Below are 66,204 nucleotides of genomic sequence, written 5' to 3'. Positions count from 1 at the left end.
TGAGGCATGCTGGAGGAGAGGGAGTGATCTGCTGGCTGCCTTTACCTGAGAGGAAGCACAGGACACACACACACACACACACACGCACACCCACACACCCACCCACCCACCCACACACACACACACACACACACACACACACACACACACACACACACACCATACCAATGGGCTGTCAAGTGCAGCTGAGAGAGGCTGTGAGTAGGGAAATAACAATGGGCCCCTGGGGATACAGGGTGACCCCTTGGAGTCTATAATTCAGAAAGGGGTTAGTCTATCATTCACACAGTCACACACACTCTCTGAACAGATTCACAGGGGCAAGACAGGCAGTTCATTATCACTGAGGAAAGGCAGAGGGGAGGAGGGAGGAGGAGAGAGGAAGGAAAGGAAAGGAGAAGGTGTAAATAGATATTCAAAGTGAATTAAAACAGCAAAATAAGCTTTGATTTCTACACTAACAACATTAGAAGTAACAAACAATAAGGAGACCAAAGGTCAGGTCCCTGAAGACAAGTGTAATAGAAAAAGAAAACAGAACAAATAGGATCAATTTCATGGTTCGTGCAAAAATAAACTCCAACTCATTTCCTCATGAAGGTCAGTGATCGGTAGTTGTGAAACATGGCTGAAGTAGTTTCAGGGTTCAGTGTCTGTGGATTGGAACAGGAAGACTTCTACTGTATGAACTGCACCAACAGCCAGTCACTGCGTAGAGGAAGCGGACTGTACAGCCATGGTTGTGGCTCTGTGACGCTCTGCTTGAGCAAAACGGTGCTTTCACTGAAATGCTAATGCCAGTATTTTCCAATCGGTTCGAAGCATTTCTCTATACTGAGTTCCCCTTTTTAAAACTCTTCACACGTCACTTTAGCAACATGAAGCTCAGCACAACAGTTAATCTAACATCCAAAACACTTAAAAAAAAACACTAACTGGGAGCGTTACAATATATATCATGACTGTTTATAGCTTTTTTTAAATTTTTGCATAAATCATCAATCCATTATAACAAAAACAGGCACCTCTGTGCTGCGTGAATTGCACTACATTATGCTATTTCTTACAGAAATTAATGAGAAATATGCTTTGGTAGGCCTTTTTTCCCTAAGTACTTGATTCAGTACAGCACATATATTCACACATGTATAGGATAGATACAGTAGATATAAAACAGTGCCTTTCAATCCTGTCTTCTGCATTTGGTTGGAAGGTTTTAACCACATCACACCTTATGTCCTCTCTTGCAGTACACCTAAAAAAACAAAAAACAAAAACAAAAAAAAATCAATCAACAGATATTTTCCATGTTTTTTTCCTTGTCTCTTTGTCACAATAAATACAAATCTTTTACTTGTGATGGTCAGTAGAAAACTCGAATTATTATTGATTAGCGAGTTTTATGAAAAGGCACCCAGTTTGATTGAAGCAAGGATGACACTACACTTCCAAAGCAGCATTAATCAGGTGTACACAAACATGACCGGAAATTATTGCTCATGTTGCTCTGTGTATCTTGGATGTGTGAATAGGCAGTTGATTGCTAATGCCTTGGCCAGAACAACCTTATAAGCCCCATGTGGTGTTAGTTCTGTTGTCTGGTTTTGATGTTTTCTGTCCCCTAGTGGCTTAAATTGATTTGGCTGATACATATTAGGCTAAATGAGAGAATCAAATACACAGTTTTGTTAGTGATAGTTTAACACCTAAAACTCTCTCTCTCTCTCTCTCTCTCTCTCTCTCTCTCACACACACACACACACACCCATAGTATGATTAAATGACGATGACAACAACATATGGTTTCTAGTATGTGCATGTGTTTACATGGTTACTAGTGCCTGTGTGTGTTAGGAGATACCACACAGAGCTGTGACTAAAGGAGCAAAATACAGACATTTCACACACACACATACACCCAGAGACACACACACACACAGAGCAGTTTTTCACCTCATTAGGCAGAGGGTTGCGTGTCTAATCAGGTTTTGTATGGATGGTGCAGGGTCATTATGATCTAATTTACCTTTAGTGGTTATTCAGCTGGGCAGAAAGGGAGAGAAGAGGAAGGAGGAGGAAGACGGGAGGATGGTCCAGATCGGAGTGGAACTTGTGCAGCATGTTTGTTCTTCACACTTATAAGAAAACATAATTTCTGTATAATGCTACATGGACACAATAACGAGACAGTTTAAGATGCAAAATGGACCTGGCCTGTGCAGGAAGCTGACATGCTCACTAGGGATCAACATTAGTTATATAACAAGTGGAATGAAATGCAGATATGAAATGTTGCAAACAACAAATAGACAAGAGTTATGGGTGAAATGTAGTGCATAAAATAAATGAAGAAGTATAGAATGTTGAATGGTATGGAAACAATTAATTGGCTGAACTTAGATCAATAGATTGCATGGAAATAGTTAAATACTGCAGGAATCAATGTAAGTTCATGAACAACAGGTCAAATGATCATGTGTAAGGTGAAAGGGGTCCTTCACAGTGACAAACTCGCATAGAATAATCACCTAACACTTCCCTTCAGCTCTTTGGAGCATTTTAGCATCTTTTAGCTATTTGTTTTGGTTTTATGGCGCTCTAATCAGCCTCTTTTCCAGCTGCCGTTTTCAGTGAAAAAGCTCTGTTAATCTCATTTTACACTACCTGCCCAACGGCAGACAAGCATGGTGACTGGCTGGTGAACACAGCCTTCAGGAGCATTTAAAGAGTCAGATATTTTTCTCAGGAGTTGGTGGAGACCAAAACAAAGCTAAAAGGAGAGTGAACATTGGAGGTAAATTCAGCAGGTGGACAGAAACATAATGTTGATCTGTATCTGCTGAGTAAGTAAACAGAAAATAGTTTGCTAATATGTTTGCTGTAATGGAGGTTCAAAGATGGAAAATAAAAACAACTGCACTAATCTTGTTTAATAAAAATGCACACACCTACATAACACCTTAAACTGAAAAATGTCTATATTTCATTACAATGAGACGATTCTGTTGTTAAAGGGACAGTTTATCCCACCCTTGTGTTGCTCAAAGTGCCAAAAACATACATTTGAAAAAAACAAAACAAAAACATATATTAGTACTACAGGTAAGAGGGGAAAAAATGCTTTCTTGAGGCACAGAGATAGTGTGTTGGACGCAATGAGATGATGAAAGATGAAATTACATGAATCTTCTTGACTGATATTTCACTATGTTATAGTTTTTTACAATTGCTAACTCACATTCACTATAACTCACATATACTAAGACCAATTTCTTTAAAGCTCTTCACACAATTGTTTTTACTGACATGCAGCAAGTCCAAAATGCAACAAATGCAAATGCAACAAAAACACATGATACATTTCTCAGGATCAACTCTTCCAGTATACATCACAACCAATACGCCTCTTTTTTCCATAAATTAAATAAGTTCCAGGAGCACACAATGAAACTAAAGTAATTCCAGTAATGTAATACAGAACTATAAATATTCACTATATTTAACTGTATAGGGCAACTACAGATATTGGAATACATCAGTACAGTCAGCTGACCGACAGTGACATCTGATCATGTGGCTGGTGATCATAAACCTTCCACCTCCATGAGGAAAGTACCTGGACCGTTTCTTCGCTTGGCACAAGTCTTTCACAGAGGTCATCAAGGACTGAAATGAGGCGCTCACTGTCCCAGTTTCTCCTTCTAGTCAGGTTAGATTTTGAATGCAAATTTAACAGTTTTGACCATTATATGTGCAAAATGTAGTGCAATTATACAGGGGTTTGGTGGTGGCTGAGTTTTAGTGAGACAACACAGGTCCACTGTTTAGGCCAAACTTGTTTGATTGTATGAAGAGTTTCTAAAAAAATGACATCAGCATAGAGAAATGTGAGCTAAAATTGAAAAAAAAAAAAAAAAAAAGGAATGAAGGACTGTGTATAAATGAAAACATATTTCTTCTTCTTTATAAATGTCAATGTCATGAAGAGACCAGCTGGCCCTAACTTTGGAACCCAGGACCTGGTTAAACTCCAAGCTGCTCTACGGTGCAGGAACATGTATACATGGGGGTCCACTTCCTTTGTTCAAGTGTGTTAAATGGGTTAAAGAGTGGTGTCCAGAAGCAGCAGTGTGTGTCCTGCTCAGCGTGCAGAGATAAAAGCCTCCATATGCTAGTGGTCAGTCAGCTCCAGCACCCAGCCAGGAGGGCTGACCACCTGCCAATCAAACGCAGCTCACACAACAATAGGAGGGAGTCAGCCTGAGCCTGCCCACACAGGCACAAACACACACACAGACACACACAGACACACACACACACACACACACACACACACACACACACACACACACACACACACACATTGACAGAGCCAGTAAAGCTGTACATCTCTCACACTGATTTTTTGCAGCCAAAACATTCCTTTTTCTGACCATTTCAAGACATTCAAGGCACCAGTGGAAAATCTTTCTTCAACAACCAAAGTCCAAACCTGCCAAATGATTCCACAGACACAGTCACACTAGCAAAAGAGTATGTACGTGTAGTAAACAACTGTTAAAATTAGTGGAGTTTTCAGATACAGAATGCGGCATTATAATGATCATAAAAGATAAGCTGAGACAAATCAATCACATCTCTTTAGGGTGCGCCTCTTCATGACTTTCAACAAGCTGCAAGAAAAAGTCATTCTGCCGAACACTTACACATTTCACTTCAAATCAAGCTCTATCAGTCTAACCTGAATCATCCTTCATTACCTTACAACTCCAACTTCTCAGCACAAAGAAGTTACGTGCTCATACCTATAAGACCCTTTTTACTTCAAATATTCATTATTGGTTAAATAGCAACCAGCAAACTGACGGATGTCCTTTATCTTAATTTTAATGATCTAATCTGTTTAAACACATTCCACATGTCATACAATGCTAAAATCCAGCAGATTCTATGCAAAATCTTACATAGGGCACGTCGAGCCAAATATAAACTCCACTTTAGGGTACTCGGTGACTCAAACCAGTGCTCCATATCAAGCAGAGAACGCTCTCCACCTGTGTACTCATATTCAGTTATTATGGTCAGAGGTCACCCATATCTTTAATCTTATCATTCCAAGGAGGCCATCCCTTTGTCTACCCTGAGACATGCCAGCTGTCACGTCAAACCATCTTATAAGAAGTTCATACTTATCTCTGTACCTCTGAACAGATAACTGCCATAATAAAATACAAGACTAAACAGTACTGGCATGGCTCAACCGTTCAGTCTTGCACAGTGTGTGATTGATGGTGGGAGCCCAATCATACAGAAAATAATTCTCTCCCTGAGGTGCGATTCTGTTTGGGCAGGGTCCCTGAAGGTCTGTGAGCTTTCCCTGTAGAATCACCGTCCCAACATTATACAGTTATATATATGATCTCTATTAATTGCTAGTACTCTGGCTGTAGTAAGGCTAACCAAGCAGCAATACGACTCTTCAGCCCCTGCCGTACTGTCCTTGCACATGCAGGACCATCAGTCGGATGCCTGCAAGACCACCTTCACTATCCAGATGCTCTTATGTATCCTGTACGCCACAGATAACCACTACACACCTCTCTCACACACACACAGTCATGTTACATAGACTTGCATTCATTTCCTGGACACTTACCCTGACCATAACTACCACTACTTGCCAAAACCCAACCTTTACCCTAAACTTAACCCAAACTTACTTACCCTAACCTTGACCCAAGTCTTCATCCTATAATTTAATGACTCACATTGTAGGGACTTGCAGTTTATCTCCTTAAGGAAAGTGAGTCACCATAATGTGACTGTGTTTACAGATTTATGTCTCCACTACAGGAGTAATACACACAAACTGTGTGATAACAGGCATGTTCCAACCTGAGGTCTGCTGCCACCAGGACTTTAGTCACCTGTTCAGAGTGTGACCTCTGACGTCGACTGAGTGGTACCCATGCCACCAACAACCAAAATAGACAGCATTAAATTTCTACAGCCACAGTAGTCTCAGTATGTGAGGCTGTAATGCTCTTTGCAAAGAAAACCAAACCACCATTGTATGAAAGATAAAAATTTGGGATTTCTTTTTTTTTTTTTTGACATGATGATGGCGATATTCAGCAGACATCAAGAAGTTTATCACATGTTGGATTCAACATAAATATGAATTGAATTTAATTGAATATTATTATCGATGTCCAGAGCTCAATGTAATATAAAAATCTGTTTGTCTTGATGGGACAGGTAAGAATTTTGTATGTCTAACATGGTCAAGACAAATTTCAAATATCACATTCCTTTATCAAAGATTTTAAGAAATATGTTGCATTTTTCTTGCAAAAGAAAAATCATTAAAAGTAATATATATATATATTTTTTTTGCTACATCATATTATCCCATTATAAAGCTAACAGGTGGCAGGCATGACTAACTGTTGCCTATTTATGCACCCAGCAACATATCATTTAGATAGGTGTTTCCAGTGACCTGATGAATATAAATTCACTGTTTTGGGCTCCACTAAAAAAAAAAATCCGCTGCCTTCTTCTGCAAGAAATGTGAGTGAGAACAAGAGACTGAAGCAAAACAGGAATGTTTGGGCCATAAAACCAAAACAATTAGTTGAAAGATGCTAAACGGAAGATGGAAGGTGCAGCCATTCAACATAATTTTAAAGATGTCAATGAAGCCTTGCATTTTGACGCGAGATACTCGTGCTCTGAAACAACAGGTTTGGTCCTAAAAGCAACAGCATACTTGAAAATGGTTGGCAGTAATCGATTTAAACATGCAGAAACACAAATTTGTGACTATAAGAACAAACTAAATGTTTTGAATATGACCAAAGATGTCTGCCTTCCGTACTGCAGCTCAGTCGTCCAGAGAATCGCCAGGAGGATCGTCTCCATTTGCTCCATTCTGAGCACTTGCATTAATCTTTTGTAACAACACTTCAACTCTCGTGCTCGTCTATGCACGCTGGAATTGTGTTTATCTTTTCAAACGCTTAGAAGAGTAATTCAGTGACAATCATTCACTCAAACTGCAGCTCCACTACAAATGAAAGCCTCTTAATGATGCCTTTCTCTTGATGCTGAATTTCAACCATTCGTAATTCTTCGGGAAGCTTTTGGCACATTTGATTAGGAGATTAGAAAAAAAACAGAAAATTGGCAGAGGAGAAAAATAAGAAAAGCGGCTTTGCAGAGTGTTTACAGATTTCAATTGTGTCCTCTGACGGAGGGCAGGGTGTGTGGTCGAGGTCTTCAAGTGCCACTTCACAGTCACACTCACATGTTTGGCAGGATTGGAGCTCTGATCTGCTTAGATCAGTGGACTGACAAAAAAATATTTTCTGTGGACCCATATTTTAAAGCTGTTTTGTAGACTGCTAGCGTGCATTGAGTTAGCAGTCTGTATTATGTCATGTTAAAGGAATTCAAGAAGGCTCGGGCAGCATGTTCGATCCAGCAGAGCTGTCGGGTTAGAATAAAGGACAAACAACCACTTTTTCCAGAATCATCCTGAGACTTACACCAGCCTTCCCATGACCCGGCAGCGCTGGGTCCTGACCCAGTGTGTGGTCTGATCGGTTGACCTCAATTTGCACTTCAGATTCACAGCAAAAAAGACATTCACAGAAAGTCTGTGTTTGGAGAGAAAAGCAGCAATTTCCAAATCCCTTCAATCTGAAATCAGCATCATAAAATACTGTAGAGTGAGCGGGGTGGAGAGAGGAAGGGCCGTGAGCGGTCAGTCTGATGTGAACTTAATAAAAGCCTCCGATCAAGGAGGTTAGGTGACAACACAGTTTTTAGATTGACAAAAGGAAGCAGCTCAGTCGGCCCAAATGAAAGCAAGAGCGGGTTTCAGGCTTCACAAAGGTGAGCAATGTGATTGGTATACTTTTGTTTAAATAAGGGGTGAGACCAATCACACATTTATTTTATCACCACAACAACTGCAGCATTTCTGTTATTGTGCACTCAGAGTTCAGCAGGCCTATTCTCAATCACAGCCTGGAGATATGAACCCAGATTTATGATGACTGGACAAATCATTAACGAGTTATGTCCATATGGCCTGAAATGTGAACTTCAGTCCCCCGATGCTGTATACACATTGTAGTGTGACTTGTCAAAATCCAACAAGTCTATTCATATTGCTGATTTTCAAAGAAATCAATATGGTGTTAAATCGATCACAATGGACTATTATGGTCCAAGGAGCATTTTATGTAAAGCACATTGAGCTGGACTTGTGTGGCCAATTTCAAGTCAGTAGGACTTTTGGACTTTTTAATCTACAACATTGCCGTTTAGCAACATAGCACATTAATTGAATGAAAAGACAGTAATTAAATTTAAATAAGATTTGCCTAAGAAAAACTGGTCATAATTTACCAGATATTCATTTAGTATGTTTCACATACTGCAGATGCAGTATGTGAAAAATTGGGAGAAATCTTTGCAGATTGAGGAGCTCTTCTTCAAGGACATTGACAGCATGGGAAAGAGTAAGACTTTCGGGGTATTTAAATGGCATGCAGGCTTATCCAAGTACACAACTGGTTCATCAGTATCCCCACCCTTCAGAAAGGCAAAGCAGTGTTTAAAGTGACAGGAAATACAGTTGCTCAAAGTTGCAGTCATTTTCAGTCAGAGTTGACTGCTTTTATTTTATTAACCATGAGTCATGAAAATGTACATACTGAGCTGCAATGTAAAAATCCATTCTGAAAGTAATTCCATTAATTTACATCACATCAACATCTTTTACATTTCAATTCAGGTACAGCATTTGACCACATGAGGGCGCTCTGTGCATACTGAGTATTGCCCATGCACTCAACATCATATTTTTTTTATTTCTAAACCTATTTATTTATTAATTTGACTGTGTGGTTACAGACGTGCAGCAGCCTTCAGCTCTCAGTTATCATTTATTAAACCACTGGGTAACAGTCAATAAACAGTCATACATAATATATACAGTACACTTTCTGTCTCACTGTGTGTCAGGTTCAGCGGCAGAGCCTTGAATGATGTCTCTGATTCTTTGCGTGTCTGCCTGCAGCGCTTCATTGTAAGGGTTAATCTTCAGAGCAGCTTGGTAGTCTTGCAGTCCTATGACAAAATGTACAGGTGGATAAGCTGACAGCAGAGAGGGGGTGGACAATGTCAACTGTTCGGCCATTCAGTCACCATTCTAAAAAGAGGCTACAGTGATGTAATGTCACTCTGCCATTATGTCTTTAAGCACAAGGCAAAAAGTGTTGGTGCTTAGTGCTCTATCATTGCCAATGTATTATTAAAAACAAAATCTACAATTCAAAAGAGTACAGCTAATGGTGTAATAAATCAAAAAGACTGAGTGCCGCTGCTCATACCTTCTGCATAGAGCTGTAGCTGGCAGAAAGCAGATCCTCGGCGGACATGGGCTCTGGTTCTGGCAGCTGCATTTGCAGCAACTGGTGGAGTCAACAGATCAAGTGCCTGTAGAGGAGCAAGTTTATTCCAACTTAATACATATGTGATGAAAAGAGGGTCACACTCAGCAGTGAACCATTTAATAAGTTAACGCAGTCATCTGTCTGGTAGCACACAGGACGGGTTCTCAGTGTGTACAAATGCAGGGATACAAATCCTACTGAAGGGTGAATGAAATCTGTGATTCACCTTGAATTGAATCAAATAGAACCGCGTGAAAGTGTTTTCCTCGTTGATGCCAGTGGGCGAGTAAAAAATAAATGAGGAAAATATTTTAATTCCCTCCATGTACACCTGGTGACATTGTACCTCGTGATACATGTGACATTGTACGTGACTTGGATGCTGGCGTGACATCTGAGGTCCACAGTGATTACCAGAGTTGACTTGTGCGTTACATGTCCTGATTTTTATTATTTGAAAGGTCAGTCTGATTGATAAGCTTGAGTTTGAATGCAGAGCAATGATTTACTTTGAGGTTAATCATTTTCAGTTTTGGCAGTGATGGGGGCCATGTTGGCAATTCTATGTGAACCAAGGTGAATAGGCGAGAGGTGATTTCATTCACCTGTTCGCTTACCTGGCATCTTTAATTAGGGATCATATCCCTGCATTTGTCCACAATGATGAAGACCATTTTGCCAAAAATGTTTTGTGTATTTCCAGACAGGTGACTTACTGATATTTCGGATAACTGTATTACTGTATTAGTAGTTAGTTAGTTAGTTAGTAGTAGTTAGACTTCTGGTTTTGTCATTAAATGATTCACATTGCACAGACCGCAGGATTAACTACAGTCTGAATATTTTGATTATGTTGGATGTTGAGGGATTGAACAACCAAACAAGACATAAATTAGTTCAAATTAGCTCAATCTCAGCCAGCTACAGCTATAAAAATGCTGCTTAGCACATTTAAAGAGCACTCTCTGAGAAGACCAATTTAGGATCAAAGGATCAAAGACATCGTCTGGTTCATTCCACACTTTCATCTCCTCGTCGAAACCTGGTGCCTCCAGTACCCACAATGCAATTTGACCAAGAAGAGGTTGATGAGGAGGTCTGGCAAGCTCACTTTTCTAACTCCACAACTACAGAGTTTTTTTTTTTTAGCCCCAACTGTAGCTGACTACAGTGACATCACTTGAGGTACTTTGTCAAGTTTCGTTCAGATTCACTCCCCAACATAAACAGTCTCATCAAACGTAAAATCAGTGGAGATATTGATGGGTCAGGATCACGGTGATTAGCCAGGAATCCATTTTCATTCAGTTCATTGCACTGAATAATGATTCACCACCAACTGAACTCAGAACCAGTTTGAGAGAGACTGTTAATAATTACAGACCATGTTTGTGCAATCATAAAGGCTCAAATTGTTTTATAGTTACGACAATAATCTTGTTTCTGATTCACATTGAAAATGAAAAGAAATAAGTAAACAAAAGAAATAAAGTGAGAGTATGTAGCTCAAAGGACACTGGTGGAAACCACTACTAACCATGACCGAAGGAAAAGCTATAGTACTATCAGAATGAGCTGATTCACCTGGATATCTCACTAAATGAGATGAAGGAGTCTTCAGTTGAATGTAAAATCAGTCTGTATATACTTATATGTTTTTACTGACAAGAAATCTCGGGTCAGACCCAAATAGCTAAATTACACCAGAGTCCAGTGAGCAAACATGTTTTCTACAAACCAAGTTATCCCTTGCTGTTATTTGCAAGTTTCCAGACACCATCATGCACAGCTTTAATTCAGCGTGCAACATGCAGTGGAGTGCAGGTGACAGTACAGACCTGGGAGGAATCCTCAATGGCCTTGTGGAGGTTTCTTAACTTCAGATGACACGCGGCCCTGTTTGAAAACAGAGCTGGGATCTTTCTGTTCAGCCTGATAGCCAGACTGTAGGCATTCACCGCTCCCAGGTAGTCCCTCGTGGCAAAACACTTGCTGAAGGAAAGAGTCACTTTAGCGTTCCGTGGTTCAGAGGAGAAAGTCAGTACTGTTAAATAGCTTAAAGAGCAGACTCCACTTACTCTCCTTTGTCCTTTAACCAGTCAGCGTTCCGCTCCGTCTCCTTCAGATCCTTCAGCTCTTCAATATCTGCATTGACTGCGCGCCTGGCTTCAGCTTGCTTTCGGAGCCACTAGTTGGTTGAAATGTACAAAGTGCAATATTAGAACTAATTCAACTCATAAAGCAAAAAATGGATAACTCTCTGATTTTCTGTGATTGTTCTACAACCCTGATTTCAATAAAGGTGGAACGCTGTGTAAAACATACATAAAAACTGAATGCAATCATTTTTGAATGAAATGTTTACTGATAACAGTTTAACAAAGTGTTCTCAGCACATGATGACAGCGTAACAATGATCCAGCATGTGCAACACCGGGACCCTGAAACTGACGTAGCTAAATGGAACTCAGCCATCTGTCAGTCACTTGCCAAAGACTGTTCTAAATTCACAGTGCTGTATTTTGTGAGGCTTGTATCACACAAAAGGTTCTGTTAAAACAGAAAAACAGTCTTTTCCTTGTATAAAAATCTTGCTTGTCACCATAAGCAGAACAGTCGGTAGAGTCCGATCAAGCATCGAAGTGAGAGGATTTTTGCCGTTCAATCAATTCTAGACGGTGTCTGTCACCCTCTTGGGGTGATTTCCCGTGGTTGCAGGTTTTGAATGCAATGTCTTTCTGCCTGTTTGCTGAAGATTCCTCCTCGGGGGTCTTTTCACATTATGCTCACTGCTGTATAACAACAAGAGCAGAAAAGGGGATGGGTAACTCTCACCTCGTCCTCCTCTGGCACTCTCGACTCTCTGAGGGCTGTTGGGAAAACTCGTGGGGTAAATGTGACTTGAATGCTTCCTCGAGGTCTCGGAGCAGGCAGGACCCCTTGTTTTTTCTTGCTTTTTCCTTCACTGTCGCCTCTTTGATCTAAACGCAGGAAATGTGTTCGTTAACATACCAACACCAACTAATGTAGCAGCACATTTGATCACAGAGGAAATTACTCACCCAGTTTGACCTTTCCTCCACCTGAACATCCATTTCTCTGCTTCTCTGTCATGGCGTTCAGCTCGTTTTGATGGTCTCTCTGACTTTGGACTTTTGATTTGGCTTCTTCGACTGCTTTTTCCTTCTGTCTCAGCTGCCACGCTGCCAGCTCTGCCGTGGTTTTCTCTCGCTCAGTGTCCTTCATTTTCTGGATACTGTCTCTTTCCTCCTTTTCGAGCTAAGATCAAGTAAAACAAAACATATATAAGTCCTTGTAGATTTCACAGCAGAAGTTTGGACACTTTGTGATGTGAGTAGATTGTGGTGTTGTTGAATATGTTACCTTCATCATTGTTTCCAGTGCATATTTTTTCTCTGCATGCTGTTTTTCTGCCTTAGATTTGGACTCTGAGGAAAGCCTTTCCTGGTATTTCAAGAGAGCCTTTTCTCTGACCTCCTTCTTCTTTTCTCTATCATCTGAAACACATTGTGGTAGAATTATTGTATGTACAGGTGCAGGATACTTTTAATCAAGGTTTGTCTAATCCATAGCCTGCAGGACATATGCACAGTGACACCTTATAAGTTATTTTAAAATTGAATATGTATTTGGCCTACTGACTATATTCAAATTTGGCTGTTATTGTCAACGCTAAGTGTAGATTGCTTCCATGCTCTCTCTACACCAAGGACAACCATGACAGGTGAGTGGATCAGAATGTCTGGGGGAGAGGCTCTTCACCAGAGCTGCCCAGCTGGGTTATGTGATAAGTATTGTGGCAAAAACTATTAATCACATCCCATTAAGAGAGCTTAATCACTGACAGAAACTGATGTACAATGAGACCACGTAATCTACCACTCAGATGTGCGCTGTCTTAGTCGTGCGACAGTTCTGGAGCGGTCCTAATCTTTGAGATCTGAAATTAATGATTTTTTTTAGTCGATCTCGCTGGCCAACTGAACCCACTGAACAAAAGCTTGCAGTAGAAAAGATGGGGTTGTGTTGCAAATGCTGCGTGCGTTTGAAATCATTTATTGTCAAGCTTCGACTTTGTGAAGGTCACATCAGCGACGGCAATGCTGCACACTTCCCAACTATGCAGGAAATTATTTCCAACTTATCTCCAGGTTCCCCAGTGCCATCATAACACTCCTCATCAGGAGAGGGTTCCCACACGATTTCATGGACAAAGTTTCAAAACTTCTCCATTACTTTTGAAGGAACTAGAATAAAATGTCCATGAGCATCAGTACACAAACATAACTGCATTATACAGTTCTGTTCATATTCTATACAGTACAGCATATTTTACTTCTGGACGTCTGCGTCTGGAAATTAAACAGCAATCTTTTCCAGTCTCTGATAGTAGGTGACTTCAAATACTTCATAGGCACAGTTAATATATACTTCTACTAAAAACTAGCTTTACAAGCACGAGGGAGAACAGAACTGCTTATACAATCAGTTCTCTTCACACACACACACACCTCACGGGCCGTATCCGGTCACTGACCTCAAACAGTTCTTCTTCTGCAAACACATGTACACACACACACTCACTCACACACACAGACACTTTATGACCTTTATCAGTTCTCTTCTGCAAAACAGTGCTGACATAAGCATGTAAGCTTAAGATAAAGGTAGAAAAAAGGAGCACCTTAAATGATCCTAAGTATCATCTCAGCGCCTGTTGTTGTGGTGTTGAGCGAGTTGAGGAACCACCTTTCACAGTCTTCTCATGATGGATATGCTTCTGTTCCTTAGCATGACTTTTGAGAGCTGCCTCTCACATGTTACTGACATCGATGCTCTTTTGCAAAGCTTACATCTCGCATGTTGGTCATTCTTTCTGTTCGGTTTCTACTAAAGTTTGTGTGAGTCATTAGGGCCCTCAATTCAAACATCAGTTCAATTAGCCTGAATATATCGACGGAGAGACAGAATGTGGGGAGAAAATGAGAAAAATGAATGTGAGAGTAAAAACACGTGTTGCATAGATGCATGTCACAGCTACATGACATCAACAGCTTGAGAAAATCAACTTGCTGGTATGTTACATTATAAGGTTATCCATGGGAGATGACTGTACCTATTCATTTCATTACACATAACACAATCCCATGACTTTTCCAACACTTTCAAGGATTTTACTAGTTCCATGACTTTTCCAGGCTTTCTATGACTGCGAGAACCCAGTAAAGATGCCTCTTGAATAAAAAGGCTCATGACCCAGGCTGTATACTAACTGCCTGTCTCTGTATGGCCTCTGGGGTGAAAAGCTTGGACAGCTGTTTCATATTGGCTCTTCTCTACACCAATGACTGCAGCTCAGAGACCTGTCTGTTAATTAGGTTAGAAATCTAATCAGTCTACTAGTGTTTGTTCAATCAACTAAATTCCTGTCACTCTGATTCGGCCAAAAACCTCCCCCCCACCTGATTACCATGTGTCTTTTAGTAGGGGACCAAAATGAATTTCCTGAGTGTAATGCTGAAAAATGCGGTATAAAGTATAATTAAGACCTCTCCACAATGTGCAGTTGTCACATTAGAAATAAATGGGAGGCGTGGAGAGTACATTGAGTCAAACACTGTATATGAACTCAAGTGATGCCCCTTTTTATGGGAGTGCACACAAAGCCTGATGAAGAAAACCTGGATTAACAAAAGAAAGATGATAACCACCGTTGTGATGCCCATCATCTCTGACTGGTGTTTTGAAGTTTTTGTCAAGTCAGCTAACGCAAAGAAAGCCTGGTTATATCGAACCTGCTTGTAGTACACCCCTCAGCTTTGCTATTCCTGGTTTTAGCCCAATGTCTATTTCTATCTGCTATTCTATTAATGAGTCAGATTATGAGGCTGAATGTCTGACACTGTCTCAGGTGTTAAGGAGGGAAAAGCTGTGTGTTTTGAGTAGTAATGATAATATTAACAATGGTAATAATAATAACATCTGTTGAAAGCACTAATTCATGTTGCAGTGTTTATTGATTGAAGCATGAGAACAGACTTGATGCTCTTACTTGTAGTTATCATCAGACGCTCCCACACTCTGCTGATCCTCTTTGATAAACTGATTACGACAACTCCGTTTCCCACCTTTGCGGTGCTTCTGACGTCATCAACAGGTTCAAGCAGGAAGGCTTCAAACAGATAGGGCGAGAAATACACCTGTTCAGACAACAACGTAGGTGTTACCATATGATCCACGTTATGTTGGTTCATCGTCGTGCGCTTCTCTGAGAAAGCCACCTAAAACGGAGTGCGCGATGCCAACATATACTACGGTAAAACTGGTCACCTCGTTTTATTGTTGTCTTATTTTACCTTGAGGTATTCGTCTGTACACAGGATGTCCACTTTCCCAACCTTGGCTCCTTTTAAAGGCACGTTTATGTAAACCGCCGTCTCCGTCTGTGTCCACGAGTAGTCTGTCACGAGTAAAGGCATCTTGGGCAAAGCTAACCTTTCCGTGTCAGCCTCCTGTTTGCGGTTGGCCCAGCAGATACTTAGAAGTATCGGCTCCTCAGCCACGGTTCAGCACTGACGCAAAAATTTCGGTGTAGTCCGGTTAAAACCTAATTTCTGCGACAAAAGCGAGTAGTCATGAACGCCACGATCTGCTATAAGCGTAGCGTCTTGTTGCTATGGTGACCATAAGCATGCTGCCTTCACGTTTTTTGAAAAAAAATCGGACCTGAGAGTAGTAATCGATTCCATCAAAATATAATACCCTAAATATACAGACCTGTTTATGACACGAGCAGCCACACTGACTTCCGACTCGCAGCTTCCGATTTGAGGGTGAATTGGAACTTTAAGGGGTAAAATACACATTCGCCTGCTGCATTAATGCTCTTTGAAACACCATTCAAGAGTAAAAAACAAACAAACAAAAAACCCCAACAGGACAATGACAAAATAAACAAAAACAATGATAATATGAAAATAGTCACGTTTTATACTGCATCCAATGTCAGATGGACACAGTGCATCACAAATTAAGACAAATGATTATTAAAGGGCTGCAAACCATTTAGAAGACTGTTGTCAGAACCAGTGATAAATCCAATTCTATATAAAATACATATTTCAATAAAACTCTGCATTAGAGTGCACCAAAGTGATCAAAACGCAGAGAACACGTCAGCTCACAGAAATGCTTTCATCACACTTAAGCAGCCTTCATTATCACAGATCATTACAGTCTGACAGAGCTCACAAAACTGGTAAAATTTGGAGGACATGGAGCTGTTTCAGCAGCCAACGCCTCCCCCTCTCCTCTTTCATCCTCTTCATCCTCATCAATTACTGTCCAGTGGGGAGAGGATGAAGATCCCTTGGTTTCCTAGAATCTCCTGAGTGAAATGTCTGAATGTTTAGTGGTTAAATTAGGGGGCTGTGTCTGAGCATTTCTGTAGCTTTCTGAAAAACCGCCAGGGTCAAACTGCTTCAGCAACTTCTTTAGCAAACACCTGGATGAAGATTTAGATGGCTGATCATCAACAGTTATCCTGGGAGTTACTCGAACCTTCAGATAACAACATGAAAGATAGCCAACTGAAAGTAGCATTCACGTTAGGGTTACGTGCCCATCTGCATATGCCGTTTTGGACAGCTGTCGACATCACCGTGTTTGAATGGGACAAGAAGAAGGCGGGAAAATGCCCATCCTGGATGCCAGCCCCATTGCTCCACCTCGCTTGTTGGACTTTATCAGCTGGAGGTGCAAAATTAGGCTGATGCCATGTACAACAGCAAAGTTGTACTTGCTTTTTCACGAACTTTCAGCTGTTTCTCACGGTCTTTCTTAGTGGATGGAATTTACTCAGTTGTCATCTCCCATCACAGGGAGAACAAAAGATTTAAATAACACTCTCTCTCAACCTCACGTTATCTAATACAATGACTGACTTTGACCTGGCAATCAAAGTCGGAGATGCTTTTAACAAGAGTAATCCAGAGATAGCAACAAGGCCAGAGATAGTATTACAACAGCCAAGGTGATATTTTACGTACTTCTTTTATATGCTGCGAGATTACTGGGTTCTATTGTAAACTCTGATATCATATCAAGCCCCTTTAATAACAAGTACTGAAACCTTCTGAAGGGTCGAACATATTGCTCTTGATCTCCTTTTAAAAATACAGTCTCAAAGGGGAGTCAGCATCTCTCCGACATGTGAGCTGTTTGAGATCAACCTTTAAACACTGAGGATCAATGAGCCCGTGCGTTCTTAGCTTTATAGCACATCTACAGCTTTCTCACATCTAAAGACATGCTGCAGTTTTGTACAAGCAGGCCCGAGAGGGATAATGACCTGCAGCTGACCCCAGCCTGGTCCTCACTGTCAGCACAGCAAAAGCCATCTGGGCCTTTGGCTGTTTGCTAAGGTGAAGAAGGCAGAAGGCAGAGGTTAATACAAGCTGAAACTACTCTTCAACAAACAGAATAAAAAGGTTTATTAGAGCTTTGATTTCTTTTCAAGTGAGAACAAAGCAGTCTGAACTATAGTGAATAACATTTGCAGTATGCTAGCATGTTTTGGCAGTTAGTATAGAGTAAGTTAGCAGCAATGCAGAAAAAGGCATCCTTACACAGAAAAATCAAGTGAGGCTGATGGAAAGAGAGACTTTATTTTCTATATTTACACATCAGACTGTATTATCATGCTCATGTATATGTTTTTAACTTAAAACCAAAAAGACAAAGTGAGATGGACTTCATTTCTTTCTTTCTGTTTAACCTTTTTGCTGTAATCAGTAAAAACGCCAGTAGTATAACATAAGATGAGCACCATTTCAATACAGAACAGATTAAAATGTTTTAGGTCTGTGTTTTGGGAGCCTGATTAAGTCGAGCTGTTGTAATTGCCCTATATAATTGATGGATACTTGCAAGCCAATCAGGAAGAAGTGCTTCCTGTGACCACGGTTAATAAAGAAATCATTTAATGTTTTCTATCTGAATCTGTGGGCTTCCAAACTTAAAGCACCACTAACCCAGCAGAACAGGCTGAATACACAACACTGAGATATTATCACCGTATAAAGTTGATATGGCGAAAGTGTTCGCAGACAGTTGTCTATCTATAAATCCAGCAGATACAGAGCACCATCAGCATTCATTTGGAGTTGTGTTTCACGGCACCTGGCATATGTAAGCTCGGTACCGACTCTCCTTTTGGCTCCAGTTTGGTCTCCATTCACTGCTGACTAAAATATCTGGCTGTGTAGCTGTGATACACACCACTTAGACAGACCAAAAGAAACCCACAAAAATGTGTTAAAGGAGACGGAAAGCTTTGTAGCGCTGATGGGAACAGCAGAGTAGGGGGATGATCTTCTGTGAGTTTGTTATTACAAGTGATCCCTCTCACATTATACAGCCCCTTGATCCACTGGTAATGTAGAATGACAAGTGCAGCTTTAATCACATTTTGCCTTTTTTCTGTGAGAATGAATATTAAAAACACATTTTGGATTAATGTGTACTATACAACAGGGACATGGGGAGAGTCAGTCCCCTCTCCTGGAGAACTGTGGTGGTTGGTGTGGTGTTTATAGGACAGATATTGATATATGATGAAAGCCAGGGCAAACCATCAGCTGCACTCACATTTCCTCAGGTATTTTGAGCTAGTATGAACAACACAAAAAGTTATCGTTTGGGTGAACATTCATTTTGAAGAAAAAAGTATGAAGTTACTGACTAAATGAAGGATGATCTTATCATAAGCTCCATAAATAAATGGTCACAAGTCCAATAACGTGCATCATCCAGTGCATGTTGTTTTCCAAAGTGCAATATAATAAGCAAATGCTGCTTTCAGAGGTCTGTAGAATTACTCGAACTGAGAGGAAGGGCAGAAGGTTGACGTAGAGATAAAGAGCTGCAATAACTGTGAGGGTTAAGGGCTGAAAATAGATCTCATCTTTCATAACTCCTGATCATTACGACTATGCTTTACAGCTGTGTGACCATAAAATGACATTCATAAAATGACAGGATTATGGAAAGCTGTCCCTCTGTTAAAGTCTAACTCGTGAATGGAAAATGAGATAAAAATCTTGGAGATCATGGAGAACGAAGAGACCAACAATGTCATTGTCCTTCACTTACAAGAAAATACAGAAGAGTAAAATATAGAATACATTAAAAATTAAATGACGCTTAAAATGCCTAATAGTTTTAACAAATTATTGTGGTCTTGTTTTCCTACTGGAACTGTAGTTATCATTATATAAGGAAATATGAAGATGTGAAGCATGAATCTCTAATTTAAAATCATTTGTAGAGGTAAACTTACAAAGTGTGGGTACTGATGTTTTTTTGTTTTTGGCAATGTTGAAGTCAAGAAAAGTTCCAGGAGTACACCAGCCTGTTGAACCAGGTGATCATTAGTTTGTTCAAGTTCAAGTTCAACGCTGATATGAATTAGTTTCACATTTAATTCCCCACTTTGGTCATTTCATCTACAACAAAGTCAGCTGTCGCATCGTCGCAGAGAGCGACACCTCACCCCATCACCCCACTCTTCCACATGTGAAGTCTCTTAATCTCACTCTACCTCAGTGACATAATGCAGAAAGTCTGGTGTATTTTGGATATACTGGAAGAGCTTTGACAACAAATTAATCAAAAACTACTGTCCTTCCTCTGATGAACTTCTGAAAACATCAGTCACAGAGGAGGAATTACTTAATTTGTGTTCTCAGCATTTATTTTCAAAAATTTTAAAGTAAAGGTAAATTATAGTTGTTAAAAGTCAGTAACTATCAGTATGAAGACATGTGACAAAGCCATTTTTGGCTTCACCAGGTGAGGCTGCTATTTACAACCCCTTTGTTAATGATCACCTGGTGCAATGCATGGGAGGGGAGATGCTACCCATGGCTACATATAGAAGGTCACCCTCCACCCCTGCATGCAGTGTCTCAGTCTTTCGCCGACGACATGGGGAAAGGTTTCTACATCAGTAAAGCTTTAGCGGTAGTGGGTGTTGTCCTGGCTGCAGGGGCCCTGGCTACCATCATAGCTCTGTCTGTCGTTTACTCACAGGAAAAGGCTAAAAATGACAATCAGGTTTTGCCAACAGTCGAAAAACCAACAGCGAAGCCCCCCGTCACCACAGCTGGCCCCAACACCACAGCTGGCCCCGGCACCACAGCTGGCCCCGGCACCACAGCTGGCCCCGGCACCACAGCTGGCCCCGGCACCACCCCTGCCCCATCCAGTGAACTTTGGGACAAGTATCGACTGCCAGGGAACCTGGTGCCGGACCACTATGATGTCACCCTGTGGCCGCGACTGACTCCAGATGAGACTGGACTCTACATCTTTACTGGTAAGACTTTATGTGTGTAATACTCATTGCTGATCCTCTGGAGCCAGGTGGTTTTCTTTCTTACAAAGTAGATGCAGTTGAAATTGGTGAGGAGTATGGAGGCATTCCTTTCAGGGGAAAAGGGAGGAAGATAATTTAAATTTGCAGTTTAAAGATACTAGAGGTACCTTTAAGCTTGACAGTTCACTCATAGAGATCTTAGACATAGCGGTTGTGTAGAGGTCTCTCCTGCTTGTTCTGGAGCTTTTCTGGACTGCATTTTGTGTCCAGAACATTTGAACAGAGACAGTGCTAAAACGTTTTTTGGTTGAACTGCTCCCAACTGACTGACGCATGCAACTAGCGCTAACGGTTTGCGACTGAACATTGCTTTGTTTTAATGGGTCACAGGGCTCAAAAGGTTGGTAACCTCTTGTCAAGGTGGCTCAACCTGCATAGAATGAGAAATAAAGTCAGACTTGAGCAGAGACTTAATTTGAGCCAATGGGTGAGAGTTGGGAAGTGCTGATGTTTCTTAATACTGCTGATCACAGTTTAAGTTATTTCATGCTTTTTCAGGTGAGTCCAGTGTGGAGTTTGTGTGTGTTGAAGAGACAGACGTGATTCTTATCCACTCGAAGAAGCTGAAATATGACGAGCCTGCAGTGCTGACTTCGCTGAGTGGAGAAGCCGTCCCCTCTATCACGTATTCCTTTCCCCAGCCTGTGACTGAGTATCTGGTCCTACAGCTGGATGGTAACCTGATAAAGAACAAACGTTACCGCCTCTCCACTGTCTTTACTGGAGAGCTGGCTGATGACCTTGGAGGCTTCTATAGGAGCGAATACATGGAGGATGGAATAAAAAAGTATGTGTTTCCTGCCAGATGATCGGCTATGAAACATAGCTAGGAGAAAAGTTAGTCCTAAAAGTTTCATAACCTGCAGTTTCCAGCAATGACCAATAAGAAATGTCCCAAATAAGTTCATTTGTTTACTAATTTAAAAGAATAAGGTGTCAAACTCTAACGTCAGCCATTGAGTCTCTGCGCTAGCTTTAGCCTAGCTCAACAAACAACTGCTAAACTGTATTATTCACATGTAGACCCCACCTCACCTGGATTTGGTTCAGATGCATTTAAGGTTACTTTTGACATGCCACATGCAGAAATGCTCTCAATGCCTAGAATACAGTGGCTCTAGGACAGCAGGCTCAGTTTTGGAACCGTTTGAAAGTGGATTTTTCTTCACTTTCGATGGAGCTAAGCTGCTTCCAGTTTTTGTGTTTCATGTTCAATTTGGCTAAACATGTCCTGGGTTATCTCTCTGTGCTAGAAACACAGACATTAAATTTCTGTTAATTTCATCATTTGGCTCGTGGGAAAACTCAACTCAAGCCTTTTACCTCAAATGTTGTTTTTTTTTCCATTAAACACCGAGCATCGTTTGTTTTTTCCTGTCAGGGTTGTTGCCACTACTCAGATGCAGCCGACAGATGCCAGGAAGGCTTTCCCCTGTTTCGACGAGCCGGCTATGAAAGCTATTTTTTCCATCACTCTGATCCATGACAATGGAACTGTAGCCCTGTCCAATGGGAAAGAAAAAGGTTAGTTGAACAATGATATTATTTTGATGACTAAATATCTTACAAGACTTGTTCTTGAAACATGACTCCAGTCAATATTATAAGTAATGAAAATCAAATAAAAATTGTGTTCTATTAAATTTAATTTATCTTCTACAGAGCCAGAATTTGTCACCATCAACAATCAAACATTGCAGAAGACAGTTTTTGAGCCAACTCAGAAAATGTCCACCTACCTGTTGGCGTTCATTGTCAGCGACTATGACTTCATCAATAACACCGTCAATGATGTTTTGGTAATTGACCCCCCAAAATATTTTGTCCCTCTTTCATGAATACAGTTTGTAATACCAGGAAACGTGGAGGTATGCATTCTACATTTTAATTAATGAGTACAGTTTGCAGAGTTGGACACATATGAACAATGAAATGCAAATTCATACTAAGGATTTAAATGTTTGTGACTATGTCGCCATCCAGTGGTCATATTGAAGAAGACACTGTTGCAGAAAACAATGTCTGAATTGAATATCCAAGACGAGTGGGCTGAAGCAACAGATGCTACAAATAGAATATATCCCATCAAAACAATTTTATAGATTTTTTAAAAATCTATTAAAAAAATCTTAAATTGTTCTTTATGCTACGAGTGTTTTTGGAGTTCTGACTTCTTCAAACTTTTTACCTTCTCGTGTCAGAAATCCCTACTCTGCTTCTACGATGACATTCAAGCAATCAGCTAAAGTGTGCATAATAAGACCGTGTAATGTGTTTTACTGTGTTTGTGTAATGTGGGTTTAGATCCGAATCTTTGCCCGGAAGCCTGCAATCGCTGCTGGGCAAGGAGATTATGCCCTTAATATAACCGGACCCATTCTGGAATTCTTTGCTGACTATTACAAATCCGACTACCCCCTGCCCAAGTCTGGTAAGTCCACCATAGTGACCATAGTCACCTTTTTTTATGTGTCTTTGCTAAATGTATTAAATTATTTGTTGCCTGAATACTTTCCTTTTCTTCTCCACATGTATTATGTAGACACCTCTCCAGGTATACATTAATATGACATGTAAACCTCTGATTTAAGTGTTCCACTCCTCTCGGTGGTCAGCAGTTCTTGCAGTCATGTTTATTGCCATCATGTGTGTTGTCCTCCATCGTGGACTGAAAACCTGGCAACTTCATATAGAACAGCTGTGTCAGCAATTTTGGACACCATATAAAACGCTCATCCTTCATTCTGTCCTTAACATTTGGGTATTGTGCAAGAGCTATCTGCTGATCACATGGATGCTTGTATCTCTCAACCTTTAGTTTTAGGACAGGGCTTTGGGAACCGGCATGATCACATAATAATTGTTTACAGATCAAACGTAAGAAACAGTTATCCATTCTTTGATGACAGCAGTCTTTTTCTAGTCTTCATCTACTCATCGTAGGTCATTCTCTCTGTTAAGTTTTAACACTGGTGCGGTTAGAACTGAAGTTTGGTCAATATAGAAGCATCCATTAAGTAACTCCAACAGCAATCAACGACACGTAATCTCTTTCCCGCTGCAGATCAGATAGCTCTACCTGACTTTAATGCTGGAGCCATGGAGAACTGGGGTCTGATCACATACAGAGAGACAGCACTGCTCTACGATGAATCGTTCTCCTCCAACTCCAACAAGGAGAGGATTGCGACCATTATTGCTCATGAACTGGCTCACATGGTGAGGCTTTAACACTTCACAGTGTCTATTGTATGGTGGTCAGTGTTAACAGATGAAAGAGCAAATTAAAATATCCTGCAGGTGTTTTAAGACAAGTGTCATATCCTTCAGAGTCTCAAGTCATATGTATTTTTAGTTTTTCTTGGCATTGCAGTCACACCTTTTCTTCTGTCCCTGTAGTGGTTTGGTAATCTGGTGACCCTGAGGTGGTGGAATGACTTGTGGCTAAATGAAGGTTTTGCATCCTATGTTGAGTATCTGGGAGCACACTATGCTGAGCCCGACTGGCATGTGGTAAGGCTTTCCCTCCCACCTGGCCCACATGCCCTCCATAATCAGTATAATGATGGACAATGGTGACATGAGGAGTTTCCACCAAACTGTCTTATTTGTCCCATAATAGAAAGACCTTATCGTGCTTGGTGACGTCCACAGAGTGTTTGCCGTCGATGCCCTGGCCTCTTCTCACCCTCTGTCGTCTAAAGAAGAGGACATCCAGACACCGGCGCAGATCAATGAGCTGTTTGATGCCATCTCATACAGCAAGGTAACCGCGTACACTCAGGTCTTCACAGCAGCTTTTCTGTCTCTGATCAATCCAACATTCCAGCATGTAAACCTTTTTTCCACATCCTCAGGGGGCGTCTGTTCTGAGGATGCTGTCGGATTTCCTAACTGAAGACGTCTTCAAACTGGGACTCCAGGTAAGGACTTTATAGAGACAGTATTCACCTGAAAAATATCTCATACTGCTGTAAAGCTGAAAAGAATCTTGAGCAATGCACTGTCAGTTCGGGGACTACTGCCTGAACCAGCTTGCAGACATTTACTCTTCAGAGAAGTCCCAGTTCACTACATCATTCAGCAGGAACACCTCCAACGCAAAAGAATTCATTCACCTTTTGTTTTCTCTGTTCACCCTGCAGACCTACCTGGAAGCATTTGCAAATGGAAACACAGTCTACACAGACCTATGGGACCATCTGCAAATGGCATGTTCTTTTCTATTGACTCTTAAGATCTGAACATTTAGCTAATGTTTTAAACAAAATGACCTCCAGCGCATGCCAACCTACTGTTACATGTTTTTTTTTATCACTTGTCTGCTTCCACAGGCTGTTACCAGTAATGGCACTAAACTTCCTGACACCGTCCATAACATCATGAACACCTGGGTGCTGCAGATGGGCTTTCCTGTGGTTACCATAGATACCACCACTGGAGTCATATCCCAGGAGCACTTTCTCCTCGATCCAGACTCTAACGTCACCACTCAATCCCCCTTCGAGTATGTACACTGCCTTTCTTTCATCCTCCCTCCCCCTGGAACAGTCCAACTGAATGTTCCAGGGGGGATTAGGGTTCAAGCTATGAAGGAGCTGAATGCCACTGTTTGTGCCAGTTTCTTCTTATTTGTTTTTATTATTGTAGTCCTATGCCACGACTCAAATTGCATTGAACTGGAATGGGCTAGAAACATGAAACTTGGCCTAATAACTGGAAATGCTGAACAATTGCTACCTGAGAAATATGAGCCCAATTGTCCAGATGGTGGCGCTGTAATTAAGGCCCAGCAATTCGATAAAAACACTATTTTGGAAAGGCCCCAGTCCTCACACTGTAAATCTGTAAATCCATCTTGAAATTGGACACACGAGTCCAGCTCAGTGTAGTCTGCAAAACAACTCTGGACTATAAAAGTCCAACATGATTGAATTTTCTGAAAAACAGTAATATGAGTAGAACTAAATGGGCATACAGCATTGTGGGACTGAGATGAATATTTCTATTCTAAATGAAATACATCTGTTGAAAAACATGGCCGCTATTGCCCAAAAGACTTTGCAAGGGGCGGGGCTTAGCAGGGAAATGGCCATAACTCAATAATTTGTCCAGTCATCATAAATCCTGGTGCATATCTTCAGGCCTTGTTTGGGAATAGGCCTACAGAAGCATTTTGAGCAAACAAACCTAAAATGTCTACCTCAAAACCAAGTGGACAGACTTTTACCAACTTAGGTGTGCATGATCTGTACTAATGTCGGTGCAATTCCTGCTTATACTACTACATTTGTATCACTAACACAACAATAACACAACGACCATAAATTCTGTAATGACTAAACACGACGCTGCTGAAACTTTCCTTTTTCCCCTGCTCATTAATTTATAGCCCAATCCTTTTTCATTTTCGTGACATCATGATACAACTGCTACACCCTCCATGGTCCAATTAGTAAAAGGCAAAAGAGATGAACAACAAACTACGTGTTGGTTTAATAATACAGTTGTTTATCCTACAGCTATCAATGGGTTGTTCCAATCAAGTGGATGAAGACTAATGTAACTCAGGAACCACTATGGCTGATGAATAAATCAGGTACGTAATGAGATAACAATAACATGGTGGTTTTATGCTGATAAATGAAATTACTTCAGACTGACAGTTTAGTGAGTGGGGATAAGACATTTTTTCTTTTATTCCACTTTGTAACTTTCTCATTTTACATCATTTCTTGTCTCACACGTGTGTGTGTGTGTTTATCAGCAAACACTGACACTGTTAAAAGATAACGCCGGCCTCCCTATCTTCTGTAGACTCACATGATACGCTGAAGGTGTCAGGCGAAGTCGACTGGGTGCTGGCCAACCTTGATGTGGTGGGTTACTACAGAGTCAACTATGACCAGGGCAACTGGGAAAGACTCCTAAATATTCTGAACACCGATCATGAGGTAAGACACAGTCACATTATGATATTTTGTCACCATATATAACACAGATGTTATGAATGTGCGTCTTGATCTGAGTAGTTTTAGCAGTGGTAACCAGGATACTGCTCTTGCTTTTCAAGGCTATTCCGGTTATCAACAGAGCTCAGTTGGTTGACGATGCCTTCAACCTGGCCAGGTACGTCCAGCTCACACAGCATCATACATAGATAATGATAGCAATGAGGAGAACGATCATCTGGATTACTGAGGTGATGAAAAATAACCAGTATACTTTATCAAAGACAGAGCAACATTTTATTTGTTGCATTAATCAACAGGGTCTATGGGAATAAAATGACCTAAAATAAGTCATATATTACTATTACACCTTACTGCTAGAATGACAACGATGCTGCCAGGTATTTTGAGTCATTATATACAGGAAATTTAGAAAGAGTAGTATGATAATCAAGATGTAGAAATCTATCGCATTCATTTTCACAATCTTGTAACCCCAAAGGGCAAAGATCATCCCTACAGTGCTGGCCCTCGAGACCACGAAGTACCTGATCAATGACAGAGAATACATGCCTTGGGAATCGGCCCTGGACAACCTGGATTTCTTCTATCTCATGTTTGACCGCAGCGAGGTTTATGGTCCCATGCAGGTATAGTCTCTTTCCGCCAAACATATCTGCAACACAAATTACTTTTATTAATCTAGTCTTCATGTTGTCACATTTTCTGTTTCCCCTGTTTTTAGGAGTATTTGAAGAAGCAGGTCACTCCTCTGTTTAATTACTACACAACTGAGACTGGGAATTGGAGCAAAGTACCTGAAGGACACATGGACCAGTGAGTAAAGAGAAACACGAGGTTTCATCTGTGTTTTCTTTCTGGGCTTCTGCTAACACTCCTTCTCCTCCCTGTTGCTCTGTTGTCCAGGTATAATCAGGTGAATGCTCTCAGCCTGGCTTGCAGGACAGGCCTCGAGGAATGCCAGACTGTGATCAGTAAACAGTTCAATGACTGGATGGAAAATGATACGCCGTGAGTGCATACATTCTCATCATGTGTATCTTAATTCTTATCCGCTAGACTGTACTTTAAATGCATCCATCTGTCCATCACCATAATATGCTGAACTTAAAAGATGTGACTTTTCTTCAGGATCCACCCCAACCTGCGTTCCGTTGTGTATTGTAACGCCATCGCAGCAGGCGGCGCTACAGAGTGGGAGTTTACTTGGGAAAAGTTCATAAATACCACCATTGCTTCTGAAGCTGAGAAACTCCGAAATGCCCTGGCCTGCACGAAGGAACCCTGGCTGCTCAACAGGTCTGCCTGAACACTGTTAGATGGCATACTACAGTGCACAACTGACAATTACTGACTAGTACACTCATACATACTCTGCGCGCTGTTCTGCTTGTGCCTCCTCAGGTACCTGGAGTACACTCTGGATCCAGAAAAGATCCGAAAGCAGGATGCCACTTCCACCATTATTTCCATCGCCAGCAATGTGGTTGGGCAGTCTCTGGCTTGGGACTTTGTCAGGGCTCGATGGCCATACATTTTCAATCAGTGAGTGCAACGCAGTACTGTTTAGTCACTAACATGACTGCATTCATACACGAGAAAAGGCACCAGATTTGCAGGGTATGGCTCAGTTCGAAGGTGCTGAAATGGGCTGTATGGTACTGAGAAATGCTGATATATGGTGTGTTAGGTAACACATCTCTGTGATCGAAGATTTTCACATGCTGAACTGAAGCAAAGTCACATAACAAAAGGTCCATTGTCACATAATTACATAATAGCAGAGTTAGCTGTTTTACAGTCAAGTTTATGATGAGCGACGACTTTTATTGACCAAGCGTGCTCAGTGTAATTCAAACTCCGCCTCAGATGACCTTTGGTCTATGAAACCTGCAGGCCTCCCCTGGACAGAGCACAACACATGTGCTCAGTACAGATACACAGCTGAATTAAACAAGTAATGTGATGTTTAGTGGTAGTTCATGTTATTCAAACATAGCCTTTTCTTCTATCATTTCTTCTATCACAAAAATATAACTCGTAACTGTAGTAACCTTCATTTTTAACTGCAGTGAAAACATAGATATAGTTGCTTTATTTCGAGACCTTTAAACTAAATGTGTCAATTAAGTAGTTAAAAATACACACAATACATGGTGTACATCTCAGAGATGTGTGTTATAATTTAGTTTGTCTCAGAAGTTTGTAAAGCTAATTTGCATACAAATGGCACTGATGATCCATTGTGTCTTGGCTTTGTTTTCACGCACAGGTATGGCGGTGGATCATTCTCCTTCTCCAACCTCATCAATGGAGTCACTGAGCGTTTTTCCACTGATTACGAGCTTCAACAGGTCAGATATTCTAGACTTTTTTGCCCACAAAGTCTGAGTGTCATTGAAGTTTATGGTTTGCTGGTGCTTCATTTTGTTATACCTTTAGTTGAGATAACAGCAGGGGTGCCCGAATCCTTATCAAGTCCTAAATCATTATTCAGTCCCACGGCACCAGTTTCAAGTCTTGAGACCAAAACTTTAGAACCAGTTTAAATTTGAACTGAAGCAAGCTCTAAAAGATTAGTGGATGTTTTTTTTCTTTTTAATTAAATACAAAGTCAAAGTCAGTTTCAAGTTCACATCCAGCCTCACATTCACAAGCAACATGCTCATTTTATGTTTTGTTTTGTTTTTTTGACAGCTGAACAAGTTCAAGGTGGACAACGCTGATGTTGGTTTCGGCTCGGGGACTCTGGCACTGGATCAGTCCATTGAGAGAACCATCGCCAACATGAAATGGATCGCAGAGAACAAGCAGAATGTTCTGGACTGGTTCACAGCTGAAACAAAACCCCAATAAGGACTTGGACTTGCTCTCTATTTACTTGTGCTTTGTGTCATTTTAAAACGTTATTTTTTCAGAGTAATAAATCTTGAAGGGAGTCTGTATCTTTCTGAAAAAAAAGGGGTTTTATTATCTTTAACATGAGCCAGGTTTGCTAACTGAGCCTTTGTTGTACTTCAATCCGGCTGAACTTCAAATGGGAGAAAAAATATAATTACAGTATATTTTGAATCCATGACAGTGGAAGACATTTCCAGAGTGCACGTTCAGACACTGAGATATTACCTGTCCCAATCCAAAATAATGTTTGCTCAAACTGGATTTTATTGAATAATTCATTTATTTATTGTTGAGATTCTGCAAAAGCTTTAGTTTTTCTGGTTGTGACAGCTGTCTACTATGAACATCACTTCTTTCAAGTCAGCCTGAACCGTTGTTATTCCCAGTTATTAGCTGGGTGCAGTTACAGTTCATCCATGTCAAGATGATCAGCTATCTTTTTAGATCCATGGAGAAAATGTAGCTGTGGCCATACATAATAACTCCGATCATTGGCTTTACAGCTAATACTACTCAAAAGCTTATGTGCAATTTTGTAAACTGAATATGATGTCTATATGTCCACCTTTGGAAATGAAATGCTTAAATGTTTTTTTGTGTCCACAGATTATTCACTAGATATTTTTAGATATTTTAAGACAACAGTTGTACTCTATTCTGGAAGTGTGAATAAACACAGTTGTTAAGAATTTACTGTTGTCCTCTTATCTGTCTGAATGCCCAGTACTCCTGGTATATTACTGATATATGCAGTCCTCACTCTGTAATGATTACACTGATTGTATTCCTTCGTAAGTACAGATGCATCAGGGTTTTCAAACATCTTAAAAAATCTAGGCAAATACGAAGGCAAAAAAATCTTAACTCCAGGTCCACTTACTATCTTTTTCAATGAAAGGTTTAGTACGTTCTTCAAATGTTTTTTTCATATCCTCATATTTTCCCCTTTCCAAAGGGTCCAGCTGCTGCAAACAGCTGGCAGTTCAGAATAGTTCCAAATACTAAAGGCTGTACAAAACTACTGAGGTGGGCAGCGGGCTGAAAAGCAAGACCCCCCAGCGTCAATACATTTTTGTTGAAACCTTTGTTGGCCCCAATATTTCAAAATTATACATTGATGGAAGACCTAATGGTAAAACAACTATGGCCCCTTCCTATTTCTAAATAAAGCTACATAAATGTTTATTACAGCCACAGAATGAGTGAACTGTGGCAGCTTTGTGCCTACTGATGGACTTCAGCACCACAATAATTTCACCAGAAGTGTCTGAGTCGTGCATGTGAGTCCAGAACTTTGAGCCTTGCCAGCATCACAGAATTCTGCCCATTTTAAAATACAGTCTTTGAATGAAGCTGCTTCCTTCAATGTATGATAATCCAAGAGACTATTTTCTGGAATTGCTTAAGCAGAAGTAAAGATTTGACCTATGAACACAGTGAGACAAAGACAATAACATTTTTATGTCATACACAGTCTCAGCAGAAGCACAATGTTTTATGACTTCACATCATAAAAACATCCACTAAAACATAGTAAATGATTCATCACGTCTTATCACTTCTGAGCAACAATTTCCACTTCCACCATTCCCACGAGAGCTGCTCTGTCCTAATAACTCATCCATTTATTCCAAATGGAGGAAAGGATTATGGAGGAGTGGGAGGGGGGTGGGTTAAGTGCTGGCAATCACTTCTCTTTGTCAGTCTGTATGAGATATGAGTCTGTATGAGATATGAGACGCTGCCAACCAGACGTACTTATTTTGAATCAGGCCTTTTATTATAGCGTTCACATTATAGCGGTAATTTAACAGGCACTAAAAGGGGAAGAAGGCGCTTAAAGTCACAGACTTTCCTCTCACTCACTCAGTGCTGTGGGACTTCTGGTAGCTGTGTGCTATTTGCTAGGCCATGGGGAAAAGCTGCTCTGTCAGCAAGGTGTGCATTCTGTTCGTGGTCTTAGCCCTCGTCTCCGTGGCAACCATTGTCACGTTGTGGACTATTGCCCTGACAGGAGGAGACGATGCTGTTGTCACAGCCCCTTGGGACTGGTAAGACTTTGGATTCGTCATACACTTTGACACGTCTGAGTCCTTGCAGGATGATACAGGATGCATGCTGCGGAATTTGCAGGCAAACACATGTGACCTGGTGCCTCACAGGCACAAGTCAGGGAATGTAGTCAATGGTCAATACCGATTTGACTCGAATAAAAAACGTTAGGTGTTAGAGTCTCTAAAAGTTGCACTCAGCTGTCAGTTTATAAGGTCTGCCTGTTGAAAACGAATGCAGTGTAAGTAGCAAAGGTGGAAAATGCCTGACGTTGTTATGGCAGGAAGCATGTGACAGCACCTGTTTGTTTAAAACAAAACCACAATCTTACTGTATATGAGAAAAGGCTCAGGTGGGTTGTTTTGGAAGACAGTGACAAATGAAATAGTTTCTTATTTATGTTGTAGGACTTGTTGGGAATTGTAGTAAGGGATGAAAAGGATTTAAGGATAAAACCCCATGTTAAATCAGATGTTTCCTGGAATGATTTCTGAAATACTTACCTGGCTTTACATTATTACCATGCTGTCCAAGGTAACCTACAACCCTGTTTCCCAAAAAGTGATAATTTGCACTGAAGCCCCATATTTAATTGCAAATGGCACAAGGACAACACATCAGGATCTCACATCTCACAGTACATAAAAATTAAAAGATTCAGAATCTGAATACATCTCTGTACACAAGGGACGGGCTGAAAACCAAAACCGGATGGACACGATCTTCAGGCCCTCTCGTCACTGCACTGAAACCAGACAGGATTCTGCAGTGGACGTAACTGCAGGGGCTCAGGAACAATGTCTGTGGACACAGTTCATTGCTGCAGCTGCAAATGCAAGATGAAACTCTACCATGCAAAGAAGAAACCACATCCCGAAACGCCGCCCTCTTCTGAGCTCATTTAAGAAGGACTGAGGCGAAGTGGAACTGCGGTCTGACAAGTCAAAGCTTGAAACTTAAAGAGGAGAGCGACCATCCGGCTTGCTTTCAGCGCACAGTTCAACAGTGAGCACCCGAGATATGGGGGTGCATTAGTTCTCAAACACTTAAATGCAGCAGAGCGGTAAAATGACCCTGTCCCAACTTTTTGGAAACATCTTGCTGGCATCAAATTCTAAATGAGGATACGATTCTCAAAAACAGAAGAAATTTCTTAGTTTTTAGCATTTGATATGTTGTCTTTGCTATTTTCAGTTAAACATGGGGTTTCAGTGTTTTGCAAATCATCACATACTGTTTACTGTGTTTATTTTCCTCAGCTATCGTCTCCCCACTGATTTGGTCCCTGAAGACTACACCATCACCTTGTGGCCTCGACTCAGCCGCGACCTAAACACTGGCCTCTACATTTTTACAGGTGATTAACAGGGCTGCTCTTTTACAGCACACGTCTCGTACATGTGTGTGAACGATTAAATAAAATAACACAGAATAATCAAAGAAGTCTAACAACAGGTGTGGGTACAAATGGCAACCCAGCAGCACAGAGCACCCACATTATAGTCAGTTTCACCATCACAGGTGAGTCTTAACTGGTCAGCCAGTCTGATATTCAGGTTGACAGCTCTTCCACAGCGGGGTGCCATAATTCCAGTTCTCATAATCGGAATACAAGTATTTTGGGAATCGAAATATCTGGCAACCCAGTGACAATAAAGCCTTCTTTAATGGGATTAACTAAGGAGGAACACACCAGGCTGGAATCAATTAATCAGCTGATCTCAGTCTTCAGCTGATAACTAAGTGAACCCTTGATGTTGATTGGTTGGTCTGGTGTGCTCCTCCTTGGTTGGAACAAAAACCTGCAGCCACACGGCCCTTTATGGAATGAGTTTGACATGCCTGTTCTAAGAAAAGTGCAAAGAAGGGGACCAGAGTCCACACGGTGGCGAGACGAGGCAAGGAGACATCTGAAGAGTAGCAGTAAAGACGAGATCAGTGTCCAGCAACTGTGAACTGAAATGTTGGTGGTTTGAGCCCACCCCGCAGGAACGGTTAAACTTAGACGTCAGTGGTACAGCATTTATTAATCTGTCTCGATTAAACACACTCAGTGTTCTTCAGTGTATCCGTTGTTCAGCAGCACATAATCAGATCATGTCCCCTCACACTGTAGTAGTTTTAGTTCCCCTCCTGACTATGCGTTCAGATGACATCAACGACCATCAGGTCCAGATCAGGAGCCTCCAGAGCGGTCAGGACAGGATGTTTTCCAGTTTGTTTCATACACACATGAGCCACAAGATGGTGCTGTTGGCAAGGCCTGTATTTTATACATCTGTACATTAACGCACTACCATTTATCACGAGGAATTGACAGCAATGTGTCATCTTTTTTTTATTTCTAACTGTTAGCAAGATGCATCATCTGGAATGAATGATTTTGCTTTTTCCACATATTCACCAGGTCAGTCCACTCTGAAGTTTGAGTGTGTGAATGAAACTGATCTGATCCTGATCCACTCCAACAAGCTCAACTACACTAAACTGAACAACACGCACATCGCCAGGCTCATCTCTTCAGGTAAAGTACACACACACACACCCACACCCACACACACACACACACACACACACACACACACACACAGACACAAATGAAGGGGTATTAAATGTTAGCAAATGTGGGGCTCTCCAACAAATTACACATCCAAAAATGTGTTGCCGGTGCAACACAAAACGTTGCAGCAGTTGATGGTGGCTCTGTGATGAACACAGCTCAAATCTCTCATAATGAGCAGGAAATATATTATTAGTAATTCTTTACATTTTTGTAATGTAAAGAATCATTTCTGCTTCTTCCCTAGGTGGTGGATCTGCTCCCAGTATTAAGTCCTCCTGGCTGCAGCCACAGACCCAGTATCTGATAATCCAGCTGGATAGCACATTAACTCCAGGACAAAAGTATGAGCTGTACACTGAATTCACTGGAGAACTAGCCGATGACTTAGCAGGCTTTTACAGGAGTGAATATAAAGAAGATGGAGTCCACAAGTGAGTTCTCTGTTCTTGTGTCTGTCTATATCTAAACAAAGCTGCCATTGGTGTCGAATGGAATTGTGCTCAGGATGTTTTCCCCACTGTCAGGATTGTTGCTACCTCTCAGATGCATCCAACCCATGCCAGGAAGACCTTCCCTTGTTTCGATGAGCCAGCTATGAAAGCTGTTTTCTACATAACTCTCATCCACCCCCCTGGAACTGTAGCCCTGTCCAATGGCATGGAAAGAGGTCAGTGCAGTCTATGTGTATCAAAAGAAATTTGTATTTGCATAAACCCACAGCTAAAAATCATCAGTCATTAGCTTTTGTGCAAATGGATGCGCAGCACTTAGTTTTTAAGGTTCCATACCCAGCCAGACTCGTTTCAGGCAAGCAGCTAAAATACCTCCAGGGCCCCCAAAGTGCCCAGGTCTGTTGTGTGCCTGTTCATTCTTGTTACTTAATGACTTGATATCTTGCAGTGCACCATTGAACGGGTCCTGTATAATTACAAAATCTTGTGGCTCTGCCTTGTAAGGAGCCTTGTGCAAGCTCACATAAGGCATAGTCCTAAATAGCAACACAATATATGTTGTTGGTCTGCAGAACAACACAGTTGGGACACAAAGTGTCTGGCCCAACTGGAGCGACATGTGAAGACCAGTACAGTACCCCTGACTGATTTCTGACCAAAGTGGATTTCAAATAATTATATTACCAACAGATTTGCAGCAAAAGTACAGCTGTAGAGTCAATATTGCAATAGAAATTCATACAATACTGTCTGCAATGTTCTGTGCTCCAGCATTGACAGAGAGCTGCTGTCTGTCAAATACAGACATAAACCAATAAACACAGAACTTAACTCCTCAAAACGTCCAAAATGTGAATGTATTACTTAGAATAACACCCCATCCTGTGTGTTTATGTCTTTTCAGGTATCGTTAACACCAGCATTGACGGAATAGCTGTGACACAGACCACGTTCGAGCCCACCAAGAAGATGTCCACCTATTTACTGGCCATCGTCGTCTCTGACTACACACACGTCAACGCGACACAAGGAGACACTCTGGTAGCTGTCAGCGACATGACTGGTCCCTGTCGCAGGGGACACTATGACCTGCGAAACAAGCCTAATAACGTTATGTGTTTCTGCATTATGGTGCAATATTTGCTGGAGCACAGCTTTGTTTGCGTTAGACCAAGCGAGAAGAGTGGTATAACACCACATTATAAAAATACTCCATGATAGATTTTACTGTTGCAGTTGATTGAGGTCAACCTCATTTTTGAGTATTTTGTATAGAACTGCAACTGATTATTGTTTTTATTATGGATTAATCTGCTGGTTATTTTCTTCATTCATCAGCTGTTTGGTTTGTAAAATTTCTGACAATAGTGAGAAATACTGTCATAATTACTAAAAGCCCAAAGTGATACCTTTACAGTGCATGTTTTGTCCAAAAAATAGTCCAAACGATTAAAAATGAATTAAAATGATTAAAATAAGGAAGGAAAATCCTCACAATTGTGAAGCTGCTGTTACTGTCAAAATATTTGACAACTGACTTTCTGTCAGTTGATAAATTGCTTCACTGAATCAAAAATCTGAATCTGTGAGGTAACTTTTAACTGAAGCTGCCTGTATGTTCCTGGAAGTTTAAAATCTACACGTCAGTCTCAGCTTTTATCCAGACACATTGTTCTGTGTTCAGATCCGTATCTGGGCTCGCAGGGCGGCCATTGACCAGGGACAAGGAAACTATGCCCTCAATGTGACTGGACCCGTGCTGGACTTCTTCCAGCTGTACTATAACATCTCCTACCCTCTGAGCAAGTCAGGTGAGCCTCATTTTCTAATCATTTGAAGAAAAGTTCTGCTCAGCTGAAGCTGTCCTCTGTGATTGGCCCTTCCACAGTCGATACCCGCCTCTGTTTGGGCCTTTCCATCCAGTTATCGGGAGAGGGCTGTTTTTTACTGTTACGCCGGGCCATGTTACACAGACAGCTTCAGTATGCCCGGGTTAAGATGAGTTAATGTGTTTTTATTTTGATGAAGACATTATGAATGCATTGGCACAAAGCCAAGCAAGTTGGGTATATTTTTCTCTAGTATAACAAAGCAAAAGCAAAAGTGTTTGTGTGATAAGCTGCAGTTTTGGTACTTGCTTAGATATTCAGATATTTGTTTCACCTCAGTTTTGAGATATCCTTCATTAAGATTTCTGCTGCCATCCCAGAACAGCAGGGGTTAGTGTAGTTCTGTTGCTCTGCATCAGCTCGATACCACTGCAGGGCAGTGAGGATGTGTTTTTGTGGACTGCAGTCTGGATGAACCAAGTTTTATGGGTTATCTGGTAAATTGGCTTTAAGTTTACTTCCTTCAGCCTGCGTTAAACCTGCTCTCTCCCGCACAGATCAAATCGCTCTGCCGGACTTCTATTTTGGTGCGATGGAGAACTGGGGCTTGGTGACGTACAGAGAAACCAACCTTCTCTATGACCCCGTGTCCTCCTCCAACAGAAACAGAGAGACCACCGCCACCATCATTGCTCATGAACTAGCACACATGGTGAACTGATTTTTTTGTATTGTATCTACTGATTGATTTTCTCATTGATTAGTTAACAAACTGACTGGCATCATGTCTGGCGCAGTGGTTTGGAAACCTGGTGACCCTGCAGTGGTGGAATGAGGTCTGGCTGAACGAGGGCTTTGCCTCATATGTGGCTTACCTGGGAGCAGACCACGCTGAGCCTGCGTGGAACGTGGTGAGGACACTATGCTCCGTGCACACGTGTATACATTCCTGTCATCAACCGCTCGTCATATGAAGTCCCGATGTGTTTCTGCCCCTCTGTTTGCTCCAGAAAGACTTGATAGTACTTGACGACGTCCACCGTGTGTTTGCAGTTGATGCCTTGACCTCCTCTCATCCTCTGTCTTCTAAAGAAGACAGTATCATCCTGCCAGACCAGATCACTGAGCAGTTTGATACCATATCATACAGCAAGGTACATGAGCAGGATGTTCTTATTAATACACTGCAGCACACGTCATGCAACAGAGCCCAGAAAATGCAGTGAAAACCAGAAATTTCAGCAACTGGACAAGAAATCAATGAGTTACTGGTGTTGTTGAACTACTGTACATTGTATTGTTCATACTGTTCTAATTCTGGGCTGTACGATAGAAAACGTACTTACTGTCCTTGTAAGGTGATGGATTATAGACTGACCCCTTGCCTCTGTGTGTCTGCGGCTCCTCAGGGTGCAGCAGTGCTGAGGATGCTGTCTGATTTCCTCTCAGAGTCGGTCTTCGTCCAGGGACTCAGCGTATGTTTGACTGCGTTGTCGCCGCATCATATGTTCATTTTGGCACAGCTGAAACTACTTGCTGAGATGAATCACTGTGTCCCTCATTTTTTAGTCATTCTGACAGTCTGTTGAAACTGACTGTTTCTCTTTTGCCTCCAGAGTTACCTCAATCACTTTGCCTACAGTAACACCGTAGGGAATGACTTGTGGGACCATCTGCAAATGGTAAGATGGATGATCTTATTTTTATTTCCAAAAATCGTATCAGAAGTTACCTTTTAGCCTTATTTGTTTAGCTAAACATCCAGATCAGAGTCCTGCATCAACCGGTTTGTAACCCAGTAAATCCTAACCCTAACCCAGGAATCACATTCAGTATATAAGCTCAGAGCTGTGGTTTGGACAGTGCAGGCCAAATATCAGAGGAAATAAATAAATGAATGTTAAACTAAAACAAAAAATGCACTGAACTGAATTGCAGATTGGGGAGGCATAAACACCCTCCATGTTTCCAGTGGATTAATTTCTCTGGTGTTTCCACTCTCACCTCTCCATAATCCCGCTTACTTAGATATCTTCATTAATGAGCTAAATCTGAAGACAACACAACTGGATGCGATGGTGATTGGCCTTGCGTGTTTCTTTACACAAAAATACACAAACCCTATTTTGTATTTGTTTGTATGTAATCATATATGTAATGTTTTTAGTTGAACTCTTTGGACTGGTGTTGAACATGTGGGCATGTTTATGTTTATTGGACTTTAAAGTCATGAATTAGTCTTTTCTAATCTGCAGAGCCCAGCAGGGCTGCTGAGTTTTAATATATTGATTAGCCCTTATTAATTGTTTGCACATCTATAACTGGCTGATTTGGAAGCAGTTAAAGCATTTATTTTATATATACATATATAGGTCATGTGATTGGTCTTTCCTGAAAGCTGAGTGAAACCTTGGCTTTATCCGCTGATTCTCTGTTCCTCCTTATAATAAATGTATCTATTAACACTACTACTAAAATGTATTTAGCCTGTCGTTCATGTTGCCTGGCTGCACCTCCTTTAACGCCTGTGGTCACCACAGTTGTAAGTAGTTCAGGTTAGGCTTATGTGCATATATGTTTGCACCCTGTGTCAGGACAATGGTTGTGTTGTTTCTGACATATTCATGTGGTGCATTATGGTATTAAAATGCCATGAACTAGACGCATGAAAGTGTTAAAAATTGCTGAGTGCTAATGACTTTTATTAACAGATACTCTCTTACATCTTTGCCAACAGGCGGTGAAAGCCAATAATGTTTCACTTCCTCGCCCAGTGTGTGAAATCATGAACCGCTGGGTTCTCCAGATGGGGTTCCCTGTGGTTCACATAGATACCAAAACTGGAAAGATATCCCAGAGGCACTTTCTGCTGGATCCAGAGTCTGAGGTCACAGTCGAGTCACCCTACAAGTATGCAACACAATAACATTTCACTGCAAACGATCTGGGAGGATTATATCTCCCAAAATGAGGGTGCTTCAGTTTAAGTGATGCATATTATTCTTTAAATCAGAATGCATTAGTTGCAATACAGCTGGTCATATGTGGTATTATTTAGAAATCATCACGAATAACAGTTACATGCATTTTCCCCCGAGCTACGAGTGGCTGATTCCTATTGGGTGGATGAAGTCCGGCGAGGTCCAGGGAGCTGTGTGGTGGCTGATGGAAAAGGAAGGTGTGCAATAATATACAAGTGACATGCAATAAAACCTGATAAGTGCCAGTAATTTAAATCACTAGATGTAATTTTTTTACATGATATGATTTTGTTTGCTATTGTTGTTATTAATAATACAACATTTTCTCTGTCTCTTCTTTGTCAGCGGTTAACTTGGAGATGAAGAGTGATGGTTGGTGGGTTCTGGCCAACATTAATGTAACTGGATATTACAGAGTAAACTATGACGACGAAAACTGGGAACAGCTCCTCGCTCAGCTTAATTCAGAGCACCAGGTACAGTCAGACTTGTTTCAGATTTTACTGTCTCATGGAGTCAAGACCTTTGTTTTAATTTTCTCTTCCGCTTTTCAGTATTTTTAGATTGTGTACTAATTGCTGGTGTTTCATTCTGCTGTGCAGGTTATACCAGTGATTAACAGAGCCCAGCTTGTGGATGATGCTTTCAATCTAGCCAGGTATGTCACTTTAGCTGCTAGGTCACTCTGTAACTTTAACCACACCTTTGATATTCTAACCATGACGACGGAGGTCCCCTTTAAGAGGCTGTATCATGCTCATTTTCACTCTCAACCAACCAATGCTGTAACTTAGTCAGTCAGTCAGTCATTCGGGGACAGACTTTTTGGGTTTATTGGGCTGCTCAAGATTTGTTGTGGTCCAGCCAACAAGGTTGGAGGCAGAAATCTCACAGAAAGATATGCCAGCTTTATGTAAAATACTGTCTCATCTCTCTGCAGGGCTCAGCTAGTCTCCACTATTCTCGCTCTAAGGACAACCTCCTATCTGTCTATGGAGATGGAGTACATGCCCTGGCAGTCTGCACTGGATAATCTGCACTATTATGATCTAATGCTGGACCGTACTGAAGTCTATCAGCCTATGCAGGTACACAACACTCTCTCTGTGTGTCAGTGACAAAGATTTTTCAAAGTTTAGCTGTTGTAGGATGTTAGTACCTCTTACAGCATGTTCATCTTCATGCTTTCTGGAAGCCATTAGGAGGCAAAGCGGTACCTGCAGACACACAGATCCTTCACCTCTCTGTAATACTTCTAGGACTACCTAAAGAAGCTGGTAACTCCCCTCTTCCGGTACTTCAAAGACATGACATCAAACTGGACCCAAGTTCCTGACAGGCACACTGACCAGTGAGTATACTCAATGAACACAACTCTGATACACAACTCAGAAAAGCCTAATAGAAAACAATGTAACATTTTTTTTTACTGTACTATTCAAGGGAATATTGTTTTTATATGTTTGTTGTATATAATGTACATATATATAGTTAGTTTTTACTTTGTATTCCTTTTAATCGTCTATTTGTTCTGTTTTCTACATCGCCTTTTTATTCATGCTATTATTCCTGTCTACTTTGCCTGGTTTGGGATCTAAAGTTAAATCTTATGTAATCCTCTCTGTTATGTAATGTTGATATAATAAAATGGCTGCAACTTCTCGCGCTAACATGTTCGCTTCTTCCTGCAGGTATAACCAGGTAAATGCCATCCGTATGGCCTGCAGGACGGGTGTAACAGAATGCCAGAACCTGACCAACACATGGTTCAAACAGTGGATGGACAGGCCTCAACACAATCTGTTGGTCTATTTTACATCATCACACATATCATTTGATCATGCCTCTGCCTTTAAAGTTAGTTAAGTTAATCAGTTAGTCATCTCCAACTCTCTTGTCAGGATCAATCCCAACCTGCGTTCAGCAGTGTACTGCAGTGCCATAGCAGCAGGTGATGAGACGGAGTGGGAGTTTGGCTGGTCACAGTTCAAGAAGGCTACAATTGCCAGTGAGGCCAGCAAACTCATGTCCGCACTGGCCTGTACCAACAACACAAAGCTGCTGGAACGGTAAGTAACAGTGTAGAGTGTGGAGTAGTCAGGAAAAGGTGAGGAGTCGTGCTACATTCACAGTGTCACCAGGTTGAAGGGTTACAAACACAGCTGTGACATCATTATCATCATCAGCAGCAGCAGCAGCAGCTGTGCACAAGAAAATCAATACAGTGTTGTTAAGCTATGTGGCCAAGTGGCAGCATGTAAATGGAGAATAAAGGAGGATCTAAAACTGACCCTTGCGGGACGCCAGAGGTAGGGGAGGCAGATGTGGGACGTAGGACCGAAGCCAATAAAGACCTGCGTCCTTAAAGGCTTAGCTTTGAAACAGAGAAATTTTGCTGCAGTTTCACTTCAGTCCAGTCAAATTGCTGAAATCAGTGGATCCACTCAAATAAATCTACTTTGGTTCAAGTGTTCAAAAATGAGCCATCTTGACACTGTTAACCTCTTAGGGGACAAAGAGCTAGAGTGTCCAAAATGGATGAAGTTATTGTAGCCTATTAGTTGTGTCCGACAAAATGGTTTGCAGACAGTTATAAGACCAGTCTCTGTGAACTAATTGTCCCGTTAGCGACTGAGCTAAGCTAATGAGCTGACAAATTTGCTAATTACACGTTGTCAAGGTGTGGCTGTGTGGACGAGAGAATGTCACTTTGCGATGCGACTGACATATAATGCCAACCCACTGTTCCATATGATCAATTAAACCTGAGTGATCAACAGTGTCAAATACAAACTCAAATCAAGTAGGACTGCAACAAAATAATGAGCAAAGTCTGCAGAGAACAGCAAATCATTGATCACAGCACTGAAACTGATGAGTTCAGTTTCAGTGCTGTGAAAGGAATGAAAACCAGATTGTAGTTTTTCGAACATACCATAAAATAAATAAAGGTATTTTTCCAACATTTGATAAACTGTAAACTGCCATGCTTGTCTTTTCTTCTCACAGGTATCTGTCTTACACCTTAAACTCAACTCTGATCCGCAAGCAGGACGCCACCTCTGTCATCACGTCTGTGGCCAGCAACAGAGTGGGTCAGGATCTGGCGTGGGACTTTGTCAGGGAACAGTGGGAGTACATGTTCACACAGTGAGTATCACACTCCTAAAGATGAGTGGGTCAGTCTGTGTGCATGTGATAACAGAGAGAGAGATGTGGGCTGTAGCTTCACATGAGACTACATCTTGATATTTCTGTGCAAATAAAAGTGTTTCAAAATAGAGAAGCTGATTAAAGTGACAAATTTGATGAATTCCTTCTTGTTCTGAAAAAAAAGAGGTGTTTCATTTGTTTAAGAGGGGATGAGTCAACAAAACATTTGACTGTTAACCACCATTTGTTTACTGTTTTCGCCCACAGTCGGTGTTGTTTTCTTTTTTCCATGACGGTGGCGGTTTCCTAATCTTAACCACATGGTTATTAATGTAACCACGATGATGCAGGTCCATTAACCTCAGCAAAGCAAACAGTGATGGGTGTGTCGGATCAGAAGACACACATTTTGCCCTTTATCTGTGTCCTCACGTGCTTTGAGGAGAATGACAATTGATAACAGTTGTATGAAGCATTTTGCAGCTCTAAAGGGACTACTTACTGTTAGATATACTATAAACTTTATCTTTGCACAAATTTTCTAATGGCGTGGCAGACCCAGGATCAGTTCTTGTTTAAGCTGGGCTGGTGTGTTTTTTTCAGGTACGGTGTGGGCTCTTTCTCCTTTGCCTCTCTGATCAGTGGAGTCACCGCAAGGTTCTCCACACCTGCAGAACTACAACAGGTTTGTGCTCATGAAGTCTTTCGTGGTTGAACTCTGAACGTCAAACTGCTGTCTGAACAGTTTCCTCATGCTTCCTCTGGCAGCTGGAGCAGTTTGTGGAGCAGCACAGCGCGGCAGGGTTTGGCACCGCCACGCTGGCTGTGGAGCAGGCCCTGGAGAGGACCAGAGCTAACATCAACTGGCTGCAGCAGAACAAGCAGGAGATCCTGGACTGGTTCAACAGTCAGACCGATCAGAAACGCTGAGAGAGAGAGAGCTGGGAGCTGTGACTTATCTCCCATATGATAAGAGCTGTTATGTTCGTCTCCTGACCAAAAGCACTAATAAATACAACAGAAAACTTTGTTTTACTCATGAAAAGCAACAAGAGTATTTCCAGGAATTGAACAGGGAAGATGTAGAAATAAATAAATAAAATAACTGTAAAAAATGAGCACACTTGAACTTTATATGTTTCAATAATTATATCTGGATGTTAGAAAGTTACTGACAGAAATTTGGACTAACCCGGTTTGTAGGAGAAAAAGCTGCTAGTGCCTTTCACTGGCATTGAGTCACGCTCTGCCACGTATTGCATGTCATGTTTTCACTTTGTGCACCTTCTGCCATGACACAGCAGATCTGTCTGTTCTGTCTGAGTCTGCTCTGATGAAACACAGTCATTGAACAGCCATTGTAATAATAGTTAAATTTGAATGTGTATTTTATTAATATGTTTTTTCTGGTTTCTTTCTCAGCATAGTTGAAATGACGAGCTGTGTTCCCTGTTTTGAACTTTTCTGTTTCCGTCCAGCTTTTTTAATTCAACGCTTCACGATTCACATAAAAACTGTTTGATGGAATTTTTTAATTATGATGAAAGCTCATTTATATTTATTGTGATTAAAAAAAGGAAATCAGGTCTATGCTGTGGTTCTTTTGCCACGTTCGTCCAGCCTTCACCAAACCTGCAGAAGCTGGACAAACATGATAAATGTGTTTTTCTCCTGAAGCAGATTTGACACTCTGCAACATTCACAGTCATCAACACTTAAACCACCTTCATCCGTCAGAGGGCGTGATTGCTGAACATGATCAATCCAAGCGTCTGTTGTCTTCATCTATTAGATACACTGCATTTTAATGATTTTTATGTTTTACAATGCCATGATTAGATTTTTCCGCCCTTGACCTCCCTTCAAAATGCAGCTGAACACGTGATGTATTTCATCAGAAACGTTGCGCAGTGATGAACTCAGTTTATTAGTCTGATTTGTCACAGCCACAAATACACACAGAAACGTAATGAAACAGTAAAACATGTTGCATGGCAGAAATTCTCCTCCGCCAATGAAACGAAAGACAGTGATTGAAAATACAAAATATTCAAACAAAGAACACATTATGGCTTTTTATCTCTGCTTTACAGCAATGTCAGACACAGGTCCAAACAAAGAAAGACGAGATTTAAAAAGAGGACACGCTGCATTCAAAAGCAATTTCACTGTTATTATTGGAACCATAGTAACACTGTACATCAAACAAAAACAAGCATTACCACTGACACTTCATAGATGTTATACATGATCTCTAGAGGATCATTGCATGTATAAGGGCCGAGTCAAATGAAAATCCTAATGGCGCTGTGACACAAAGTGTGATGGCTGCAGAAAAGCTTTCGTCAAAAGTGATGCAGCATCACATCTCTCAGGTCTGGGATGGCCGAATCTGAGCCTCAGCAGGAAAACTCACACGGTGCAAATGCTTTTCACAGGATCAGCTTCAGCGTCACCAGCAGCTACAAACAGATGCGTCGGTAAACTGTGTGCTGTTAGTCCCTGACACTTCCTGCTAAACGAGAGATTTTAAATACATTTTGTGTAAGAAGACATAATGTTGCGAGCACTGATTTTCTTGTGTAATTTTCCTGTATTATTGCCATTAACTTTTATTAAAGGGACATTTTGAATTTTGCCTGCTTTTGCATGATACTGTAGAAAAGGTTATTTTTCATGTACTGTATCTGCTGGTACCAAAAACTTCTCACATTCCCAATTCGAACCAAAGCCTCCATGTATGTGTTTGAGGAGAGAATCGATCACCATACACAACAACCAAAGCTCTTGTTTCTTTTCTATTTTTTTTCCTCCTCATTAATAAAAGAAATGCCACTGAAACAGCTAATGAATGAGTATTTCATAAAAATTAAGTAGTCATGGTAAAGTATGATGAAGCGACAGTGTATGAAAGGAGTTTCTCATCCTACGTTTAGACACAGTTAAGATTTTCAGCTTCAAGGTCACAGCCGGAGTTTGATGAGGAAGCTGGAAGTTTTGACCTGTGTCACCCGATCAGCAGCAGAACATCCTCAGTTCAGACAACAAGCATTTGTGGAAGACCTTGAACACAGACATGCAGAAGCTTCCCACTGCTGAAACAATATCTCATCTGCAAATCCAAGCGGTGATCATTTATATTAAACACTATGCAGGTGCTGCTGGTTCTTTCTTTCTGTGAGACCATTTTAAACTCACGCATTATGTCGAAGACACATCGAAACAGAGTGAAAACATTAGACAGACATGCAGTCATTTACAACCAGTCACTGCACAAAAGTATCTGCAATAAATACATATTCAACATCAAACTGTGCAAAAATAAGGTAACAAATCCACCATCCACACACCAGTACTTCACTGCTGAGTGCTAATAAAGAGGACAAAGCCTCACTGCCGGGGGCAACAAAGGAAGAAACGAGAGGAATGAAAAGCACCGTCATACAATGATGTCGTATCTGATCAAAGCTGTGATGAAGATGACTGTGAATTGTTTTTTTTAGCTGTATGTGTATTTGACACAAATGCACACAAACTGTCTTTCAATCATCTCGTGTAGTGAAACTGCCATTAATTACTATGTGAGGTACAACACTTTGAATCATTGTTTTACTTTATTCTTGCTTTGCTACAAATGTTTTATTTTCTCACTATTTTCTTATTGATTTATCCATCTTTTGTTTTTTTTAAGTTACTTTATGAAATGGCAAACAGATTTACAACTCATCACATGTTGGTTCCAGCTGATTATTTTGTATGATCTGAAAGTATCAAATGATACTGATTTAAAATGATGCATAACACAGAACGGTTTGCTGTTTTTAGTCTATAAATTGCTTAATCAGTCACTAAAACTTTCATTAATCACTGTAACTGCGAGTCATTTGTACTGTTGCTGTCATTCCCAAACTCCAGACACCCGTGCACAAACATTTGCTTGTGGCTTGAGGTTTGAAACTGAAGTGACAAAGCTGACACAACATCAGTGTATGGATGCTGTTGATCCAGCTTGAGTTTAGAAAATACTTAGCCCTTGTAACAGTTTCACAAGTCTTTGTTAAATATTAAGATTAAGATAAGATTATTAAGATAAACATTAAGAATAAGTTTTCTTGTTCAGTTTATTACAATTTTCCAACATTTATTTTATGTTATTTGACTTCATTTTACTTCCATCAGTCAATTTTGTGTCCCCCACCTAAATAACAAATGGCAGTTATGGCTGCAGGAAGTCGATATACCATCATTTTCACAACAACGTGATTATCGATTTGAATGCAGGGAAGCCAGTGTGTGGTCCCACTGCAGGATTTCTGATGTACATGAACAGGAAGTTCGTGGCTTTCAGTTTCTTCCACGAGATGGTGCAATAATGCAATTACTCATTTTGGCCCAGAAGAAGTATGAGTGGAAAAATGAGAAGGAAGGTGAAAAGAATACGGTGATTAAAAAGGAGAGAGAAAGAGAGCAACATGAACACTGTCATCTGTTCCTGAAAATACACCCATCCAAAATGCACATTTTCCCTGTGCTGACGGCAGGAGGACATTAAGGAGCAGGAGTTAAAGATGGGGTTATTTCTCAGTGACCCAACTTTTAGTTCATTCTGAGGTTTCTAGTTGCAAAAAGTATTTCGAAAAACATTTTTTGAAGGATTAAGTTGCACAAAGTTAAATTCTAACTAAAATTAAGAGAACTTGCTGTTGATGTCTGTTTTCAGTTGTGTACTTGTTTGTTAACACTGTAATTATCAAAAAGAAGACATTTAAGATGTGTTTATTTCATTAGTGATCTCCAGGGGATGTGAGGTGGTGCAGACTGACGATGACAGTACTGTAATTTGATTGGTTCAGTATCTGTGTGGGTGGTCAGCTCGCTGAGAATAGTTATCTGCTGCTTAGGCCGGTCCGAGTTTTCAGCACTCCCAACGTTCCCAACGTGTGACGTGATTCAAGTGACAGGTAATGCAGTGATGGTGTTACAGGACCACCTGCTGCTGTGAGTCATGACGTCTGCGCCACAGACCACAGCTGGACCCGTTAAAGAACGACAGCTAACGCTAGTAAGACGCCTCTTTTCTGTAGTGCAGGAGGAACACAGCGCTGAGTGTGTCAGAGAGCTGCCTACGTCTCAGCAGGTGTTGAAATAACATGAACAAAAAGTCATGTCTTTTGGGAATCAGAGCTAATGCTAGCACTTCAGGCTAACTAACTTCCACTTTCTGAGTGGAACATACAGTAAATGTAACAGTGCAATGAGTGCCGCCCAATGTTGTATGTCCTAAATTGCTAATGGTAGGTAACCGATGCTATGAGAACTATGTGGGTAAAAACATCATATACTGTATCAAGATTTATTAGCTATAGAAGGCTATGAAGTGCTCAACTAAAAATACCTCTCCCTGCAATGCTGCTTCTGCAAATATTGCCAAAAAAAGGATTTATCCATGACTCCTCCTATCCTCGAATTTACCAGGTCATTGAAGAATATATCCTCTGTGACAATTTTGAGTTGATCTTGTACACAGACCACAGGTACAGACAGGTACAGTATCCTGATATGTGACTAAGACAGAGGCATAACTATAAGACGTCTGTAATAGCACAAGACAAGGGAATCATTGTTGACAATTGGACAGTGGCGCACAAAGCAGAGGGAAATTTAAAGACTTGAACTTCAGAAAGTCTCTTTCACAATTTAAACACAAAGGCGATTATTTGCTATAATAAAGCCTAAAAAAGTGCCCGTCACAGAAAACATTTGGATAGCGTCTGACATTATTCCCCATCATGCATGGAATTACTGGTAGACAGTCAAGAAGCAGAAGATATGAAAGCCAGTTAGATTAACATTATTACTCACTCGTATCATCAATAGTAAATCCAGTGTGTCTTAATAGATCTGCTGCATTACTGAGGGATCACACTTTTTTGGACAGAAATAAACATGTTCTCTCAGTTTTAGCCTCATTTTTTAACACCAAAACTTGTGCACACCTTAACCCGTCTGCCTGCCATCAAAGCACAACATGAAAATGGTTCACATGCAAAAAATGAGAGTTATTTCCATTCTTGCTTTCTTTCAAATGCAGAGTGAAGTCAAAATCAATTAAACAGCTTCCAAAATTGAGCAGATGTTTCGGCCTCTCCCTCCCCTGACGATGCCCCCCCTTCCCCGTCCACCTCAAACGCCCTCACTGCAGGATTTTCTCTCGCGTGTCAGGTAGTCTGAGGGCCACCAGGCCGCCACACACCAGCGCAGCGAAGGACAGCAGGATGGGGACGGCTTTGGTGACGCCCACAAAGCTGCTGAAGATAGAGCTGCCGAGCACCGCCGCCAGCTTACACAGAGCGTTCAGCACGCCGAACGCTGTGGCCCTGAGAGACACAGAGACGAGACACGGGCTTTAGACGAGCAATGCACTGAAACCGTACTTTGACTGAAGATCTTTAACTGTTAGCATTTTTGTCTGCTTGACAATATTTGTACAATAAATTTGCACACTAAGCAGAACTGTTCAGCACAGTTGTTTTATCGTATCTTCATTGGACACGTGGTACCTTTTCGATGTAGGGTACAGTTCCACAGTCACCACCTCAATGCCGTTCCATGCAGCTACACTGACACCACAGAACAGACACTGGAGGGCAATGATTGCTGATTGGCTGAAGCTCAGAAACAGGAAGAAGGTGCAGCCTGCTGAAATGAGCATGGATCCACCTGAGGGGATCACAGAAATCCTATTGTTGAATCCTGCAGTCTCTCACTGTATACTTAGATAACACAGATCATTTTTCTGCACTGGTGCCAAAAAAATAAAAATAAAAATAAAAATGGATTGGGCTGGAAAAGCAGCAACAACCAACATGACTGAGCTCAAAAGAAAAAAAAAAACACCTTGAAGAGAAAACCACTACAACCACCGCCATCAATTAGGAAACTAGCCCACACTGTTTGACTGGCTGCTGATATCTGGGAGGTGCAAAACTTTTTAATTTTGAAGTTTTCCATATTCATTGATGCTTCAATATCTTATCCATGAACATGTATTATTTAATCCACTGTAAAAGGCACAGAGGATGCAGTGTTCTTATGTGGGAGTTTACTTGTGGTTGAATTGGTCATTCTACCAAAGTAGCATCATCACTAAGCCTCACTTGCTACTGTGTATGGACTGTCGATGCTGTTCTGGATACAGTGTGTGGGATGCAGCTGAAGCATACGTGACATTTTAGAAAGCATGCCAATCCATTTAGACTGCAAAAGACTGGGGTGAACTGTCCTTTGTGAGTTTCAGACATTCATGACATTATTATATCACGCTATCCATATGGAAGATTTAAACCATCAGAGTAAAGGTTAAAAAAAATATCACCTATGATCTTGACCCTGCCGATCTTCTCCATGAAGAGAGCTGAGATGATGTTGCCTGGCAACACAGCCAGACTGCCCAGGAAGCTGACCAGGTAAATAAGAACGTCGTTCTCCTCAACAGTGTCCAGGTGACAGCCGTGTTTGTTGTGCTCAAAGGTGGTGTTCTCCAGCCTACAGTTGATAAACTTCTCCTCCCACACGTCTGCAGAGAACAGGAGAACAATGAAACATAACATGGAGTTTACGGAAGAGGGTCAGCTGGTGATCCGTGGAAATCAAAATCAGTGAAACTGCATAACTGAAATTGCTTAATTGTTGAATTATAGACTATAAATGCTGCGGTATGTGGCATTGGGTCATGCTAGATGCTTCCCTTTACACATTAAATAAAAGAAGTACAAAAGATCAATGTGTTGTATTGTTCAATATTTTCTACCATGAAGCCTTTTAAAGGATATCATATACACTTTGATCACTTGGGACTGCAGTTAGTATTGAACTGGCATTCTCTACCTAATTACACACGTGGCAGTACATTTCTAAAAGAAGCACGCACTATTGGAGCAAACAGCTGGACAGTGTTGGTGGAACACTTTCACATAAATTCTGGATTGGGGTTTGGAACCAGACAGCCTGGAGAACGATGCTCAACCCGAGGGAAAGATTTACAATAAAGGTTTCTTTGTCATCCACAAAACTATCATTCATTGAAATAGTAATTACAATATCAGACCAAGAAAGGTTGGTCCAACCTTTTATTAGGGCACCATTTATAACGAGCTAGTCAGTGGCAACTATATAGACTGTACAGCTTTAATGCCGATGAAATGGTCTTGAAAATGTGCAATCAAAGCAGCTTATTAAACAACATTTCAAATCTTATTAAGCTACTGATACATTTATTGTGGTCTGGATACACCACAGCCCTTTTCCAGACCAGAAGGTAAGAAGTTCAACTAGAAGAGCCTTTCTGATGAATTAAAGAACAACAAAGACAAACAATTTTCTTTTTATCCAAGCTGGTTCTTGTAAATGCCTTGTAAGGGATCTATTCAGTAAACTAATTAGTTAGTTAGTCAGTCAACTCTAATTAGTTTAACTATTAACCATCTATAGAGCCATTAGTCACAACCTATAAACCCATTACAAGACTGCCTTATTAGAAAAGTTAGTAGAAAGACCTTTTTTGGAGAAGTAAATTATGCGACTAAACACTACATTACCTAATCAGCCCATTACTGGAATAGGTTATGGATAACAAGCATTGTGGCTTTGCAATGCAGTGCTGCCAATATGACATGTCTCATGGTGAAAGACTTTCATATCATGTTTAATATTGAGTAGCTTGGGAGCATTGCAAATATGTGTTTAACCTCTCTAATTTCCAGTGGTTAAACACATGTGGACAATGTGACCTTTGGTTATGACTCCTAACTACTCTGTTGACAACTGGCAGTAATGAGAGAGAATAATGGCTGACATGGGGCCTGCTTGTTTTCCACCGTGACCACATTGGAAGCCCACTTATTACCAAACGAGGTGAAGATGGAGCCAATGAAAATGTTTTTTGTTGAAGTGTGGTCCAGAGGGCACTGACGGGCTGGCATTTGTTCCTGTGAGCAAAGCTTTTAACAAACCTCATATTTAACCTCTTATGTTCTGCACTGCAGTAACTGATCATTTCAAGCACCTGCTCCAGCTGAACCTACCTGTGTTAGAGAAGACAGTGAAGCGGAAGGTGCAGTTCTCAAATATTGTGTCTGTGAACTTGACGTCCTCAAAGCTACAGTCTTCAAACAGTGAGTCCTCAAACTTTACTGACTTCATCTCTATACTGATGAACCTATGGGGATGGGATGGGACACACACACAAACCAACAGACAAAGAAAACATGGACTCTCACTTCTATTGTTGTGGCAGCACAGAATCAGAATAGACAGGATGGACTCAACTGTGATAAATCCAAGATGGCCACCACTGATAATAATATCCATGGCAATATTATATATTCAGTGGAAGCCTGTTAATCATACTATTCATGTCAAAATGAAGGTTAGAATCCATTCTGTCTGTTTTAATTCTGTGAAAATCATAGAAGTTAAATAATATACAGTAGCGCAACATACTGTATATCTGCACTGAAAACTTTCTCATGCAGAGGTGAAGCATCCTTGAAGATAAACTCCATCATTTTGTTTTAGCACCAAATAGCGACGTGAAGTTCCGAAGTTTCCTCCCAGTTCAATGTGAGATTCAACTGGCCACAAAGTGCATGCGACTGCAGAGGCCGTGCACTCTAAGTGCAAAAGAAGGCACGTGAAGTTGAGAAAAAGTGGGCTAAGAACCCAACAAAGGATGGTTTGCGTGCATAAGACCTTCTATGTCCTTTGTATGTAACAAAATCAGGAGCTTTATCTTTACTGACTTCACCCACATGGATAGTAAACCTCTGGCATAGGCATGTATACAAAATAAAAGTATGCTGTTGGTAATATCTGAAAAGAGTGATTGAAAGCGTGAAGCATTCATAAACCTTCCAAGATTAACTGTCTTCACAGTGTAATTCAACGTTTATCTGTTCTCACCATTAGCATATGCAACCAAGTGATTACCTGCAGACATGTTTCGTCGATTCCAGAGCGTCACGCACAACAAAACACAGCGTGCAAACCACAGTTTCTGATAACGACGTAACTGAGAGTGAAATGATTGATAGACCTAATAAAAAAATAATAAACTGAGGAATATTTAAGTGCAGTACATGTACTGCATATATACCTCAAAGAACCTCAAATACCTCAAGTAAACCTGTTTGCTCTGTGTCCAGAAGGTGACACAGTGAGACTTACTTGTCCTGGATGTATTCTCCTTCTTTATGGATCTGGTTCTCCAAAGAAAAGTTAAAATGGAATTTCTCTACTCGCTCTTTATGGAACACCTGAGCAGAGACAAAGTAGCATTAATTGATTTTCTGTGCAGGTGTTTTTAAGCGATGTCAGTATAAAAATCATGAATATGCTTATTAGCTGAGGTTGAAATCTCACCAAAGCAGGACAAAATGATCTGTGCTGCTATGTGTTGCATGGATTTTTGGTCACCTTACCTTGACCTTGGACTGGTACTCCTCGTACTGAAGGTGTTTGATCATGTCAGGGAACCAAACAGACAGACCATAGTAACTGTGAGAAAAAGGTAGATTGAGAGAGGACTGAGTCAACAGGAGGTGTATAAAACAACCAGAGTGCAACTGCAGCCCAAACAGAAAGACTGCAGCCTCCTCATTACACTAGAGATTAGACTCCTGACCCTTTGGTTGTATTTTTTTAATTGGCCTTGCTCTTTGGTGTGTCCTGAGTGGACCAGCAATCTGAGACATGTGTCAGGTACTTGCAACATTCCTGGTTTAACTCTGGCCTGAAGTCAGTTGTCAAATTCTTCTTTCTCCCCATGATTTCTGTCACTGTTCCTTATTAACCCAGACGATGGTGCCATACATGACACTGTGAACTCACCTGAAAGCCATGCAGAACCAGATGATGGCCATGAAGAGCGTAGCAAACCTCAGTTCTGCAGATAGGAGAGATGCTACGTTCCTCAACACCTGGGACAAACATGCATTCAAAGACCTGAATTACAAACCAGGAGCATCTATATTAAGTGCTACTGACTATATGCTCACTCTTCACAATGTAGTTCCAAGCAAAGGCCATGTTTTACAGTTATGCAGATTCTAATTTAAATATTCATTTATCCTACAACACTGAGCCGACATGTTGCCGGCTGCAGTCTGTTCCTGTAGTGGGTGTGATACTACGTACCAGTTTGCAGAGTGTGAGTGAGCGTACAGCCCAGCGTTGGGCAGCTGTTCCTGTTGCAGTCTGAATCTCAATAAACTCATCCTCTGCTGTCTTTGGAGCCTTGATGTGAGTCACCTGAAAAGATAGAATACAGTTTAAAAGACTATCTGGTCTTTGTCCAAGTTTTGGTCCGGTTGAGCCACTCACAGAGTCTGAAGGTGGCAACCTGGACACTTACCAGCGTGCATATAAGCAAAACTGGTTTGATATCAGTAGCAAAATACCAGATTGGACTGGTAATACCAAGTTATACCACTAGGTGTCAGACAGCCCTGAGTGGAATACAATGAGAGCCCACGTGCAGCGACGCCTCAATCAGGAAAACTGAGTGACTCATTGTGTTTTTATTTCTCATAACCAGTTGTGACAGTCAAGAGACAGTCCTGCACATAACAACAAGCTGTTCTTACACTCTAATTCTTCCACAGATTAAAAAAAACAGTATATACTGTGTCAACTACTGACCTTTAGAGGTGCCATGGAGTCATGGTAACTTCCCCCTGTTTTCAGTCTTTATGCTAAGCTAAGATAACTTCTAATTAAATGGGCAGATATGAGATGGTATGGATCTCCTTGGCAAGAAAGCAAATAACTATTCAATGCTTTTAGGGAACAGCTGCAACCCCCCCAAAAATGGATGACATAAACATCTGTCAAATGGGCTGCCTGTGATCCTGTCTGCACTGCACATCTGTGCAAAAGGTACAGCTAATGTATGCCAGTATTTCACACTCCCTGTCTGATGCTAAAGCATGTTTCTAGTCATGTTAACTCATTAAATTTCTTAATCTGATCACTTTGGTTTAGGTTCTAAGGAGGTGTGTGTCAACACCTTCCAGGCAAAGGCAAGTAAACAACATATCTACGTTCACATCTAGCCGGCCTGCACACTGTCAACAGTTTCAGGCCGAACCTTGAATTTTCATCCTGTGGGATTTACAGTACAGTCCATTATTTACCAAGCTTCTTTAGAAAGTTAACTGTGCAATGACTACACAGGGAGCTCTGAGCGAAAACACATTGGGGTACTGTACTGTAAATCTGACAGGAGCGCAGCAGTTTGAGTGTTTTCATGGATATTACTGGAAAAAATGTATGTACTCATTTCACATTTGTTCATATCTGCATAGTATATTTGTTATATTGGGCAGCTACATGCACTCACAGTGAAGACTTTTTCTGGCTGTCCCTTGGCCCTCCAGTTGGTGTCATGGACCTGCTTCAGGATCATCCACGCCTCATCATGCTTGGCATTCTGCTCAACACAAACACAGACATCAAACATGTAAGCAGCCATATAAAACAATTCTGTAGTATGGGGGTAAAAAAACGTTGCAACTAATTAGCAACATGGTACACTCCAAAGATTAAATCCATAAATAAATATAAATGTGTAATGCATCGTTAATTTGTTTAGCTTCATAGAGGTCCCATGTTCCTGGTTGGAATCACAGGTAATTTAATGGTCTCACATTATTGAGTAAGGGAGCTTCAGGTTTAATGACGCCCAAAGGACCATTTGAACTGTGACCTGCTGATCCTTCACTGCATCCACAAAGTGTTGCAGTAGATGGTCAATGTAAACATGTCTGCAGTCTCACCTCCAGCAGGAAGCGGGGGCTCTCAGGCATGAAGGTGAGTCCGACCAGAGAGGCAATAGCAGGAAGAGCAGCGACCAGGACAAACACCCGCCAGCTGTGGAACTGGAACTCTGTGCCCATACTGAACCCCCAGCCTGTACACGCACGCACACACATACACACACACACACACACACACACAACGTTGATGCAGGGAGCTGTGTGAGGTTACCAGAACCGTGTACTGATATCACAGATATCATGTGGCACAACAGGAGCACCTCCCTGACCCCACACCACCCACCAACACACACACCCATTTGATTGTGGACTGTCGATATTTAAGTTCTTACCATATCTGGGTATGACCCCCCAGGCAGTGAATGAGGCATAGATCCCACCGATCATCCAGAACATACAAAGCCAGGACAGATGCTCGCCCCTCTTGTCCATCTGAAGAAACTCAGAGAAGTACGAGTACACAATCGGCACCGTGCCGCCAATTCTGAGAGGAGAGAGTGACGATGGGAAAATAAGGAAACAGAGAGTTATAGTAGTTATAGCTAACAATTTAAAAACACAACCACAAAATCAGCATGAACCATTTTTTTTAAAGGGGGATCTATTAAAGTTGTCCCCTTTGAGATTCACTGACCACTGAGCCAGAAAAAAAAAGCTTTAAGTGGCAAACGAAAACAGAAAATCACAAAGCAAAGTTAAGATACTTTATCAGGGAAAGCAAAGGGTTATGTTTATTCATATCACATGTCACAAATAGACCAAAAAGCATTAATATCACTACATGTTGGTGCAGGTATTTGCAGCAGAGAGGGTATGCATGACAGATTCTATCTACATATGGGGCAAGCATTGTTGCGGTGCAAGCTGTGAGTGTGCATCACATTCACTGCGCCGTGCTCGGTATGTGACCTCCTTTCTGAGTCAGCGCGGCTCCCTGTGGACGACAGTTATTCTGAGATGGAACACGCTGCTGTGCCTCTGCAATGAAACACTAACCGGGCTCCGCATATGGATTGTGTGGAGCTTGATTTGTTGTGTGATGAGTTAAGAAATGAGTAATGATTTTCTTTTAAGCATATTTCTTATATGAATTATATGGATACAGATTTATGATGCATTTAAAAAAAATAACCAACACATTTTATGAACATGCATTGCTTTATAATGTTATATAGATATATATAGATTTGTTTTCCTTATGATACAGAAAATTCCTGATTATAATTCATATGATATGAAAAAAAAAAAAAGAATCCCTTTCCATCATCACTTCAGACCCACTAGAATCGGTTGCCCTCTTCCTCTATTTTCTTATTTTGCTGTGGTTGGGATGTTTCTGGGTTGGCTTTGGGAAGTGAGTGTGCAGCCCCCAGCAAATAACAGCACACAGGTGAGGTTGAGACTTTATAAAAAGGTACCGTCCAGGTGCCAGACTGTAAGCAGCATGGCTCCAAGAGGAAGCTATGATAATGGCAGCGCACAGCGCAGAGAACTGTTCACAAACTGACTAAAAGGAATAGAGTGTGTGTCTATAAGCGTTACCCGATGCCAGACAGCAGCCTGAAGAAGAGGAAGAAGCCGTAGTCCTGGGCGAAGGAGGACAGGAAGGCAAAGATACAGTTTATAGCTAATGCCACAATCAGACAACGCCGACGGCCAACTTTGTCTGCCAGGCCACCCCACAGGAAAGCTCCCACCATCATGCTCAGGAAGACCATCAGACCTGCACAGAGACAGAGACAGAGAGATTGCCTGTGTGATCAGTCACATCAAGGAGCACGATAATTAGACTTTTTTGAGGATTCAAGCACCACCTTTCTTTTGCTTTTTCAATCCTTGTACATTGTGGTTGGTCCAAAACCTCATAAACACGGTGATAGGGCTATCGTTATATCATATTACCTCTTTCATGTCAGCTGCAAGCTAATTGATGGTGAAGCTAATGAAGGGAGTGTGTTCCTCTTCAAAGCTACCTACTGAGGATTTGCTAACTTAGCTTCCATTTTTCTTTTTTAGTTCCATCCTGCCTCATACACTCATACGAGTCTACACATGATCCAGGCTGTTTGCCACTGCACTGGCCTCCACAACCATGTTCTGTCAGTGAAGTAACTTGTAACAGCCAAACCTTCAGTTGCCTGTACAAAGTCAAGAATTTCACTTTACAACCATGCATTTGCAGCAGCTCGTCCAAATCAGCTTTTTTATCTCTGGAACAACTTCCAGAGTGATGTGGTGGCTCAACATGTCTGCCGTTTATCTTACTGTTTGTCTTTTCCAGTTTGAAATGAGCTGCGTTTTTCTGTCTCCACAAAGTATAACCCTACAGTAACTGGCAGCATTACACCTCAGTATGCAGATACAGAGCTGCCTGTGTGACAAATCATATTAAGTCTCAAATTATAAACCCCATCTGCAAAAACTGTACAAAAAACATGATTTTATATACATACACATGAAGACTTTCAGTACAACAAAATGCGACTCCTTACCCTAGCACTAGTAAGAACAGCTATGATGCAGATCTATTTTCAAACTCTGTTGCTGAAATACGGGGCATCACTGAAATGCAGTACGGCTCTTTCCAAGGTCAGGACAGAGAGTATCGATGACTCTGGCTGTGTCTGCTGACTCAGAACACCAACACAGACACTCAGTCTTGTTGAAAACACAGCTCTGAACCAAACTGGGGTAAGGTGGGAGAATGGAGGAAGTGTGGGACAGCAGAAGAACCAACCAGGAAGGGAGGAGGTGTAGGAGGAGGAGAAGAAACAGGGAGAGAGTGGAGGCAGAGGGGAAAAAAACAGGAGAGATAGACAGGAACGCAGATCAATCCAACGCACCATGTATTTAATATTTGAGAGCATAATTTATCAGTCTGTAAGTCTGCTTTTTTCCTCAGCACTTCAGAAACTTGTTCAAATCCATTCAGTTTCTTAATCTTGTGACTGTGAACAGTTAGCCACAAATTGTGTGTGTGTGTGTGTGTGTGTGTGCGTGTGTCTGTGTGTGCGTGTGTCTGTGTCTGTAAAAGGCTTCAGTTGATGCTGCTGAGTCTCCATCTGCCTGAGCAGTAAGAAAATGAGATGGACACACAGATGGAAAAGGAGGAGGGGAAAAAAACCCCAGAAAGCATATTAGATGAGGGTCGCCCCCTAATCTGATGGACAGATGGTAACAAAGGAGAGAAAGTTGGGAGCAAAGTATCCTTGATTTGTCTCTCTGCTGCAGCCACCACCCTGTCTGGTGCTGGGTCTGCTGGTTGCAGACGGGGAGGGAAGGTTTTGGAAAGACTGCTGATTGTAAACACAAAGAAGGACTGCCCAGCACCAGATGTACAGGCAGCTAACATCGCAGCTAATGTGTGTTCATGTCACTGTTTCCTCTGATCACCAGCAGAGGTCAATAAAGGTCCCCTCTTTAAATTACACTCTGTTTCATGTGACTTTCAGTTGTAGAAAATACACACATATATCTCAAAAAAATATTGTTAATTGGGAATGTTGTTGACACACACACACACACACACACACACACTGCTATTTTCTTCCCTCTTTCTCTTTTCTCTCTCTCTCTCCATGTTCTCTTTTTCCTTCCCCATCTTCTCCTTTCCATCTCTTCTGATCTCTCTTTGCCTTCCTCAACGTCCTTCCTTTTCCTTCCCTCCTTTCCTGTTTTGTCATCTTCCCCCTCTCCTCCTTTCCCCCTTTTCTCCTCAGCTTCATTATTGCACATAACATATTCTTCATACGTTTTTAGTTAGCAGTATATATAGATCAGTATACCAAGTCCATTTATACTGCTCACTCCCCATCAAACAGGACGATTCATTCCTTCCTCCTCAGTGTCCTTTGGCTAATTAAACTTTGCTGTTGCTTCTATCAATCGCAAGCTACGGTCAACAAAACCCAACACCTCTTGTATGCTGGTTTTGTTCTGCTCTTTCATCCTAGTGGGTTGCATGTGAACACTCACATTCAAGGTCTACCAGGAAAGGAAGGAATGATCCCCTTTGTGTTGCTGGAAGGCTTTTCATCTGAAACATCTGTGCAGGAAGTGTTTCACTGATATAAATGGTAAAGTGGACTGCAAGTGTGCAAGAGCGGTGGATAAAAAGATGTGGAAATGCGCATTAAATTGAACTTATCACACAACCCTGTCTCCACGAAATGACATTAATTTATTGCTTGTTTTGCGATTATTTTCAAAAAGGAAATGTAATTGCTGCCTGGCTTATGTACCCTGGCAACATCTCTTCTAGCGTTGGATGGGTCACATTTATGTACCACATGGCAGTCGTGGGGAGGTGGTTGGGGTGGACGGTGTTCATACAGAGTGCAGGACTGCGTCTCAGGTGTAGTCAGGTTTAGGTAACAGTTTGGTGAAGGTTAGCAAAAGATCCTGCTTTCGGTCAAATGTTACACTGAACACATCCTGTGTCGTTAGACCATAATCTTTCAGTAATATTAAAGAGTAGCCAAACACCAGACTGAAAGGCAGTGTTTTGTTGTCCACTCCATTTAAAAATGTAAAGCCCGTCTGACCACAGCCAGCATCACTGATGGGTGTGGTTGAGTGCGGTCGGGAGTGCACTTTGTTGCACCTGTAACCCCACCCAAAAGTGATGTCATGGTTTACTGGCATGCACCTGTCGATCACTCCAGCAAGGTGAGAGGAAGCAGTCAAGGTCGGGAAAAACAAGATTTTAAGGGGGTAATAAGTGAGATTAAATGAGGGTATTAAGATTTGAGTGTGAAACTACTTGTCTTGATATGTTATCTGGCAGATGTCGGGCACACAAGCTTTGGATCCAAGTGACTGTTGTCTGTGTCTAGTTTAAAGCACTGATCTGAGTTCCTTTACACAGAGGAACTCTGGCAAACACATCACAACTCGTGTTTCTCTGTCAGTCCCTCAGAAGAATATAGAAATCGCATCAAAATCAAATCAAAAATAGAGGCAGCTTTGTGCTTCTGTTCAGGGAAGCTAAGACCGACTAGAGAGAATCGATGCATCACTACACCACTACCGACAGCAGCGCAGACCCGAGCACATAAAAACACTTCTCACAAGGAAACCGCACTGCAAGCAACAATAAATCATTGGAGCCCTTACCCAACATTCCTTTCTCTGCATTGGACAGACACAGATCTTTCTCTGCAGACGGTAGAACGAACGCAACCACAAAACATTCCACTCCGTCTGCCATCAGAGCCAGGCCCAGCACCACGAACAGCGTCCACTGGAACTTCCCGTGGCCACAGTCCTCCATGATGTCCTGGTACTGTTCAGATAGCTCCTCGAGTTCAGAGACCGCACTGCCGGCCGCTCGGGTTTTAGCCCTGACACACAGAAGGAGAAAAAGAAGCCATAAAGAATATGTTTAACACCGTCAACAATCTTTGATTCCTTTAACAGCTTGATGAGCATCTCTGCCTGACAGATGTCTGGTTCTGGTGTTGTTTGTCACTTCCAGGGATCAAACAGGAAGATGAAATGATTAGGGGATTGATATTGCTGAAAAATCTGATCTAGCCACTGTGCAGAATCAAGTCATGGTTAAAAGTACAGAAACTGGAGTGTGACAGTTGAACTCTATGCTGTAATACTCTGAGAGTCTTAAATCTGGGACTGCACTACTGTCCCATGTTTGTTCTCTTCTGTGTGACACAGACAAGATGAAAACAAAACCAAACAAAAGCAGACTGTTAGACGACAGAAAGAATCACACCAGTTATATCAACCATGCACACCACAGCTTTATCAAAGACAATAACGCTGGTAACAATGAAGGCACACATAAGATGAAACTATGTCCATAAGTCCATAGCCTCAATGCTTCTCCTCAGACCTGCTACCGGGTCATGACAGGATCTTTTGTTTTGATGCCACAGTATCTTAACTCTGAGTCTGTGTAGTTTTTCATTGCTGTCTTTCTCGTTTGCCCTTTTTCTCCACAACAAGTGAGGAGTGGTAGCTGGTCATCGTCTTTCATCTAATTTAATCCAGTCTTGGACCTCTTGGTACACCTGGCCTGAGATCAGTTGTGGTTAAGATGCAACTAAAACTTGACTTTGTGACTTATAAATACTGAAAAATGTAATATTGTGTGTAGTTTTGCCTTTTGGAGCTCTGCCAAAGTGTCATGAATAATTCATAATGAATGCGCAAATGCCTCCATAACCCAACGCACACTTTCAGGTGCTGCTGCTGGAACCAGAATAAAATGGAGAAAAGTGCAGATTTAGATGAGAGAAATTCATTTGTGTATACACATAAACAAGTAGCTCAAATAAAAGTAGTAGAAGTAGTAGTTTCCAACAGATTATTTAAGCTTAAATTACATTATTCTTGACTGATCTCCTTACAGAACTTGGCTCTCTGCATTTAACCCATCCTAAGTATTAGGGGCGCTGGGAGGCCACTTGGTCAAGGGCACTGATATGAGAATTAACCTAACATACTTGTTTTTGATTGCGGGAGAAACTGGAGCACCCAGAAGAAACCCGTGCAAACACAGGGAGAACATGCAAACTTCACCCAGGAAAGCTCTGACCGCAAATCCAGCCCACGACCTTCTTACTCTGAGGCGACAGTCCTCACCACTTTTTAACCATGATTTTATCGATTAACAGTTAGTAGATAATTGATATGTGTAATCATTCACTGTGATCACCAACCCTGTACTGATTTTTGTGTTATTAATATATGTGTGCGTTAGTGGAATTAAAGTCTAGATTGATTTAAAAGTCTGCACTGCATTACCTCATAACAGAAATGCAACTCTGACAAAAATTAATGCAGACTTGGTGTTCACTGCGATGGATTACATAACTCAACCAGAGTCTGCATTATACAAAATGAATGGAAACCATGGCTGCCTGGAAATATACATCAACATTTCTAAGTGCCAGCCACTGGTGGAGTACACATCCAGATCCTTCACCATGTGCCAATACAATGTCTGTACAAACGTCCTCCATTCAAAATCCTACTTAAGTACATAAAAATACATTTATATTAGTGTTATCAGCAAATTAAACTTAGAGTATCAAGAATGAAAAAGAAAATGTGCAGAAAAATGTTGTTTGTTCTTTGTTTTATAAACATATCACCTGTCTTTTGTGTTACACATAGATGCTAGACATTCTTGTTTTTTGTGCTAATTTAAATGGCCAGGATAATTTATATTCATGCCACTATAGATATACGTAAAAATGATTTCCAGAACAAACAAAGAGAACAAATCCGCTTCATCTCACCGTGCGGCTCTCTGCGCAGCCTTCACCTCGTCAGGATGTGGTATCCCTTGATATTCTCCTTCGTACATCTGATCCTCTTCATCGTGCCCCTCGGTCACGTCACTCGCCGCGTCCTCTTCCTGGGGAGGGTAGTCTGCCTGGTAACCATATCCATCATGGCCACCGCCTTCTCCGTAAGTCCCATACCTATCACCCCCTCCTTGGTGGTGTATATTGTTTTGGTAGGGGTCAGCCATCTTGGCTAACAAAGCCTGCTTGGCTAAAAGCTAACTTTACAGCAGGAAGAGGGTTTTTGTTTGGCTTATTAATTATGTCGAGCCTGGTGATAAGTGATCAAGATATCCTTGTTATTCAATCTTTCAGTTAAGCATGATGAGCTAATTAGCTTGAGAGTGCAAATTATGCTAAACTGCTAGTGCCACAGTCATTAATAACAGTGACTGTGCTCCTCCCACTGACCTGCAGAGTTAATAGTGAATAATGGTGCAAACATCTAACATCTCAAACTGAGCCACTTTGTTGAGCAGTGCATTTTATGCAGTCATGATTTTCGATGTAAGAGGAGATATGCTGAACGCGAGTGAGCTCCAGGTGGAACTTCTTTGTGTGGTCACAAGTGTCTGTCTCAGTTCCTGGTTGTGCTGGTGGTGACGCCAGAGTCCTAAGATCCTGTCTTCAGTTTTTACTCCTGAAAACAGAAAAAAACTGAGGTTAGACTGTTGCACAGCCATGTAGCTGTACTTTTTTTGTGCTTGTTTTACATTTATCCACATAAGAAATAAAGTGTGTTTGTACGCCAACAACCACCTCATCATTTGTGGTTGTGGGATAACAAAAAACCTTTAAGTGGAAATTTTAGTTTAAGTGGTTTGTCTTTCTTTTTCCTTACTGTATCACAGATGGAGGAGTGCAACAAACACACATGCATTCACACACAGTCTTGTTCAACCTGAGCAATGCCAGCTTGAAGTGTTGTAAATGCTGTACCACTTATCCTGTAATGCAAAATAATCCCTCCATGGAGTTTTTATTGCAGGCTGTTTGTGAAGGCAGATGGTCCCGGGAGGAGTTCAGGCTAACATATGAAGCCACTGCTGGTCCTATGTTGTTTACATATGATAAGATGAAGATCCCTCCCTGCTAAATAAAGTTCAGATTTCATTTGCTTCACAGGAGAAATCATTTCAGTGTAATTTTGGAGGATCTTCTGTTTGTAAAACCTGTGCTTAAGCCTGCTCCATACTGCTGACCCCTGCTGAAAGTCATTACAGTAATATGACTCAGCCAATCATTTCACCTTCTCTGAGTGCTTTCATGGTGTACAGGAGGCTTTTCCCCGATAACTCATTATTAAAAAACAGTGAATAAGGTACTGCTTTGAGCTAAATGCTAACCTCAGCATGCTTACATGCTTACAATGACAATGCTAACATGTTGGTGTTTAGCAGGTATATTGTTTACCACATTCACCATAGCATGTAGAATTTCCTAATTAGTACTAAACACAAAGTGAAACTTTGGCTGATGATAATGTGCGTTAATGAGAATTAGTTTTGCAGGTATTTGGTCATTAAACAAGCAATGGGCAAATTAACATTTTGACCTGATGATGGCTCTAGATGAAAAGTCAGGGGACGATTTCAATTGTTCCTGTGGGAAACATGAATGTGTGTAGCGAAATGCATCCAATAGCTGCTAAGACAATTCACACAACATCTTATATGTTAATCTCATGGTGGCGCTAGAGGAGTCTAATAGTTGCCATGCCTACAGCCAACCAGTCCTTAGTGTGGCTAAAAAGACTATTAACTGGTGCAATTCCCTGCCATGCACCATCATGCTGAAAATAGGTGCATATTATGTCAGGGAACATTGGCAAAGAGGGTGCAAGTAATTGTTTTGCATCTTTTCAGCCTCCTATTTGAAGAAGCTTTACTGGAAGAGGCACTCACAGTTCAATCCAAAGAGAACTGAGTGTCATGGAGTACGCTGCTTTTAAAAGACAACAAAAAAAAAGGTCGTTTCCTCCGGAACGAAACAACCAAGAACTAGATCCCCTGACTGCACAAAAGCAGAGACCAGGGTGTTAGTTTAAGTGTCCCTTGGAGAGTTACATGTGTCAGTGCCTTGTATTGAATTCATCAGTTCAACAGGGATTACATGGATATTAGGACCTAACCAATTCTTAATGACCCACACACAAAGTTACAGTTAACTGTCACAATACTTTTCTCATTTTTACAGATGTTTTGTTTAACACTGCCACAGGTCTGGGTGTTAGTGTGTATGTATCTGTGTGTACTATATGTATTTATTCATTTTCATGGTTGTGATATTTTTATCTGAATCTCCATCTCCTTCTCAAAAAGTCTTAAATGACAAATGGAAATGTACAAAAAATGTTCTGTTGCATGGAGATGCTATTATTATGACAGACAGACAGACGGACACACACACACACACACACACACACGCTTTCCCCTTTGCCAGCAGTTGCATCAGACACAACACACACCACACAACACTGCTACAGCCCACAGCATAAGATACCACAACACACAAAGACAGCAAAGCACTTTAAGTATTCCTGTATGGTTTGTTAAAGGGCTACTTCATACATTTATTATGATGCTTCTATAAAACTGGGGTAATTATGGGAGAAAGATTAAAAAACAGGCAAAATTGATGCAGTGGACACTACGTTTCCCACAAGGCAACAGTAATGTCTTTTTTCATTACATATTGCCAAAACTGCAATGCCTTTTAAATTCCAATTTGAAACACAGGCTTTTAGTCTCACGTTTACGTAAAGTCTCCCAAAATGAGATTATCTTAATGACGTCATCTGGGTTATTTCTTTACCCTGTGGAGGGCTCTCTCCAGAGATACATCATGCCACTGTTTTCACAGGCTAAGTGTCCTCATTACGGGTAAATTGAGCTTCATGCATTCAATTGGTGGACTGCCCCTTAAGTAACTGAATGATAATTCATAATCCACTCACTCTTTCGTTTCTGGGAATTACACTATAAAATTCAAGCCTAACAATCACGTCGTGTTGCTCATCACAGCCACTTGTAATTAGTGTTGCAATTTAAAATGCGGAGCTCCAGGCGACACTTCGGCAGGAACAGAAAGGTCCAGAGGGAGTTATTAGTGGAGAGTGAAGTTTTAATTGATCTATGATTTTTCATGGGACCGTGTGAACTATTTTTAATGCGTCTGCCTCCAACACGCCTGCTGATTTACACTGCAGTGTACAGAACTAAAGAATTACAGAA

General features: G+C 41.2%; 4 protein-coding genes across 4 annotated transcripts; 2 read left to right on the top strand and 2 right to left on the bottom strand.

Annotated features, from left to right (window-relative positions):
- Positions 1–9,022: 9,022 nt before the first annotated feature.
- Positions 9,023–15,967, bottom strand: dnaaf4 (dynein axonemal assembly factor 4). The gene is made up of 9 exons (XM_041939778.1): positions 15,845–15,967; positions 15,541–15,688; positions 12,852–12,985; positions 12,530–12,746; positions 12,303–12,448; positions 11,546–11,655; positions 11,306–11,459; positions 9,405–9,510; positions 9,023–9,141 (listed from the first exon to the last, which is right to left on the bottom strand). Exons 1-9 carry the CDS (start codon positions 15,965–15,967, stop codon positions 9,023–9,025), a joined length of 1,257 nt encoding a protein of 418 aa, XP_041795712.1.
- A 4,507-nt stretch (positions 15,968–20,474) lies between these two features.
- Positions 20,475–29,753, top strand: anpepb (alanyl (membrane) aminopeptidase b). Its single transcript, XM_041938619.1, has 21 exons — positions 20,475–20,865; positions 21,424–21,712; positions 22,307–22,449; positions 22,588–22,724; positions 23,230–23,356; positions 23,990–24,144; positions 24,325–24,438; positions 24,548–24,691; positions 24,783–24,848; positions 25,071–25,136; positions 25,260–25,432; positions 26,448–26,524; positions 26,743–26,879; positions 26,999–27,054; positions 27,379–27,526; positions 27,622–27,713; positions 27,804–27,908; positions 28,029–28,196; positions 28,302–28,442; positions 29,170–29,251; positions 29,595–29,753. The coding sequence occupies exons 1-21, from the start codon at positions 20,475–20,477 to the stop codon at positions 29,751–29,753; spliced, it is 2,970 nt and encodes a 989-aa protein (XP_041794553.1).
- A 1,956-nt stretch (positions 29,754–31,709) lies between these two features.
- LOC121607679 (aminopeptidase Ey) lies at positions 31,710–43,758 on the top strand. Its single transcript, XM_041938617.1, has 23 exons — positions 31,710–31,849; positions 33,110–33,207; positions 34,258–34,374; positions 34,658–34,844; positions 34,938–35,080; positions 35,770–35,906; positions 36,550–36,676; positions 37,252–37,406; positions 37,492–37,605; positions 37,705–37,848; positions 38,104–38,169; positions 38,311–38,376; positions 39,432–39,604; positions 39,793–39,872; positions 40,021–40,151; positions 40,278–40,333; positions 40,616–40,763; positions 40,935–41,026; positions 41,367–41,477; positions 41,577–41,744; positions 42,685–42,825; positions 43,432–43,513; positions 43,597–43,758. The coding sequence occupies exons 1-23, from the start codon at positions 31,710–31,712 to the stop codon at positions 43,756–43,758; spliced, it is 2,838 nt and encodes a 945-aa protein (XP_041794551.1).
- Positions 43,759–49,021: 5,263 nt separating this feature from the next.
- LOC121608013 (synaptic vesicle glycoprotein 2B-like) lies at positions 49,022–63,159 on the bottom strand. The gene is made up of 14 exons (XM_041939103.1): positions 62,924–63,159; positions 60,777–61,003; positions 57,204–57,384; positions 55,994–56,145; positions 55,662–55,795; positions 55,226–55,315; positions 54,022–54,135; positions 53,716–53,804; positions 53,307–53,382; positions 53,053–53,141; positions 51,912–52,045; positions 50,204–50,404; positions 49,389–49,548; positions 49,022–49,205 (listed from the first exon to the last, which is right to left on the bottom strand). Exons 1-14 carry the CDS (start codon positions 63,157–63,159, stop codon positions 49,022–49,024), a joined length of 2,067 nt encoding a protein of 688 aa, XP_041795037.1.
- Positions 63,160–66,204: the final 3,045 nt, after the last annotated feature.

This window comes from Chelmon rostratus, chromosome 6 (assembly GCF_017976325.1).
Source record: "Chelmon rostratus isolate fCheRos1 chromosome 6, fCheRos1.pri, whole genome shotgun sequence".
Taxonomy (NCBI): Eukaryota; Metazoa; Chordata; class Actinopteri; order Chaetodontiformes; family Chaetodontidae; genus Chelmon; species Chelmon rostratus.
Note: the sequence above shows the minus strand (reverse complement) of the source record. Positions and strands in the feature narration are given on the sequence as shown.

What these genes read in the sequence shown, in the direction of transcription:
- dnaaf4 (XM_041939778.1), bottom strand. Translation starts at nt 15,967, where the DNA reads ATGCCTTTACTCGTGACAGACTACTCGTGGACACAGACGGAGACGGCG. An exon ending in GTACAGACGAATACCTCAAG is followed by an intron (nt 15,689 to 15,844) that starts GTAAAATAAGAC and finishes TTGTCTGAACAG; the next exon opens with GTGTATTTCTCGCCCTATCT. An exon ending in TGGTTAAAGGACAAAGGAGA is followed by an intron (nt 11,460 to 11,545) that starts GTAAGTGGAGTC and finishes TCTTTCCTTCAG; the next exon opens with CAAGTGTTTTGCCACGAGGG.
- anpepb (XM_041938619.1), top strand. Translation starts at nt 20,475, where the DNA reads ATGGGGAAAGGTTTCTACATCAGTAAAGCTTTAGCGGTAGTGGGTGTT. An exon ending in CTCATGAACTGGCTCACATG is followed by an intron (nt 24,145 to 24,324) that starts GTGAGGCTTTAA and finishes CTGTCCCTGTAG; the next exon opens with TGGTTTGGTAATCTGGTGAC. An exon ending in TGGCCATACATTTTCAATCA is followed by an intron (nt 28,443 to 29,169) that starts GTGAGTGCAACG and finishes TTTCACGCACAG; the next exon opens with GTATGGCGGTGGATCATTCT.
- LOC121607679 (XM_041938617.1), top strand. Translation starts at nt 31,710, where the DNA reads ATGGGGAAAAGCTGCTCTGTCAGCAAGGTGTGCATTCTGTTCGTGGTC. An exon ending in GTCCAATGGCATGGAAAGAG is followed by an intron (nt 35,081 to 35,769) that starts GTCAGTGCAGTC and finishes ATGTCTTTTCAG; the next exon opens with GTATCGTTAACACCAGCATT. An exon ending in GATGCTTTCAATCTAGCCAG is followed by an intron (nt 40,334 to 40,615) that starts GTATGTCACTTT and finishes ATCTCTCTGCAG; the next exon opens with GGCTCAGCTAGTCTCCACTA.
- LOC121608013 (XM_041939103.1), bottom strand. Translation starts at nt 63,159, where the DNA reads ATGGCTGACCCCTACCAAAACAATATACACCACCAAGGAGGGGGTGAT. An exon ending in GCTGCGCAGAGAGCCGCACG is followed by an intron (nt 61,004 to 62,923) that starts GTGAGATGAAGC and finishes TCTGTGTGTCAG; the next exon opens with GGCTAAAACCCGAGCGGCCG. An exon ending in CGGCAGGGTCAAGATCATAG is followed by an intron (nt 49,549 to 50,203) that starts GTGATATTTTTT and finishes TGATCCCCTCAG; the next exon opens with GTGGATCCATGCTCATTTCA.